The following is a 72,089-nucleotide window of genomic DNA, read 5'->3' on the forward strand; positions in this document are numbered from 1 at the left end:
TATTAATCATATAAAAAGTTATGAAATTATGTAAGACCACTTAAGTTTTACACCGGTGTAAGTAGATTCTTCCCTTTAAATTAATTGTATGTGAACAAATTTAAATAATTTATTCAATGGAAAGATTTAATAAATAATATAAAATTAAACAAATTTAATTAATTATTTTCGAAATCCATAATTTCTAAGAGTTAAATTATACAAATTTAATTTTTCGGTTTTTTAGGGTTTGTTGAAAAATTCGATTACATAAAAAACTTAAGTTCATTTCCAGCTCCCATGATTTTTTTCTAAAATAAAACCTGCTTGAAGATGATAATCCACGATCTAATTACATATCCCAAAAATTTTATAAAACTTGAATTTACAACCAATTTAAATTTTAGGAGTTACGACTTTGACAAAATTTCTTTATCATAAATATATAATAAAATACATTCATCCACATACATATATAACCTAAAACATGTATACATTTACAAGAATGTCACATGTTATCAAAAATTAATCAAACATGAATAAGAAATAAAATTCAGTTTCGATTTATACTATAAATATAACACAATCTGACTCTGATACCAATTATTGGAAAAATTTGATTTAGAAAACGGTTTTCTATCACAGCAAAATTAAAATTTTGAAAACCGAGTCTGTTTGTGATATTTTTAGTAATAAATTTTTCCCGAAAAGTACCTGTGCTTTGAGCGAGATAGATCCTAGACGTTCCTAACTTTTAACAGAATGACCTTCTCTACTATTCTCGTACCACGAATTGCTTCGAGTGTGAGCTCAAACAATCACGAGCCAAACACAACTAAAAACGATTTATTACTTTCAGTTGGAAAGTAAAACTCTCTCAATAGAAACCGGTAAAATTGTTATTCCCAAAAAATTAAAATTTATACTTAGAAAATAAATTTTTACTATTTTTTGGCAGAATAACAATATTAAAAACTTATGTGAATTATTGTGTAAATAGCTCTACTAGTGCCATATATTTTAAAGAGAAATAGGAGAATACTAGTTAAATTAGTAAACCAAAAATAATATTTATTTAATAAAAAACAATAATCTACTTTAAGTAGAATGGATGATGAAAGGTTTTGGGTCTCTCTTGTTTTGACTTCAATTATATATACTTCCTAGACCTTAAACTCAACATTTTATGTTTTAAACGAACTCAATATAGGGTTTTTTTCCTAAAATAAATATTAATTAATTAATTAATTAAGATAAATTAAATTTTCAATTAAATAATTTTCTCAAATTAATTCTAATTTCGTTAAATTCATGATAACTTTACCTTAAAAAAATCTATGAGGAAATATATTTAATTTCCATATTCAACGGATTTATAATGACTAATTAATTCAATTCTATTTTCAAACTTCAGTTATTTAATTAATTGAATAATAATTTAAAAACCTTAAATTAATTTTTAAGTCATTTCTATACTTAAAGAAAAAACACAATCATTTGTGCATGTGGCCCATTTCTTTAACTTCATCATTTCCATCCATTTTTGTTGATTTAGTTCTACATGCAATTCATTTATGGTTTCAACAAATTAGTGAATGGACTGATTGGAAATATGTAATTAGAGCTCAAATAATTTATAATTAAGTTGTAGTTTTTCATCTATTAATTATAAATTTATTTAGTCACGAAGTCATTCCACTATAGTATCGTGATTGAGCTTTCTCTAATTACATACCATTACAAAAGCTACTCAATCAATACTCGTCTAATGATCTTGTCATAAGTGTATTACCTTCATAGAATATCCTTAATCTCTTTGGGATAAATTCGTTCTCCCAATATGATCCTATTTTATCTCACGATAATCATTACATATTCTTTTTTGAAAAGTCAATTACTATCAAATAGTAATCAAGTCATTTATCACAAAGGTAAACAACCTGTGACCACATTTTTTTTTCATTTGTCATGTAGTGTCGATGAGAGGATATCATTTACTCATTAGTTGGGTTATGAATTCTATTATTGTGAATGATGCTACATATTGCAAAAGTCGTATATCCAATACACCAACTTTCAGTTCATTATCTATTTAAATTCAGGCTTTTACTTATACCAAAGTATATGAGGCACACATACGTAGACCTTTCGATATAAGAATCTGTATCTATATCTACTAAATTCAACGGTTTGGCATAAAAAGAAAGAAAATAAATAAATGAAAAAAGGGGGAAAGGGGGGAAGGAGGGGCATCCTAATAAGATCCTAATCTCAAGACACAAAAGGGGATATGGCGAAATTGGTAGACGCTACGGATTTAATTGGATTAAGCCTTGGTATGGAAGCCTACTAAGTGATAACTTTCAAATTCAGAGAAATCCTGGAATGAAAAATGGACAATCCTGAGCCAAATCCTATTATTTTATTATTTTACGAAAATAAACATGAACAAAGGTTCAGCAAGCGAGAATAATAAAAAAAGGAAAGGATAGGTGCAGAGACTCAATGGAAGCTATTCTAACAAATGGGGTTGACTGTTGGTAAAGGAATTCATTATTCACTCAAGATTAAGGTACGTCACACTATGAATGTTATAAGTGAACAAAACCATAAACGGATTTATGATCTATTCTACTTGAGTACTATTTGATGTACTGTCAGTCCAGTATGTCTCTATCTTCTGGGAGTAATTCGCTCCTATGCTTAAGACAAAACATCTCCCCAATTGGACTTGATAGACGACATTTCCGATTACACTAAGGATATGATTAGGTTCATCTATTAATATAATTTGTCTTTCCATATTATGGTCCGACCACATAATACCACATAATATTAGTTTTTTTTTTTTTTTTAATAAGTCTTCCTTTTTCTTAAAAAAATAATGGAAGTTTTTGTCTTATATTGTACAAGTGCTAGTCTTGCTTTTACAAGTAAAACAAGTGTTGTTAGTGATGGATTTGTTGTCATCCTTCTTAGTTTGATGGATTCTCAATTTTCTTGTTAGTCATGCTTGCCACTTCGGACTCTCCGCAACTGGTTCACTTATTCGGTTAATGTGTTAATATGTTTTTTTTTACTTGTGACAAAACCATTTATCATCATGTTGTAATGTTATTTTTTTGCTGAGGCTGAAGCATTTGTTCGTATTGATGAAGCTTGTCTTTTGTTGCAGACAGTGAATGCTTATTGTATTTTTCTTTTTTCTGTGAATTGTATGGTCCCATTCATGAAATGAGTGACTTAAATTTCTTTTAAATTTATTATTTTAATAATTACAATATATATATATTACTTTTACATATAATAAAGGTAGACAGCGCAAAGTTAAACCTTAAAAAAAATTCAAACCATAAGCATATGGCTAGTAAATTCACACACACCATGGAATCTAATTTAAGTGTAAAGAAAACCAGAGTATTATGATTCTTCCATGAATCATGGCAATAATTTTTATTTTTCATATTTCATTTTGTCTTTTATCCTACTTAAACCAATAAATTAATCAAAACCAACAAGTCTTTAAATTTAGTCATACCATGAATTCATGAACAGATTTGTCCAAACATAATATGCTAACCATAGGTTTTGGGCCTCACTAACCTATGCTATGTTTTTAATTAATAAAATCCTAACATTTTTAAGGTTTATAAGAAGATTTTGGAATAACTTAAATTAAAAATTAAAGGTCTAATTCGCATATAATTGAAAATCTATTAACTCTTTTAACTTTCATTTCTTTTCTTTTTTTCATTCTATTCTACTTCCTCTGTTTTCCTCCTTTTTTCCGTATCTTGTAATATAGTTTTTCTATGTTTTCCTTTTGCTAAAACTAAAGAGGAAGAAATTGTTAAAAAATTAAAAGTATAGGGATTAGTTTTAACAAATAGAAAATATAGAAAAACTACGTTAAAAGAGATGGAGAAGGGAGGAAAACAAAGGGAAAAGTAGAAGAGAAAAAAAAAAAGAAAGTTCAAAGAACATAAAAGAAAAAAAATTAAATTGCTCAAAGCAAAAAAAATTATGATGACCAATTGTATAATTTAACCTAAAATTTTTGTTTAAAATGATGATTTAACGTGCCACGTCAGCTTATCGTTACACCGTTAACAACAACAATTAATGATTCAGTGACTAAAATGTAACATTTCAAATATAAGTAAGTAAAATGTAATATGAGTTAAGCAAAAGTGACTCTATTGATAGTTTGCCCTTTAAATAATTGAAAATCAAGTAATCAAAGCAATGCCTAAAACGCGTTACTAAGGTAGATACGGAATATAATATGCCCCTCGTGTGCTATTATAATTTGTTTATGTCGTGGAAAACGCGTTACATGGAGGACCAATTGATGGAAATCTTTGCATAAAAATTTAATCTAAAATGGAGTCCCCGGTCATTTTAAAAATAAAATAAAATAATTTTAAAACTTGCTTATGGAAATCATAAAAATAGCTAAAGAAGATAAGTGTGTTGAGATTATTTAATTGAAAAGTTTTTTACTACTTTTTATTTCCATTTTTTAATGAGGCCCACACAAGGCCCATGTAACTTGACTTGGCAGTCTAATTTTCTGAAGAAAAAGGTGTGCTTAAATTTCAAGGATTAAAAAATGGGTCCCTATTTTTTACTCCCCAACTAATTAGTTTTTGTTGGATTAATTTAAAATTTCCTTATTCATTGTTTGTGAATTGTGAGTATGTCTCAATCAATCCCTCCTGTTTGCTTGTTTATATAAAGAGGGGTCTTTTGAGATTTCCTTCTCTTCTACTTTTCAGTCACCAAAGACACCTCCTCTATTTATGATTCTTTGTCTTACAACCTCACCATTTTTTTTTCTTTTTGACTCCTCCTTTTTTCATTCTAGGTCATAAACCGAAAGTCATAGCAGTGTGCAACTTTGGCAATGTGTCAAGTGTACCTTCTAAAGGCTGGAAACTATCACTTGAAACTTGGCTTGCGGTATGATTTGGTATAACATTGTCAGAATCAAAGTTCCTCCTTCAAATGATAGAAATGGAAATAATAGTTTGAGATAAAAATGCTTAAACATTGAATTGTTCATTTGGTGGTTTGGTATCTTTTGATCATGCTTTTATGATGATGACGATGATAGGATGCTTTAGTCTAATTTTAGTAATTAAAATATAATTTTTAAGAATTAATGTAAAAGATGGATGAACGAAAAAAGAAATGGTTTTAAAGAGTTACCATTATAATTATAAGTAGAATACAAATCACATCAATAAAAATCACAACAGATTGAAAATCAAAATATGTTAGAATCTAGACCAAATGTTCGATAAACTAGAATCATAATTCACTCATTACAAAACACAACAAATTGAATATAAGTTTATATTTAAACTTAAACTACAATAAATTTGGATAGGGTCTACGCATCATAAAACTTAAATCCAAGGTAATTTGAGAAAAACCCACCCATAATATTTACACATGGGACTTAAACCTAAACACTTGAAGTTTCGGGACTTCAATCTTTACCAACACCACTAAAACTTTACCCACAAGCTTGAATTAAGTCTTGGAATATGTCATACTCAATAAAAGTACCATGGAAGTTCTTGTACTAGTAGTCATGTTGCATTTTGCTCCATCTACTAAAAAAAATGAATAAACTAATCATTGTACGTTAGATCAAAGAGCAAATTGGTTCGTCTGTTAAAAATTCCATCAATTTCTACTGTTAAAAATTTATTTTTGTACGTCAGTATAAGGTACACGTGGCACACCACATATAACTGTTTGGTTATTTCGTCAGTCACACCAATTTTTAACAATTAAAATTGATGAAATTTTTAACAGAAATGACTAGTTTGCTCTTTAATATAACATACATGAATTAATTTTATAGAATGAAATACAATTTGATTTATAATACAAAAACCTCCATAATATTTGTACCGTTATACTCACATTCAAGATTTTAATTAAAGAAGAAGATAGCTAATAACCTTCTAATTTTATATTAATAATACACTTATAAATGTTGATATCTTTTATCTTTTGATTTTAATTTTTTTATTTAAAGTGGTATCTATTACTTAAATCATCCAAACAAAATTTACAAACCAATTATAATAAGCAGTCATGTAGCAAAATAACACATCAGCAATGCCATGAATTTATTTATATAAAATAAAAAAATTATGCATATAAATTAAAAAATATTTAAATATTAAAATAAAATATTCAAATTAAAAGTTGACTTAGATTAACCAAGCAAAGTCGGTCAACGAACAATTAACTCTAGTCTATGCTTGATCAATGTCCGATCAACAAACGGTGGTATTATGTGATCGTTTATGCAACATGTTGTTGTGTGGTTGAACCAACTAACGATTGAATGATGAATGTATTAACTTTAAAAAATAAAAAATAAAAAATAAAAATAAGAAGGTAGTTTAAATACTGCATTAATAATAAAAAAATACTAAGATTAGAAAATTTATCATTTAAGCCTAAAGAGATCCTTTAATCAGATGGCATGCAAATGTCCAAGTCAGGGTATCGGATGCCCTTGTTGATGATAGCCCCTTCTTGATTGGATATTCAAAATTTTGAATTTTAAAAAAAAAAATTGAAGTGTTTAAATTTTTTTTAAAGCATGAAATAAAATTTTGAAAAATAGTTAGATTTATTTTCTGGAAAAAGCATTTTTCATTAAGAGAACATAAAAAATGAAAATGTTGTCATAAAGACAAGTATAATAGTATAAAGAAAATGGTTAATATGTTGTCAGTCCTTATATGTTGATAAAAGTTTGAGATTTATCCTTATATTTAAAATTTTTAAAAATAAATCATTTTATCATTTTAAGTTTAAAATCATTTCATTCAATAATTGCTAATATGACAAGTTGATTAAACTATCTTTAACATGACATTGTAAATGATTCACGAAAAAAAAACATGTTAGGTTTAAAATTTTTGTCCGAAAATATTAACAATGCTAATAACTAAATTGATTTTTTAATTAAAAATAAATAAAAAAATTTAAAATAAAGAAACTAAATTAATCTTTATATGACTTGGCAAATGGTTAATTTTTTTTAAAGTGCCATCAAAGCCATGTATTAAAAGTCAGATCAAATTTTAATTATATATTTTTATGAGAGTTACGATGCAATATCATCATTTTAAGGGCAAAATACAATTAAAAGCCATTTTTTTCAATATTTACCGAAATGGGCCCGGTAAATAATTATTTACCGGACTGGGCCCTTTTCCCCGAAAACGCCTCCACGTCAGCGCGATGTCAGGGTACGTGACAGAAAAACGCGTCCTCAAGAGCGCGCTTTGTCCACGTGGACAGAAAGTGCGCTGATGTGGACGCGTTTTGTTGCCACGTCAGCACGTCCCAAGGGACGCGATTTCCCGGCGCGTGAACAGTGCCAACGGTCATTTTTTTGACCGTTGGCCCCCCAACTATAAAAAAAAACTATAAAAACCCTCCACCCCTTCTTCTTTTTTTCACAAATTAATCATTTTTCAATTATTTTCTCAATTTCCTCTCAAATTGCTCTCAATTTCCTTCCAAATTTCTCTCAAATTCATATTTAATCTCAATTTGCTCTCAATTTCCTCTTAAATTTCTCTTAAATCCCTATTTTTAATTATTTTTAAAAAAATTTAAAATTTTTTTAAAATTTTTTTAGATCGTAAAAATTTGTACGAATTTAGCAATGGCCAGAGAATTGATTCGTCTTGATAACAAGCACATATCTGCCGAACAAATGAAAATGGTAAGTGTTAAATTTATTTTTTAAATATTATTTAAGATTTTTTTATTTATGCATTTTTAAATAATTATTAATTTGTTATTTGTTATAAAAGCCTACAGATCGGATATTAGAATGTTATATCTGGAATATGCATGGTCCTCCATCACCGTTGGTAGAGAATTACCTGCGGGAAGCGAGTTTTTGGCACGTGGCGACAGTGGGCCAGGGATGCAAGTTGGACCCGAAACTTATCAGCGCGTTGGTTGAGAGGTGGAGACCCGATACGCACATATTCCATCTTCCATGTGGAGAGTGCACTATCACTTTGGAAGATGTCAATCTGCAATTGGGATTGCCGGTGGACGGGTACCTAGTCATCGGGTCTGTTCAATCTGGCGATTGGGGAGCAGTGTGCTACGAGCTTTTGGGCTCTATTTCGGAGAAAATTAACGGAGGTCGGATCTAGATGGGCTGGTTACGAGACACATTCCCGAATCCAGATGATGATTCAACCGAAGTAGAAAGAATCCGATATGCTCGGGCATACATTCTTCAGATAATTGGAGGTTATCTGATGCCGAACTTGTCACAGAACCTCGTAGATCTAAGATGGCTACTAAAACTCGTTGATTTTAGAGCAGTTGGTGAATTGAGTTGGGGGTCTGCCGTGTTGGCAACATTATATTGGGAGATGTGCAGGGCGACGTGACTGAGTAAAGCGAAAATCGGAGGTTGCCTGTCACTACTGCAGTCATGGGCACGGTTTCGCTTTCTATTTTTACTTCCTCGAGTGGACCACCCATATACATTCCCACTCATAACGAGGTAAATTTTATATTAGATTTTACAATTATTACGTAGATTTTTAAAAATAATAGTATGCTAAAAATTTATTTAATTAGGTGGAACCATCCGGCAAGTTATGGTCAATTACCTACCTCTCTTGAAGATATACGGCTTCTATTAGAGCAACAGTCGGAAGCACATGTAAGTATTAAATAAAATTGATATTTCCATCATGAGCTAGTCAATTGGTATTTAGTATTTAGTATTTAGTATTATGTATTATGTATATAACTAATATTTCCATCATGTTCATATAGTTTCAATGGACACCATATGAGGATCCGACAATTTGGGCAGTAATTTCGTATGAGTACTTCCAAAATCTAAACGCTTGGCACGTGAAAGTCGCGTTGATCAACTATGCGACCGTGGAGATGCACCAGTCAGACAGAGTGTTACGGCAATTTGGATGAAGACAACAATTTCCCGTGGCACCTGAGGTGTTTGATGATCAGCACAAAATCGACCTACGAAATTGCATACGGATTGGCTGAGATTCTGGTCATACTACATCCAAATGTGGGAAGATCGGTATGATTATATACCTACTCGGGAACCGATCATAGTTCCGGAGTTAGCGTGCGTGCCGGAATACATGTCATGGTTTAATATCCATGGCAAGCCGTATTTACTGTCGACGAAGGAGAGGCAGCGACAATTACATGTCCAAAGGGAACGACGTGGGCCTTTAAATCCAAGATGAATGGACGACGACGTAGGCCCATCAACGAGGCCCAGACATTCACCCGACCCATCATCAGTGGCCATTCAATCACCAGGCCCAACAAGAGCACCGACACAGTCACCCGACCCAGCTGTTCAACCGACGATGAATAGGCCAGCATCGCACGAGGGATCGCAAGAGGGGCCGTCGGGGAGCTCTTCTTTTTACCAATCTCCATCACCGTATGGGTTTCAAACAGCTTTGCCGTTGGTGATGCAAACACCTCCACAGTCACTATTCTATCAAGGTGGCTCATCGTCCCAACACCGACAACCAGATACCCTACCGGAGGAACCAAAATCCCCGCCGGAGCAACGCAACCCCCGCCGAAAGCTGAACAAAGGAGGAATCTAGTGCGTAACCGTCGACGGCCGCCATGTGGCACTAAATCTGGCGGGCACGGAGGTTAATTTTTATTTTAATATATTTGTACAAATATTTTGAATATTTTGATATTATTTGATGTAATAAAATAGAGATTTATTTGAGTTATTACTTAAAAACCCTAAACTAATTTATTAAAAATTTATAATTTATAATTAAATTTATAATTTAATTGACAAACCCTAACAAAAACCCTAACCCTTAACTTAAAAACCCTAATAAAAACCCTAGCCCTAACCCTAGCCCTAAACTTAAAAACCCTAACCCTAACCCTTAACTTAAAAACACCAAAACCCTAATAAAACCCTAGCCCTAACCCTTAACTTAAAAACCCTTAACTTAAAAACACCAAAACCCTAACAAAAACCTTAGCCTTCACCCTAACCCTTAACTTAAAAACCCTAACCCTAACCTTAACCCTTAACTTAAAAACACTAACCCTAACCCTTAACTTGAAAACACCAAAACCTTAACAAAAACCCTAGCCCTAACCCTAACCTTTAACTTAAAAACCCTAACCCTAACCTTAACCCTTAACTTAAAAACCCTAACCCTAACCCTTAACTTAAAAACACCAAAACTCTAATGCTAACAAAAACCCTAACCCTAACCCTAATCTGATATAATTTGATAATTTTACTAACAATTAATACAATTAATAATTAATAATTTGATTAACAAAATGTTAGATTTTACAAAATGTTTTGACTAGTACTAACAATTAATAATTTGATATAATTTGATAATTTTACTAACAATTAATACAATTAACAATTAATAATTTTACTAACAAAATGTTAGATTTTACAAAATGTTTTGATTGGTACAAAAAAATATAATTTGATATAATTGTAATAACAATTAGTTTTAATTTTAATAAAAATATAATTTTAATGGGCTCGGGTTCCGTATTTTTCCCCGGGCCGGGCCTGGACAAAATCTCAGGCCCATATTCCCGCTTGGGCCGAGCCCGGGCCTAGGAAGCTGGCTGAAAACTATTTTTTGTGCCCGTCCTGAACCCGGCCCGGCCCATGGACACCTTTACGGCCTAAACCCTAATTTAATTTATTTTTTCTTAAAAAATAATTAACACGAAAACTAATCCAATTTTGAAAAATTTATAATTAATTTAATTGACAAACTTAAACTTAGAGGTGTTCATGGGGCAGGCGGCTTGGCACGGACCGACGGCCCGCCCGAAATATGGGAGGGTTCAAGTAATAATATAGGCCCGAATAATGGGTTTGGGTAAAAAAGCCAGGCCCGTTTTGCACCACTTTTTTGGCCTGGGCCCGGCCCGGCCCCAATATTTAATAAATAAATACATATTCTTTATTTTTTAATTTTAAAATATTTTTAAAATACTTTTTTTATTTTAAAATTAATTTTTTCGGTGTTTATTAAAAAATGGGTCGGGCCAGGTTCGGGCTTATCAATTTTTTCCGAGCCGAGCCTGGACAAAATTTTAAGCCCATATTTTGGGCCAACCCTCAGGCCAAACATTTTTCCCTCGGCCCGGCCCGGCCCAGCCCATGAACACACATTAAACCCTAAACTATAATCCCTTATACTTTAATTTTTAACCCTAAAACACTAAACCCTAAACCCTAAAAGTGCAAGCAAAATGCTTTCTTGAGGGAGCGTTTTGCTTACGTGTACATAAAACGCGTCCTTAAGGGCGCGCTTTATGTCCACGTAGACAGAACGCTTCCTCAGGGACGCGTTTTCCTGTCACGTACCCTGACATCGCGCTGACGTTGACGCGTTTTCAGGGAAAAGGGCCCATTTTGGTAAATAATTATTTACCGGGCCCATTTCAGTAAATATTGAAAAAAAAAAGAACTTTTATGTGTAATTTGCCCTCATTTTAATAGTTTACAACTGATTGATGGTTTACATAGTTTATTTAAATTTCTTTCATACCAAATTTTAAAATTAAAAAAGGTGGTGAAATAATTAAGCATGACAACTAATAATGTGCATGGTTTTGGGAAAAAAGGTGATGTTATTAAAATAAAAAAGGAGGATTCTAAAATAAGATGTGGCATAATAATGATTAGTTGGGAATTGAGGGATAATGTTGGTATTTTTGTAATAATAAAACCGTGGAATTATGGATCTAATCAATCAAATTAATGAAATTTGGGATTTTGTTTAATAATTGGATTGGTTGTGTTAAAGTACATCAACCCCGCAACCAACTTACGATTGTTGCTGTTCTTTATTTCCCACAAGCGACAATGGGGAAGGTGTGTCACTCTACTCTAAAACAACCACATGTATAATCAGCGGTGGAGTAATTTTTTTTTGAGAAGTCAAACTTAAATTATATACTTTTAGTAAAAATATAAATTTATCGGTTTATAATTTTTAAACAATTAAATTAAATTTTTATCATTTTTAAAAATTAAAGTGTAATTTTATCATTACTAATTTATTATTATTTATACAATATTAGGGTTGGGCCGTTGGAGAATGGGGGCACACGGATTGAACTGGTGTCACCATCGCTCCATATAAGTTAATATGATATTAAGTTAAATATACAATATTGTAATGGAAATATTAAAAATAGGTTAAATTCTACTATTAGTCCTTGTACTTTTTGATAGTTGTGAATTTAATTATTGTACTTTAATTGAATCATTTTTATTTCATGTACTTTTTTAAATTTAAAATTTGAATCTTCACAAAATGATAATTGTTAAATGCATTAAGTTTTGATACTTTCAAAATCTGATACAGTAATATTATCATATGCGTAATGCCATCCCAACTTATTATATATATATTACTCACTAAAGATATCATTAATGGATTAATGGTAATCATTTGCATCAAGAATGAAATTTCAAATTTTGGAAACTATATTGACTTAGAATGGTTAATCGGAGAATATAGACTAAATGTACAACCATACACATTATGCAAGACTAATAATTGAATTTAACAGACGGTTCTATAGTACACTACAAAAATGTGCAAATTTTTTGATATTTACTAAAACTTTTAACTTATACCAAAATTTCTAACACTATAGCAATACTTTTGTTAGAAATTTTGGTATATGCTTTGAGCATACTGTAGAAATTTCCTTGACCAAATAAATTTAACTACAGCTTTTCGAGTCAAGATTAAAATTTTAAAATTTGAAAGTATAATGACTAAAATTGACCAATTAAAAAATTACAAAGACTAACAGCAAAATTTAACCTAAAAACTATTTTAAGTTCTTTATGCTTAGAATTTTAATAGCAAATATATGTAATGGTAGTAAAACTATATAATCACATGATATGAGTGACTTAAACCAGCTTGAGTTAGTCATTTGTAAATATAAATAAATTTGAGCAAAATTTAATGTCCTTGTTTTACGGTGAATTGACTTGAGCAAAGCCTAATCCAACCTATACAAATTATTACTCATTTTCGCTTTTTTTTTACAAGAGTATTACTCATTTTTTTAATTTTAAATTTAAATTTGCAATACATATATAATAAATAAAATTTTTCTCATATTATTACACTAGTAACCAAACGAGACATAAAATATATCGCAACTTAAATAAAAATAAATTTAGACATAATTTACATATAATGAATTTAAAAAAGAATTCATATATAAATTACACAACATAAAACGTAATAAAATTCTGATAATCTTAAATTTACCATTAAGCTAAAAGCCTTATTTGCAAAGAATCATTAAAAAATGGATAATAATGAAATTACTGCACGTACCTGTAACCCTCCGCTAATTTTCCCTTTTTTGATACATTAAATAAAACAAAATTTTAATTATATATTTCATTCTTTCACGAAAATTAAAATTTTAATATTTTTACTTAAATTTGTCCTACTTACGAAAACAAAGAAAATAGAGATACACGAAACTGGGAAGATGGTTTAAGTCATTAATTTTTAAAAATTTTATGTAAAGTAAAAAGATGAGATTTTGGCAAATGTAAGCTCAATTGGGTTTAAGTACACCTAAATTTATTATTTTCTTCAATGTTAAGACAAGTATGGATAATTTAGACGATGTATTAAACAATCGAGATTTTGAAATTAATACAATATTTAATCTTTAATTATTTTTATTTTTCTTCCATTTTGTGCATAAACCTTTATTTTCACATTAGTCTCTCAAACTTGAAAAGGTTTTCTCAATTTTAGTCCCTAATTTTTTTATATAAAAAATTTATATTTTTGGTAAAGATATAGTACAATAATAGTGTTATGTGAGCCCTAGCTTTCTAATGAAAAATTGCATTTCAACTTCTTTATAAATTATTAAATTATAAATTTACATGTCATAAAATTACATTTTATCTCCTAAATGAAAAAAATATTTAATTTATTTTAAAAATAATAAAGTTATAAATTTATATATTAAAAATATATGATTCAATTCTAATCTCTCTTAAAGAAAATTTTAAATTTACCCCATAACCAAATTTTTTTAAAAAAAATTCTCAAATTTGAGTTCCAAAATTTTTCTAAATATCGCTTTTATCTCAAAAACAAAAATGAAGTGAAAAATTGGGAGGAGGAGGCGCGTGGAATAAAAACAGAGAAATCGCGGGAAAAGAAAGGCGGAGGGAGGAGGGTATGAGCTGTGGGGGGATATGTACAGTGGGACCCACCGCCCATGTGCCCTCCCTCTTCTCTCCACCAGCATCTGCCTCTCAATCATCACCATTCTCTTCCCTCTCTCTCTCTCTCTCACAGACACACACCCTCTTTGTTTGTAAAAGAAATTCTAATTCCAATTCCTTTTCTTTCTAGATTTTTTGTGGGTTGTGTCCATTAATCTTCTCCAGCAATTACCCCATAACAGCTAGACAAAGCTTTTATAGTCTTTGAAGCGAAAACTAAAGCTAAACTACATAAAGGGTAAGAGTGTGGTAGTCCTGCTCCTGCCCCCACGATGTCCAATTCAGAGACTGCTGCTACTAACGGATCGTTAATGGACCCACAGAGACATCAGGCGCCGGCAGCCAATGGTTCACTTGCCGTTAAAAAGCCTCCCACCAAAGACCGTCACAGCAAAGTTGATGGTCGTGGGAGAAGGATCAGGATGCCCATCATTTGCGCCGCTCGTGTTTTCCAGTTGACCCGCGAATTGGGTCATAAGTCCGATGGTCAGACTATCGAGTGGCTGTTGCGTCAGGCTGAGCCTTCTATTATAGCCGCCACTGGTACAGGGACGACTCCTGCTAGTTTTTCCACCGTGTCGGTTTCCCTCCGCGGAGCTAATTCTACTTCTTTGTCGTCGACCACTTCTTCGTCTTTGGATCATAAGCCTCTTTTGGGTCCTACCCCGTTTATACTGGGGAAACGCGTCCGGTCCGACGACGATAACGCCGGAAAGGACGATTTCGGAGGGCTCACTGTTGGACCAGGCGTGGGTTCCATTGTGGGACCGAACGGGACACATCCGGGTGGGTTCTGGGCTCTTCCAGCAAGGCCAGACTTTGGTCAATTGTGGAGCTTCGCGGCCCCGCCTCCGCCGGATATGGTAGTACAGGCGGCTGCTCAGCAACCCGCTGCTGCTGCTGCGTTGTTCGTTCAACAACAGCAAGCGATGGGAGAAGCGTCGGCGGCTAGGGTCGGCAATTATCTTCCTGGTCACCTAAACTTGTTAGCCTCGTTGTCAGGTGCTCCGGGAGGATCGGGTCGAAGAGACGAGGATCCGCATTAAAATTTGGTGGACCATTTTACCCTTCCTGTTGTTGGGAGTATATATAGATTCTATAAATATTTGTGTATGGTTGTTGCTTTTTTGTGTGTGCGAGGATGTGGAAGATGATTGCTAGTTGGAATTCTTAGGGTTAGGGAATTAGGGTTTTGAGGCAGATAATTTGGAGTATGGATGATGAATGGATTCAGATTAGGGTTTTTCCGTAGCACTTCTATTTGATGATTAGTTAGGGTTTTGGAGCAATTGTTTAGGGTTTTGAGAATGGAGAGGGGAGCCGAGTGCTGAATTTAGGGATTGGTTGTGTTGTTTGTCCCCATTGTGGAGCTCATGATGGCACCCAAATAGGGTTGGATCGATTGTGCTTCCGGGCATTAACCCTTATTGCCATTGGTGTCTAAGAATGACTAGTTTCTTTGCTGCTATGCGGCATAGCTTAGCATCAAACACTGCATTATGCTGGTTCTTAAGGGCGTGGGTTGATCTGGCTCTCTTTTTAGCTGCTTTCGTTGTCGATCGGGATTACTGCTGTGTGAAAGATAACCGGCTCCGGCTCCTCTCTGTAAGACCTCTGTTTTGGAAAAAAAAATTTAGTTGCATTCTTAGCGATTTCTTAGAATTATCAGCGTGCAAATAATGTGATATTTTATGTAAGTGGATTGTTTTCGGGTGCCTGTTGTGTGAATAATAATACCCCATCTGTTTTTCTTCTGCAACTTCTTTAAAATGCTCTTCTTAACTTCTGCTTCACCTACTAATTTAATGTACTTGATATTTATGTGTTCTTCCACAAGCATTGCTGCATTCTTAATAAGAGAACTCATGTTTGAATCTTGAAAACAATTTTGGAAACATTAATAGTGTTCTTTGTTTATGATGAATTGAAAAATAGATAGTTCATGGAATTTTAAAGCTAGCTATTTTCCCGGAATTTGTCCCTCAAAATTGGTTAGCATTAACTATTGCAGTGGCAGTGCTATTCTATTGCTACATAATTGTGTGCATTATCAGTAGAGAGTTAAGTGGAGTTTACCTAACATTGTTTTCTTCTTCAATTTTGAATTTTATTTAAAAAACATACAAATTTTTACCACTCACCAACAGACAGGTCCTTCAAAATAACTGGATGGTTACTGAAACATTAACTGATGGAGGGTGAGAAACACATGCAGCAGCAGTGATGTTGTCGACCTAAATCTGGAAAGATAAATGAAGTTAATACAAAGTGGTGAAAGAAATTTTCGTAATGAGTAAATCTGTAATGCATTTTTCATTCATGGAGGCCATCCCTGAAGCTTACCCATCTTTTTATGACCTAAAGGAGATGCTGACTGCATTGCAGTTTCTGGGAAAGAGAATCAAACTCAACTCCGTAATTAAGCTGAAGCTTCATAGCTTCGTATAATTTCTTAAATTGTAATAATAGATTAATTTGGTTGCAACAGAAAAAATGGGCCCACCATTTGCCTATCATTAAAGGGCATGCCCCATTATAGTTGGAACAGCTTTTACAGTGTGGTGGGCTAATTTGGAAGTAAAACACATCCAAATGATGGGGAGCCTCATATTTCAGATTTGGGTGGTTAATACCAAATTTCTAGGTTTTTTGTGTTGCATTTAACGGTACATGTTACATGTTTATGCTCTTTAATTGGAGGTGCTGCTTGTTCTTTACTTTTCTCTGCTTTTATAACATTACTCCAATTCTTATCTAATTGTTTTAAATTTGAGTAATTTGAATTATCGAGATACCGATTCAAGTTTTATTTTATTATTTTTGAAAATAAATTGAACACAATTAATCAGATTTGAAATATGAAAAATTGACAAGGTATGTTTTTCTCTCTGAATCTTTTCCCTTCTTTAGGGTTTCTTTAATTGTCTAGATCTATTTGATTACCTAGGTTTTGAGCCTTTATTTGTTTTTGTGTGGCTTCATTGAAGATCAAACGGTTGGAAACAGTACTTGACTCCGTTGTGTACTCCTCTTTCTTCTCATTGAAGTCTATGGAGATTCCATTGGAGGAGGGGGATGAACATAACTTTGTTTATGACAAGTTTTGCGGTGATTGGAAGAATTATTGCCAGGAAAGTTCTAAATCGCAAGGGGGATTTGGTCCAAGGATGAGATTCTCTGCATAAGAGAGGTTGGGGATAATGTGGTGGCGATCTCTTTCAATTCTGAACGTATGATGCGACGAGCTATTGAGGAGAGCCCTTGGTCCATTATGGTAATCCGCTACAGTTACAGAGGTGGGAAGGGGATCTTGTGATTTCTGAAATTGACTTCTCTTGGATTCAGTTCTGGATTCAAATTCATAATATCCCATTGGAGAGCAATTAGGGAAAGTTTTAAAGGTGGATGATCCACAAGGTTGTGATGGAATTGGGAAGAGCTTCCTTCATGTGCGAGTGGAGATGGAAGTAAACAAACCTTTGGTGGATGGCTTCTGGGTACCTCGGCAGAACAGGAATCGTGTACGGGCATCTATTAAGTATGAAAAACTGTCTGACTTTTGTTATTTCTCTGGAATGCTTGGACCTACTGCGAAATCCTGTAAGGAGGCACCATTGGACTTGGATGAAAACAGTTTTTATTTTCGATTTTGTGCTAGTTTTGTCCGATCTGAAATTAGATGGGAAGGGGAAGGGGAAGGGGTGTCGATTTAGGTGATAAAAGTAGGGGTGAGGATTCGATCGAATTGAATCGAATCGAATTGAAAATTTTCGAGTTAATCGAGTTTTCGAATCTCATTTTATCATCTTAACTTTATTTGAAGTTTTCTCGAATCGAGTCGAGTGAGATGGAATTCGAATCGAATCGAATCGAATATATTTTTTCGAGTTAAATTTTAAAAAATAATTTTGGGTCCTTGTAACCATTGTCACCCATCGTAATAAAATTTGTCCACCTTAATCAAATTTTTTATTAACTTTCATCACTTCATAATTTATTTATTAATTTTTTATATACTGGTTAGCTTTTTTGCTTGCTTAGTTGTTTCAATTATCTTCAGATTCTTGTCACTATGTATTTTAGAATTAAAAAATATATTAAATGTAAAAATATGATTTTTTAATAAAAGTTATTTTAAAAATAAAATGTGAAATTGATACAAATATAAAATTTTAACACGAATATTTTATGGTATAATTAATAATTCAATTTTAATATAAATATTTAATATGAATAAACAATTCAATAATATAAATAATATAAATGTGAAATTTAATTTAATAATATAAATAGTAGATATAAATAAAATTATTACTATTTATGTTTATTGATTTTTTTGGATAATTTTGATTTTTTATTTGAGAGTAAAGGGTGAGAAGTAAAAGTTTAGGGGAAAAATAAAAAGTTTTGGGGAATAAAAGTTTGAGGGAAAGTAAATAGGGAAAGTAAAATTTTGGAGGGAAAGTAAATAGGGGGAGTAAAATTTTGGAGGGAAAATATTAAAAAAAAATTGGAGGGGGAGGGTTTGGGATAGATGGGAGGTGGGATGGGAAGAGAATAAAAGTTTTAGGGGAAAAGTGGGAGGGAGTAAAAACTTTGGGGGAAAATAAAAGGTTTTGAGGGTTTTTGAGAGTAAAATTTTGAGAAAAAATAAATGGGAGAGTAAAATTTTGGTGGGAAATGGATTTTGGGTAGATTGGGGGGTTGGGAGAGGAGGGGAGTAAAAGTTTTGGGGGGAAAGTGGGAAGGAGTAAAAGTTTTGAGGGAAAAGTAAAAAAGTTTGAGAGTTTGAGATAAAAATATAAAATATTATAGTTTGATATTCGAATTATTCGAATTATTCGAATTCGAAAACTCAACTCGATTCGAACTCGAAATTCGAAAAAAAAATTCGAGTTGATTCGAATAACTCAATTAACTCGAATAACTCGATTCGTTTAACTCGAAATTCGAATTTTTTTCGATTTTTTCGAGTCGAATTGAATTTTGCTCACCCCTAAATAAAAGGGAAGGGAATCAAAGAAGAGACAATCATTTATGGGAAAATAATGGTAGATTAGTAGACGGGGCAGTGAGTGCTGGACATTTATTTGCGGGCATGGGTAGTGGGTCATGGGTTAGAGGGCAAAGAAGAGGTGTTTAAGCAGCTTGGTAAGGAGAATTCTATGGGTTTGGGGTGTCACACTTAAGGTTAAGGTGGGATTGGATGGGCAGTGTATTTATTTGCGGTTAGTGTAAAAATAACGATGACGGTAAGATTAGATATTGTAGCATAAGATAAAAAGTAAATTAAACGTATCGCATCCTACCGCCCATTCAAATCCACCTTTAATTCGGTTGTCGGATACGAATGTGTGACATCACTTTACGTTTTCTGAGCTACTTAGATTGTTTCAATCCATTATAGTGTCATTTTAATTTCACTTAACTTTACAATCTTTTTAAATTAGTTCCATATAAAACTTTTCAACCTGATCAATTTAAATCCATATAATACTTCAACTTATCATTTAATACTTGATTAATTCATCATATAACAATTATTCACTTAATGTCTCATCAATTTTATTTAAACATCTCTTAAATATTGACAATTTCCTTTTCTTAATATCAACTTCTGAATATTACAACTCTTCATTATTTTACTCTTCCTTCTTTCCATTTCACATCTTATATGTACATGTCTATATAAGAATCTTTAGTTTTTAGTATAGAAATTTATATGTAACATTAATTATTCTTTCACTAATTACACATATATTCTTAACAAGGTTGCTTATTTGAGTAGCAGTCCCTAAATTATTTATATCTTGGCCTACAGAATTCGAAATTAAATGTGCTTGTTGTTTTTCAAACTAGATTCAATGAAATTTTTACCATAAAAAAACTCATAATTTCCACGTAAGCCAATTAATACAACATTTTCTTCAAATCTTCTCCTACTTTGACCCTTCTCCACTAAAATTATTTATCTTTCAGTACAGAATTCGTATAATGTTTCCATTTGTTTCTTTTGAAAATAGACTTTAAGATTTTATACATATAAATTTCATCTCCTAAATATCTTTTTTGTTTTTTTACAATTTTTAATAATTTTTCAATGTCAGAACAAGAGAATCCAAAATCAATTTAACATTGTCTCACTTAAATTTATTTATCTCATAATCTACAATTTTGTTTCTTACACCATTCTTTCTATACAAAACTAGACTCAATAGGATTTAGCTTCAAGTTTGGTTAAATCTCTAACTCAATTTCTATAATTTTTTTTTGTGAATTTTCAAAGTTGAGCCATTGTTACTGTTTTTTTTCTAAACAACTTACATATTCTTAAAAGAATTTGCTTTGTCAAATCCTACACTAAGTATTAATCATTGACACTTTAGTTCATGATTTCTGTTACATACCAATACACTTAACTTGTCACGTAATTCACTTTAGTCCTTTGAAAAATAACTAGAATTCATTTGAGTACTTATATCTTTTTAGCTAAAATTTTCATTTCCTAAACTTCACCACTTTGTTTTCTTATCTTTGTCATCTCCTTTCCTTTCTCTACACTATTTTCCATCACTTTCTCTTCTCTTCACTGACATTGTTATGAACACAAAACTTTACTTTAACATCGTTTTCATGCTTTTTCAACAATATCAAGCTTAAAAACATAACAAAATCTTGATGTTCTTACTTTGTCCTATTGATTTCAAGCTTTAGCTTGATTTTCTCTCTCTTCCAACTTCAATTCTCTTGAATCCAAGATGATATTCATACTCACTATAGTCTTCTTGTCACTTTTCCCTCTTGGAGGTTGTGAAAATTCCTTTGATTTTCAAGTGAAAATGATGAATTTTGATGAAAATGATCAAATTGAATAATATTCAAAAATTCTTCTTTTTCTCTCATGGTGGACGACAACATGGAAAAATGAGAGATAACTTCTTTTCATCTTTTCCATTATATGTCCATTAATTAATTAATAAAAATATCTAATAATAAAATATTCCAACAAATTATCTTTCAACACCACATAATCTATAATTATTAGACTTTAATAATAATAATAATAATAATAATAATAATAATAATAATGAAATGATCATTTTCCCTTGAAATTTCTCAACATTCACTTTTGAGCCATTACTTACTTTTGGAAAAATTACAATTTAGTTCATTTCATTTCTCCACTTATTCAATTTGGTCTTCATTCACCAGTTTATTTTATATTTTAGTCTTTTCCTCCTTTGGGGTATTTTCACTTTTGGTCTTTTAACTTTTTCATATTTATATTTTGACCTCATAAATTTTGAATATTTACATTAAGACCACAATAATTTTCACATTTTTATGATTTAGTCTCTTCTTTAAATTAATATGTCATGTCATACTTCTTGATTCAACTTCCTTCGTCATTCATCAACTTTTACTTTTATTGATTTTATACATTATTTCACTAAAAATCTATCACATTTTTTTCTTTAAATTTACATTGTTTTACGATAAGGGATTTTGGATGTTACATGTGGAATGTAGTATAAGGCCCTTGAAGGAGAATCCTAATCTGGACAACTATGAGAAGTAGATGAAGATTGATGACAATGTCGCAAATGTTGTTGGGAATCATTATAGTACTGAAATGCCTTTAAGGGAAAGCAATTTTGTGATCGTTATGGTAAGAAAAAAGGAAATTGGGAGGAGAGTGTTGGGAGGAATAAAAATGAGGGTGACAATTCGGATAAGGTGAATGCCTTGAGTGTGAAGGTTAATAAGTTGGGTTAAGTTAGTGAGGTTAATTTCTTGTATGTTGTTGAGCTACCTGAAGAAAATGGGGAGAAAGAAGTTCATGAATGGGATAAGTTGCTGGGGGAATTGATTCTACCTTCAAAATCTAGGAAACTAAATCTAAAAAGGGGATTTATAGAAAAGCTAATGGATGATGATGATGTGGAAATCTTGAAGAAAAGTAAACTAGAAAAATGTGCCTTAATGAATGCTGATGTGGGGGGTGGTGTCTAAGGGAGCAATGAGATCAAGAAGTCTTGGGAATAAGAGAGTTAAGGATGGGAGAAAGGTAGGGCATGTGAGTAGAAGGATTATAGGAAAAGGGTAGTTTTAAGTTTCTGCTGTTCAGTTACTTGATTGTATGAAGGGTTTTTTGGTGGATGTCCCTGTTACTGAATAACACAATAGTTTGGAAGTGGATAAGGGCTTTGGTAGTTGGCCTACAACAACCACCAAGCAGTCATGATTGTTATTTTCTGGAATTGTCAATGAGTGGGATCTTGCCTAATAGTACGAGCTTTGAGAAAACTTATTAAGAAGTACAACTTTGGTTTAGTTTTTTAATGGAGACAAATAATCGAATGAGGAAGGTTGATAAGTTGAGGAGAAAGCATATGTCTGAAGGTGCTAAATATGTAGAACCAGAGAGTGTTGAAAGGGGTTCAACTTTATGATGGAAAGCAAACTGGAATGTTTTGTTCCATAAGACCCACAAAATCCTTATGGATTGTGATATTGTGAATGGTAATCAGGATTAGGATCTTTTAGGTTTATGAGATTCCAATTTTTGAATATAGAAAGAAGGGATAAGAAGAGATAAAAAATAGAAGCAAGGGTGTGGTGGGTCTATGGATGCTAATAGGGGATTTTAATGATGTTATGTGTTTAAGGGAGAAGGAAAGGGGTAAGAGGAAGGAGAAACGAATGATTGATTACTCCGGATGGTGCCATTTTAATTATATTCCTTTTAAAGGTTGTAATTTACTTTGCATGGGACTTAGGATAGCCGAGTTGTTAAAGAAAAGCTTGATAGGGGCCCTATTCAATGTTGATTGGTTAGAGAAGTTCCCTAAAACTCAAGGCCTCAATCTTCCAATTTTTGGGTCGGATCATGGACCTATCATGATTTCAGGATAAAATGACCCCTAAGAAGTTTATGTTTGAAGCCAACTGGACCAAGGAGAAAGAGTGTGAAGGAGTGGTTAGGAAGGGATGGTTGGGGAGAATCACAAGTGCTGGGCAAAAGGGGCTTTGTCATAAGCTAAAGAACTATAGAGTTCAGCTTCTGAACTAGAGTAGAAAATCTGTTAGAAACAACATTGTCATTATTGAATATTTGAAAAAAGAAATTTCAAATATTTTAGAGGGAAGTGGGGATAGGGATGAAGTTCGAAAACTAGGTGAACTTAAGATTCAATTGAAAGAAAAATGTTCTGGTTTTAGAGGGCTAAAGGAACTGACTTACTTTGGGTGTTATGAATTAAGCAAGGTTCTGATTGGATTGAGGAAGAAAGGTTGAGCATTGACTGTTTCAAAATTTTTTATGAGAGTTTATTTCATTCCATAGGCTTTCAAATTAGTGAGGACGTGTTGGAAATATCTCGTGCCTTATTACTCTTGAAATAAATCAAGCCTTGTTGAAGGAAATATCTGATAAGGAAGTCATAGCTGCTATGTTTCAACTTGGGGCATTTAAATCTCCTAGGCCTGACGGTTTTTCTAGGGTTTTCTACCATACATATTGGATTATTATCAATGATGATGTGATCAAAGTTGTTAAGGAATTTTTCAACATAGGGAGGTTGAATAGAGAACTGAATGAGACGGAAATTGTTGTTATCCCGAAAGTGAATGTGCTAGAGTCCATAGCCCAATATCGGTTAACTAGCTTGTGTAATTTTTCATATAAAATCATCTCCAAGATAAGGGTGAACAAAATGAAGGGCTTCTTTGAGGATATCGTTACTAAACAACAGAGTGCCTTTGTGCCTAAAAGAAAAATCCTCAAATTGAAGAAAAAAGGGAAAAAAATCTGAAGTCGTTTTGAAGCTAAACATGAATAAAGCAGACGATATAGTAGAATGAGGGGTTTTTGAGGTCACTCTTAGAAGTATGTGGTTTATCAAATTTGGGTGGGGTGAATAATGGAATGTGTAAATACAGTTTCCTACACTTTTATCATTAATGGTAAGCCAAGTAGCAAAATCCTTCCTTCTAGGGGTCTTACGCAAGGGGACCCTTTATCCCCATACTTATTTTTGTTCATTTTTGATGTTTTGTCTAGAAAATTGATGCATAGAGTGGAGTCTAGAGATATTGTTGAGGTTCGTCTCAATAGGAATTGTCCATATATTTTTAATTATTTTTTGCTAATGGTTCTTTATTCTTTATTAAGGCTAACTCTGTAAATAATGAGAACACAATTGATACTATACAGGAATATTGAAGGGTGTCTATTGATGCGAGCCTTAAGGCCCAATTTCAGACTCGTGGATGTGATGGACTTACACTACGTCAAGGCCCAACAATAATGTCAAAGGCCAAGCAAATCAAACCAAGATTTGATTAAAGACAATATGTGAGGATGAATCTTTTCAAGGAAATGAGGAATGATATATGCACGAAATGGGTGAAATTGATTAAATTACATTCACCGAAGCTGCAAACTTTCAAGTTTGAGAAATCAGCCGACTTACGATGGCTTTTAGAATGGGATCCAAGTACTTCTGGGTTGATTTGTCCTATGGCGTTTAAAGATCTACCTCTTAGGTTCGAAATGCACTTTGAATCACTCAATTTTGAGTTCTAGAGATCAAGTTATGACCATTTTAGTGAATACTGCGCGAGCAAAATTTCTGGACGAGATTATAATGGAAATTATGAGTTTAAGGCTTTTAATTCGAGTTTAAATCATATCGGGTTTGATTTTTAGGCTTAATTTTTATTATATACGAACCCAATATTGTTTTTATTAGGTTTTATTATTTATTTATTCTGAATTTTAGATATTGTTTAAATATTTTAAGTTGTTTAGGAGTTTTATGTTTTTTAATCAAATAATGAAGTTTAATTTAAAACTACTTCTTATTTAGATTAATTAGAGTTTAATTGTACTTTAAAATTTTATTTGGATGTACTTAGTTAGCCTATATAAAGGCTTCTTCATTGTTAATTAAAGACAATTGTTTTCATTAATAAAGTTTTCAACTTTAGGAGTTAGTTTTATGTGCAAGATTTCTTTCTTGTGATTTTTAGAAATAGTTTTTCTTCTCAGTTTTCTTCAAGGAGTCATGGGAATTCATTCTTCATCCTTCAATTTGCCAATAATTATTTCTTGGAGGGTTGATTAGAGTTATTAATTGAGTTTGTTGAGATTTATATCTCAAATGGTTCAATTGGACACTTATCCTTCTATCCATCATATCCATCGGTTTATTCGATCCATCTACTATTGTTAAATTTTGTTTATTTATTTATTTATTATTTTGAATATTTATTATTAGTTCTTAAATTTTTTTCTTGTAATGTTTTTGTTTTATTTATTACTATTTTTTTTCAAATCAGATCCAAATATTTCTTTCTTGAGTCGAATAACTTGAATTCGATCCTTCCCCCTCCCCTTCTTTATCATTTGGCATCAGATTTGAGCGTTTTAGATTCTCTTTGTTTTCTTATAAACTGATTTCCAGTAAACAACCTTAAAACAATTTTTTTTCTTTTTACCTAGAAAGTTTTTCGAAAAAAATTATTTTTTAGTGGGTAAACATTTTCCAAATGATATGAAATTTTACATACTGATTCTTGGCACTTTCTTAGAATTTTAAAAAATATTTCCTACAAAAAAGTGATCAAGAAATGTGCAAAAACAGAAAAAATATGAAAAAAAAGAAAAAAAATATTTTGTGAGTTGAATTTTGTGGAAAAATTTTCTAGATCAGATCTACATTATTCAAGGAGATTCCAGTTTAAATTTTGTGATTTTTGGAAATTAGGAACACCTCGAACAAAAGAATTCAAGTTGTTTTCCATTGTTTTGAGTTTTCGATTAGGTAGTTTATTTTCTTTGATTCTAGCATTAGGTTTTCTTTTGTTTTTAGCTTTTCTTATTCTATTCTAGCACATTTTTGCTTCTTGTGTTAATAGGTACGGAAACAATTGCCTCTCATTTCTTTGTGTAACTTACTTTCTTTGGAGTCAAGTTTTTCTTTACCTTCTTAAAGCCTTAGATCAACTTTGTTAGAGAGTGATCCCACATCTTTTTTAATATTATTGAGTTTTTTTTAATATTATTGAGTTTGATTACTCTTTAAAATTTACAAGCGATAAAATCTTAATATCTTTTCTTTGCATCTTGGAGTTGTTTAGTTTTTATTACGAGTGTATAATGGAAGAGGTTTGGAACTTCCTACTGATGAGGACGATTTGCTTGAGTCCCATTATCTTGTAGTGTAACAATCCCTTAGCATTCAAGTAAGGGACAATTCTGAAGAAGTGCAAAGGGCTAACATGTTAGTACAAAACTCCGGTAAGGAAAAAACTCGAACACACGATCGGAACTCGAAAAGAAAAAGAAGAAATAGGACAGGCTCCAAGGCGTGTATCAAGCCACTATCTTTAAGTTTATATTCGCCCCCACTTATCTTCAGTGTGCCAACGAGTTCCAAGCAAATTAACCTCGAGGATACAATGAAGCCAATGACTATTTGCGTTTTGCACTGACAAGAATAGTCCACTATGCACTGAGTAATGTATAACAAAAATTCAATTTCTACAAAGGATTTCTGCAGCAATACTTTATAGAATAATCTAATAATATTAGAAAATGAAGGAAGAGAAGAAATAATATTAGAATTTGTTGATATGATTTCCAAATGAAATCCCATTCCTATTTATAGGAATTTTCATGTCTCTTCATAGAGACATCTTTCAATAGGTGTCTTTATGAATAAATAAATAATAATAATTATTCATTTAATTTTGTAACTATTCAAATAATATTTTTTGAATAGTTATAATTCTTTTTTAAAAATCAAATGATATAACTTTTGACCAATGACCAAAAGTTTTATCTTTTGATTAATTACACCCATTCATTTATAGTTATTGGGATACTATAAATATTTGAAAATATTCCAACAATCTCCCCCATTTTCAAAATATTTAGATTTTGATATTCTTGGAAATCAATTTGCATAAATAAAGGTGTCTTACGATTGAACCTTCACTTAGTGAAAACATGTTAAAGTTAATCGAAATTGTATGGTAGACTAAGCTTTGAACCAACTATTCCATTTGATTAACTGAACACATCTCACACAATGATTTCAACATCAGTCAATGCATAGTATCTAGGGACACTATTATAGCCATGTGTCTATGTCCTCTTTTCATGAGTGCTGTCAGAGCCAAGCCCTTAAGCTCCTAGAAGCGGCCACACTTCCACTCACATAGGTAGATCCCATCAAAAGTGTTCCCGTAATTATAACACTCTAACATATTTATGTTATGGGTCCATTAAGAGTACATTACTCATCATTCCCTTATCATTACTGGTACCTAGCACTTTAATCTTAGGATGGATTTATTTATAGTGCTAACAGTCACATACTAATGATGTACTTTGTCTCATTGAACTCAAGACTTGACGTTATACCAAGCGTTGAGTCGAGTTTCCATCATGGGTGACTCTAGTTAATAGGCTTGAGTCCCATCCCTTTTGAGGTCCTTTTTACTGCATCTCTAGCAAGACTTTTTGTCAAAGGATCTGCCAAATTTTCACTTGACCTCACATAATTAATAGTGATCACTCCATCAGAGATTAATTGTCGGACATAACTATGTCTTAATCCAATGTGTCTAGACTTTCCATTATATACTTGGCTATATGCCTTTGCTAGAGTAGCCTCACTATCACAACGGATAGAAATAGGTGAAATTGGCTTAAGCCATAAAGGTACATCATAAAGCAAATTTCTTAACCATTCTGCTTCTTTAGATGCAGCGGCTAATGCAATAAATTCTGCTGCCATGGTGGAATCAGTAATACATGTTTGTTTCTTGGAACCCCAAGAAATGACTCCTCCACTAAGAATGAAGATCCACCCACTAGTAGATGCATGATCTTCCAAACTTGTAATCCAACTAGCATCCGAATACCCTTCTAAAACTGGAGGATATCCATTATAACACAATCCATAGTTAATAGTTTTCTTTAAGTACCTAAGTACTCTATTTAAAGCTTGCCAATGCAAACTACTTGGATTACTTGTGTATCTACTCAATTTTCCAATAGCATATGCAATATCTGGTCTTGTACAAGTCATTATGTACATAAGACAACCAATTAGACTTGCATATTTCAATTGATCAATTTTCCTACCAGCATTAGATACTAATTTTAATTGAAGATCCATGGGTGTAGATGCTGGTATACAGTTGAAAAGATCAAACTTTTTAAGCACATTTTCAATGTAATGTGATTGTGATAAAGCTATAGTGCTTTCATCTCGGGTTATTTTAATCCCAAGAATAACATCTGCTACACCCATATCCTTCATAGCAAAGTTGTTTGACAAGCATTTCTTTGTGTTTTCTATTTGTTCCAAATCCGTGCCAAAAATGAGCATGTCATCTACATATAAGCAAATTATAACACCCTTTCCATTATCAAATTTACTATATATGCACTTATCGGATTCATTTATTTTATAGCCATTAGCTAAAACAACCTTGTCAAACTTTTGGTGCCATTGTTTTGGTGCTTGTTTAAGCCCATATAAAGATTTAACAAGCTTACATACCTTATGCTCTTGTCCTGGAACAACAAATCCTTCCGGTTGCTCCATGTACACTTCCTCTTCCAATTCACCATTTAAAAATGCAGTTTTAACATCCATTTGGTGAACAACCAAATTATATATAGAGGTAAGTGATATTAATAGTCTAATTGTAGCAATTCTTGCTACTGGAGCATAGGTATCAAAGTAATCAATACCTTGTCTTTGTGTAAAACCTTTTGCTACCAACCTTGCTTTAAATTTATCAATGGTTCCATCGACCTTCATTTTCTTTTTGAAGATCCATTTACAACCTTTGATTTCCCATTATTGAATCCATTTCATCATTTATTGCTTCTTTCCAAAAAGCAGAGTCTTGAGATTTCACTGCTTCTTCAAATGTAATAGGATCAGATTCGGTATTATAACAATAAGGTATCTTATTGCATATACTTTCACCTTTTCCTTCTACAAGAAACATAATGAAATCTGGTCCAAAATCTTTGACCTTTTTAATCCTCTTACTTCTTCTTAATTCTTGACAAGATTCATCATTATTATCAATTTGTTTCAATGGAATCTCATTCTCATTTGAAGAATGAATCAATTGTTGTGGTTGTAATTGTCTTGATATAGAATTAAATCTATTTTCATCAAAAATAGCATCTCTTGATTCAATAACCGTATTAATTGAAATTGAATCATTTGGTTCAATTACTATGAACCTATATGCCTTGCTATTATGTGCATAACCTATAAATATGCATTCAATTCCTCTTTCACCTAACTTTTTACGTTTAGGTGTTGGAACTTTTACAATAGCTCTACAACCCCAAACCTTTAAATAATTAAGGTTTGGTTTCCTTTTCTTCCATTGTTCATAGGGGGTTATTTTAGTTTCCTTATTAGGAACTCTATTCAATATATGACAAGCTGTTAGAACAGCTTCTCCCCAAAAACCCTGTCCAAGACCTGAATATGATAACATTGAATTTACCATTTCAATCAAGACTCTATTTTTCCTTTCAGCTACACCATTTTGTTGTGGTGTGTAAGGGGCTGAAACTTGATGGACAATTCCAGTGAGTTCAAAATAACTTGGATTATAGTATTCTCCACCTCTATCCGATCTTAAGCACTTGATAAATGATTCACACTGAAGTTCAACTTCAGATTTATAAACTTTAAATTTATCAAGCGCTTCATCTTTTGAATGCAATAAATATACATAACAATATCTAGAACAATCATCAATAAAAGTAACAAAATATTTCTTTCCACCTAATGTAGGAGTATTATGCAAGTCACATAAATCACTATGTATCAAATCAAGCAATTTTGTTTTCCTTTTAACCTTAGGGAAAGGATTTCTTGTAATTTTAGTCAACATACAGGTATTGCATTTTTCAATATTATTATTAAAAACAGGAATTAAATCTAATTTATACATGTCATTCAATTTTCTATAATTCAAATGACCTAATCTATAATGCCACAAACAAAATGATTCAACCATATAAGCAGAAATAGTATTTTTATTCTTATTAATAATATTAAGTTTGAACATGCTTTTATACATATACCCTTTTCCCACAAAAATTCCTCCCTTAGACAAAATAAACTTATCTGCCTCAAAAACAAGTTTGAAACCAAACTTATTCAACAGACTTCCAGACACTAAATTTTTCCTAACTTCTGGTACATAATATACATCATTTAAGGTTAAAACCTTTCCAGAAGTGAATTGTAGTTCAACAAACCCTTTGCCTTTAATTGTTGCGATGGAAGAATTTCCCATGTACAAGACATTGTCATTTTCACATTGTGTGAACTTTGTGAACATGATTTTGTCTTTGCACACATGTTTGGTTGCTCCGGTATCAATCCACCATGTATTATCATCTTGTGCCATATTAATTTCAGATATCATTGCAACAAACTTTTCGTTATTATCAGCCTTAGAAGATGATTTCTTCTTTAAAAATCGACATTCATTCTTGAAATGTCCCGGCTTTCCACAATGATAGCATGAGCCCTTTTGTTTCTTTTTGAACTTAGGTGCTCTATCAGTCTGATTGAACTTTCTCTTGAATGGTTTAGTAGTCTGTACTTCCTCCGTAACATGTACTTTGGCATTTCCAGAATTTAGGTTCTGATCTTGTTTTCGATACTCTTCTTCAATACGAAGATGATTTGCCAAAGCCTCAAGAGGTATTTCCTCTTTCTTATGTTTTAGACTTCTTTTAAAGTCTTTCCAAGATGGAGGAAGTTTATCTATTATGGAGGATACCACAATCATTTCATCCATTTTCATATCATATTGCTTAAATTGATTCAGCATCTTTTCAATATCACGAAATTGTTCCATAACAGAATGACCATCAACCATTTGATAATTATTGAAACGACTGACAAGAAATTTCTTACTTGTAACATCTTCGGTCATGTATCTTGCCTCCAATTTGTCCCATAATTCTTTAGCGGTGACGTCGTTTTGGTAGGTGTCGAACAAACCATCAGATAAACCATTCAATATGTGGCCCATGCACATGTAATCAGCATTGTCCCATTTTTGTCTTTCTCGGGTTGCAGCAACAGATTCATTTTCATTCTCTTCAGGTCTTGGAGTATCCAAAACATAAGCAATCTTCAAAGTTGATAACAAAAAGTGCATCTTTTTCTGCCATCGTCGAAAATTGCCACCATCAAAACGATCAAGTTTAACAAAGTTGGAAGCCAACTCCCTTAGTGTTCCACTTTCATGTGTTGTGGTAGTCATCATGAAATATAACCTTAAAATTGTTAGTACAAAACTCCGGTAAGGAAAGAACTCGAACACACGATCAGAACTCGAAAAGAAAAAGAAGAAATAGGACAGGCTCCAAGGCGTGTATCAAGCCACTATCTTTAAGGTTATATTCGCCCCCACTTATCTTCAGTGTGCAAACGAGTTCCAAGCAAATTAACCTCGAGGATACAATGAAGCCAATGACTATTTGCGTTTTGCACTGACGAGAATAGTCCACTATGCACTGAGTAATGTATAACAAAAATTCAATTTCTACAAAGGATTTCTGCAGCAATACTTTATAGAATAATCTAATAATATTAGAAAATGAAGGAAGAGAAGAAATAATATTAGAATTTGTTGATATGATTTCCAAATGAAATCCCATTCCTATTTATAGGAATTTTCATGTCTCTTCATAGAGACATCTTTCAATAGGTGTCTTTATGAATAAATAAATAATAATAATTATTCATTTAATTTTGTAACTATTCAAATAATATTTTTTGAATAGTTATAATTCTTTTTTAAAAAATCAAATGATATAACTTTTGACCAATGACCAAAAGTTTTATCTTTTGATTAATTACACCCATTCATTTATAGTTATTGGGATACTATAAATATTTGAAAATATTCCAACATAACATTTTCCACTCAAGGTGCTTGATTCAAGGAAAGTTGTGTCCTCTTATTGTTAATAGTGGTAGTTGTGCCAACGTGGTGAGTAGTTTTTTAATGGATACTTTATCTTTACCTTTGTCAAAATCATCCTAAGCCATATCACTTACAATAGTTTAACGAAGTTTTGGAAGTTAAGGTAGTTAAACAATCCTTAATTGCATTCAAAATTGGGAATTATTCTGACGAATTTTGGTGCGATGTAGTTCTCATGCATGCCGCTCATTTGCTTCTTGGAAGACCATGACAATATGATTGTGATATGGTACAACAAGACAAACTGTAAGTTACTCCCTTGTGTTTAAAGGGAAAAAAAATACACTTTAGCCCCTTTGGAGCCCAAAGATATGTATAAGAACCAACTGAAAATGATGAAAATTTGTGAGGAAGTTAAGGGGAAAGAAAAAAAATTGAAAAGACAGAGAGAAAATGGACTTTGAGTGATAAAAGTCTACTTGATGATTCACTTTTGGTGAGTGAAAATACATATGAGGTAAAATTAGAAAGTTCTCAAGTGAAAAAAGAAAATGAAAAGCAAGATTATACCCATGCAAAAGTGAAGAATGCTTATATTTTAACTAACCATAACTCGAATTTGTTCAGTGGTGTTTCTTTGTTACAGGATTTCAAGGATCCCTTGATAGACTTCCGATTACATTACTCAACCATTGATAGAAGATTTTACTTGTTGGAGAAAAGTAGGTTGAACATTGATAGTTCTCCACAAGTGCTAGAAGGTAAGAAAAGTAAAGATACATTAGAAATTAAAACATGTGGGCATACCTTGAATGTTTTTGATAACTATGCTACTGATTTTAATTTTCCTTACGACATGCTTTCTCATTGGTCAAGTTTCAATAAACCTTGGTTTGAAACTTCAATTAATTTTATGAATTTATCTAGATTTGTAACGGTTAAAAATAGTAATTTTGCTGCATTAGATAGACTTATTAAAATATTTTATACATTGTCTATTACAACAAAATTTTCTATTTTGTCCTTTAAAGATGAATTTTTACATAATAATATTAAACTTCTTGATTTTGATTATTATGTGAAATTCTTGACTTATCTTTGTAAATTCTTATGAATGGCCACACATATTCAAAGAAAGTTAGAGGATATTTTTTACTTGAATATTCATATACCTAACATTTCTTTGTTTAGTGTTGATACCTTATTTTTAAAGGAGACGTACATGATCGAAGCTAATTTGTAGGATCAAAATAATATCTTTGATCTTAGAGATAGTTTTGGCGCATAGGAAAGCTTAGGTAAGTATTTTTTTTCATTTTATTGTTATTAATTCTAATCATTTTTCTTTCTATGCAGCTAAAGATTCAAGAGTGAATCTTCTTGAGGAAGGGGGAAATCATGCGAGCCTCAAGGTTCAATTTCAGACTTATGAATGTGATGAGCTTACACCATCTCAAGGCCCAATAATAAAGTCGAAGGCCAAGCAAATCAAACCAAGATTTGATAAAAGACAATATGTGAGGATGTATCTTTTCGAGGAAACGATGAATGATACATGAATGGAATGGGTAAAATTTATTTATTACATTCACCGAAGCTGTCAATTTTCAAGTTTGAGAAATCAACCGACTTGCGATGACTTTTTGAATTGGATCCAAGTATTTCTGGGTTGAGATGTCTTCATGGCGTTCGAATATCAATCTCTTAGCTTCGAAACGCACTTTTAATTACTCAATTTAGAGTTCGAGAGATAAGTTATGACTGTTTTAATGAAGATTGCGTGAGCAAAATTTCGAGATGAGTTTATTACAAAAATTATGAGTTTTAAGCTTTTAATTTGAGTTAAAGAAACTCATAATTCTTGTAATAATCCCGTCTAGAAATTTTACTCGCGCAGTCTTCACTAAAATGGTCATAACTTAAAAAAATTTCTACTAATCAATATTTGTGAGGCGACCTTTCTTGTATTATTGTATTAAATCCAAAAGTTTTTTCTTGACCGAACTACAAAGATGATTGATCGATTTCTTTTTCTTTGAATCTAAGAGATAGATCTCATCCAAAAAGTCGTCGCAAGTTGGTTGATTTTCTAAACTTGAAAAATTGACAGATTCGGTGAATGTAATTTAATAAATTTCACCCATTCTGTGCATGTATGATTCCTCGTTTTCTCAAAAAGATTCATACTCACATAATCAAATCTTGGTTTGATTTGCTTAGCCTTTTACCTTATTGTTAAGCGTTGAGGTAGTGTAAGCTCCTTACATCAATGGGTCTGAAATTGGGCATTAACACTTGCATGTATCTATTTTTCTAATTGCTCCCTAATGGATGCTAAGAGAGGAGGGAAGGCTTCTTGGGTATGGAGTAGTATTGTTGCGGGGAAAGATTTTCTGAAAGATTCTTTGCTATGGCAGATTACTAATGGAGAGAATGTCGATTTATGGCATGACAAGTGGGTTTGGAGTATTCAAGGACATAAACTTCAACATCCTGGTGCAGTTGACTTTGATTTACCACAGAAGGTTGCTGAGATAATTAATAAAGAAACAGGGGAATGGGACTTGACTTCTGTTGAGAATTGGTTAAATGAGGAGGAAAAGAATGCTATTCTTAAAATTCCTATTGGGGACCAAGAAGAAGACGATAGATTGGTGTGGCCATATAATTCAGCAGGGGAATACACAGCAAGGTCAGGATGCAAGCAACTCAGGAAAATGCAGCACTCTGTATCTGTCCAAGCAAGATCGAGGCCTTCTACATCGCAGCAGGTTAGCAGAGGCACCTGGAATTTGATACGGAACCTGAAGCTCCCTAGCAAGATTAAAATCGTTATATGGAAAGTTTGCTCAAAGGCAGCCCTACAAATTTCAATGTGTGGAGAAGGATTGGTATCAGAAGCCCTTTACGTGATATCTGTAAGGAAGAGGAGGAGACAATTTAACATTTATTATTTGGATGCATATGGATAAGGGGTATATGGTATAAAATCTACCATGGTTTGCACCTTGAACTGGATGACATCTCTTCTTTTGTGGATTGGTTTGCCGGGATTGCAGAACAACTTGAAGCTGAAATTATGCTGGTTAGAATCTTGTTTACATGCTGATATATTTGGAAAATAAGATGTGAAAGGGTTTTTGCTGGGAAGGATATCTACATTCAGAGTGTTATCTCTCGCATTTTTGAGATTTGTGAAGGCCTTGCTCAATCTAAAGGTGAATCTAAAGCAAAAGAATGTAATGAAGGGAATATTAATTTGTGGAGGAAGCCTGATTATGGATGGATTAAAATAAATGTAGATGGGGCTTCCGATATGCACTCTCACAATGCTGGAATTGGAGTCATTGTCAGAGTTGCAGGTGCTGAATATGTAGTCAATCATAAGTATGATCGAGTAATTCTTGAGATTGACTCCTTAGTCTAAGAAAGAAAGGCGAACACGAAGGAAACTTGTGCCTGGGTTGAGCAAATTGGAGAGGTTAATTGCAACGATTCCTAATGTTCGTTTCAGCTTAATCAAGAGAAGTGCTAATAGAGCAGCAGTTGGGTTGCTTTGCAATACAAAAAAAGGAATGGGTTAGAAGACCTGCATCTCCTTTGGTTCACATCTTGGACAAAGATGGGCTGCCTGCTCCCCCTGTTTGATTTTAATGTTTGTATTCCTAGGATGTCAAGTTTCCTTGCTCTTGTGCTAGGGGAACATTTGGTTTTTCTGGCTTGTTGAGTGTGTGTATTGGGGTTTCCTCTTTTGACCAAAAAATAAAACAAGGTAAATGGAGTTCAGTTTTTTAGTTAAGCTTAAAATTTAAGAATAAAACTTGAAAAAATGTATGACAAATTGAGCTCCTTACTGCTTGAAGTCAATTCAACCTTCAATTAAAACCTAGATACGGTAATATTTGTAATGAAAATTTGTTAATAAGGGATTTTTTTTAAAAATTTGATATATTCAATTCAGTTAAAATTTGATTCATAAATATATATACATAAACATAACCATTCAAATAGAACCTAAGTTTATTTTATTTTTTAAATTAGTTTTCATTCTTTTGGCTTTTTCTAAAATATTGCACACCATAACCATAATACAATATACCAAAATTGGTTTCTCATATTGTACATGTAAAAATCCCTCTCCAACCCATGAGGAAAGGTGGAAGGAAAAAAATTATGCAAAATCTGAAGAAAAGTGAGCAAAATAGGATAACTCCGGGGACCAAACATTAAAAAATTAAAATGCAGCTATTTTGGTGGTGAAGTTTTTGGTTGAAGACAAGATTTCATTAATTATCATCTGCAATCAGCACCAACAGCTTCATGGATTGATTTGAAACCATCCCTTTCTAAGCACTCAGCAAGTTCAGCCTGCAAAAGAAAAAAAACACAAATAACAAAGTCGAACAAAGCAGTTTACGAAATCAGTTCCTCTCGGAGTGTTCGACTTTCCATACCCATGTCCGAAAAATGTCGGACAAGGGTATGTCAAAAAACAAAACAATGGCTCATATATAGTAAACCTCCCAACATCTTAATAAACCCCTAGAAGCAAAGATACAAGTTGAATACAAAGCAGAGAGAAAAATAAATATACCTTTATTTGGGGAATCAAGGCAGGGCCTCCATATGCAAATGCTGTATAAAGCTGAACGAGCGTTGCTCCAGCTCGTATTTTTTTGTATGCATCCTCACCACTGCATTGAATTCATAATTAAAATTACACAATGGAGGTGTAAATAAAGATAACTATAATTAGAATACCGACTTTACCTGCTAATACCTCCACAGCCTATTAAAGGGATCTTTCCCTGCAAAGATGTGTATAGGTCAGCTTTAAGGCTTTGCATGATAGAGTGGAAAGAAAATTGGAAGGATGGAAAATTAAAGGGGTAGAGAACTAGAAGGATGTAAAACATAATTTTTCTTTCCATAGGTGTGCTTGGTAGGAGAGATGGAAAAATGTACATTTTCTTTCCATCCATTGCTTGGTAGAGTTAAAAAATGGAAGGATAGAACATTTTAAAAATGCAGATTTTGAACTAACATACACATCTCTCTTATTTTCTCTACTCTCATCTTTCCAAATTGGAAGGATTGATTTTTATGCACTAGGAAGGAAAATGATCATCCCTCCTATTTTCTTTCCTCTCACTTTTCTTCCCAACCAAGCACATTGAAAATTTATTTTCCTACCACTTTCCACTCCCCCCTCCCATCTCTCCACTTTTTCACCCAACCAAGCACACCCTAAAAGTAAGATGCTTGCTCAAACAACTTTACAAGCATATACTAATAGAATTCAAACAGAATTAAGATGATGTAAACTATCTGAATACTTTACAAAATCGATTTGAAAATAATGAGTTGCATAAAGAAGATACTACGAAACAGCACGAAACCGTTAAAGGCCAATGATACGGCCAGCTGCAAACCTACATCTCAAAATTATATAACTATGAACATTGTAGACCATACAAATTCAGAGTATAACCCAGGAAAAACCACATGAAAATCAAATTCTAATGCCCTCAAGAGTAAAACCCTGAAGAATCTTGGGATGTCCAATAAGGTAATGAAATAAGGAAAATATATTCCTATACAGTGGACCCCAGCAGTGAATTACACGTCAAGCATCAAGAAGGCCAACATCCATGTCAACACCCACCGGACAAACAATATTTATCTAAGCAATTTGAACTGACAAACTATACAACGTAAAAAGGAACATTGGCCAAATTATTAAAACAACACCCTGATGTTTCATATATTAAAGTTTCCCTTGTGTAGTTTCAAGAGGCTACTTTTCCACACTATGTAGACAGTTTGTTTATCAACACTATTTCAGGCTTTTCTTCATGTTTTATATGTTACGGTGGAATAAAGCAGATTAGCATGGTTTTTGGAGAGCGGCTGAAGATACGACCATCTTGAGTCAATAAAAACATGTTAAGAAATAGAAGATGTGACAATGAAAAGCCAACAGATCCAATATAACAGAATTTTTTATAAGAATAGACAACATACCCTTGTTAGGACATACATCTCCTTCAAGATGTTGGTTGACAAATTAAAAAGAGGCTTTCCGCTTAAGCCACCGGCTTCTGCAGAGACTGGATTTTTATCTACGGGATCTGGTCTCGAAATGGTTGTGTTAGATATAATCTAGAAAACAGGAAAGAGGAGAATGTCAGGAAAAAACATTGAAAAGCAAAAGATAAAAATTATGCACTTTATCATGCTACTTACTCCACAGTATGTATTGTATAAAAGAATAAAGTAAAAAAAAAAAAAGATATTATGAGATCACAGCTTCTTAAGCCAAAACATCATTAACAAATCAAAAGCTAGAAATTCATCCATGATTGTTCTTCAATGCATTTAGAAAACAAGGGGCTATTAATTTTAAGAAAATATAACTTTCTTGATAGATACCATATAGAAAGAAATGGTTTAAATGCACCATCAAGCAGAAGCTTCTAATCAGATAAGACATGGACAAGAAATATAAATTTCCAATTGGAAGAATAATACCAATCCATCCAAGCGGAGGGCAAGAGCAACCTAAAATCAAAGAAAAGAAACAATAAGAACATGATACAAATAAGAAATGAAATATTATCTAAATACAAGTAGAAGCTTAGTGCATACCGCTGCTATATCCTCAAGGTCATCTTTAGACAAGTCTGGAGCAATTTTAACAAGCAGTGGAGGAGGACCTTCCTCACCCCATTGCATTTCATCACGGGCAGCTTGAACCTTCGACAAGAATAAGCAAAGAAAAATTGAGAAGTGTGAAGTTCTCTCTGATATACACAGAAGGATGATTATGCTCACAGCTAGAGATCTATACCCTCTTAACAAGATCCTTCAACTGTTTCCTTCCTTGAAGCATACGTAATCCAGGAGTGTTTGGTGATGAAACATTAATAACCTAAGAAAGTTGAAAAGGGAGGTAAATATTACGGGATCCAAACAAATAAATTCAAGAAAAAACTAAAAGAAAACTTCTCAAAACAATACATCATAATGATATTTCTTTTTGAAGAATATACATCAATCTACCCTTAGAAAGAAGCAAGAAAAAGATATTACAAGCAAATCAGGCTACACAACCATCTTAGATAATAGAACCAATCCTATCATTTTATGGTATGAGACTTTTGTACTCAAAGCAAACTTGAAAGGAATGAATTAACTCAAATAAAGAATATAGAACTACCAAGTAATCAGCATACTGGGATAACGTGTGAACTCCTTGTACGTAGTCAGCAGCAGCATCTTCACTTGTCTTATTCTTCCCAAGATTGACTCCCAGAATTCCAGGACCAGCTTTTCCCCCATGTTTGGCTTCATCATTCGAGGGTGACGAGGAACTCGAAGTCTCTAACTTCCTCTTACCATGCTGAGCACCTAATCTCTTTGCAACAGCAACAATTCCTTCACTATTGAACCCACAGCGATTGATAATAGCACTGACCAAGAAATCGAGTTAGATAGAATAGAAGAACTTTAGGTCCAAACAACATGAGTTCAAGCAATCAAATCTCAAGGCAGAATTGCCTTACTAATGCCCATTCCATAAAATAGGTAAGTTGATATTTAAAAGAAACAGTACAAAAAGAGAATTTGGTGTTACCCTTCTTGCCGCAGTCTAAAGATGCGTGGCCTGATATTACCCTCTTGTGGAACAGGGGTTACTGATCCAACTTCCACAAAGCCAAAACCCATACCAAGTAAACCTTCAACAGCTTCTGCATTTTTGTCAAAGCCAGCAGAGAGACCAACAGGATTTGAAAACTTCCTTCCCCAAACTTCTAATCCCAGAATCGCTGGATCAGGTCTCTTCTCCCTGGGAACCCAACCACGAGAAGCAGCTGCAACAGCTAGTGTATGAGCTTTCTCAGCATCCAAAAGTGCAAAGAATGGGTTTACAAGTTTAGTCGCTGAGAACAGCCAACCACTGCCAAGATTCAAATATTGTATAAGTTGGTCTCAAATAGAGATATAAGATGAGGATTCATTTCAAAATCAGGTATCTCTATCAATGGATCCACAAAACTTTTAATTAAAATTTTAAAAACAAAGCATAGATAAAGGCTATTGGCCATAACGATTTTTATCTCACATTGTTTTAGTTTGAGTTCTTCCACAATAGTTATCAATTCAGACTAAAAATGAAAAAAGAAAAAATAGAGATGAAAATAAAGAAAACTAACAAAATCTCCATCTGACAGGTTACTGTGATTTTTTAACAGCCATTTTAGTCATATAACTTGCAAAGGCATGTGTCCATTGAAGAGGCTCATTCATTTTCCAATGTATTTTTCATATCAAAGTTTGGGGAGCCAGTGGAGCATTTTTCAAAATCCAACAAAATCAAGACCAAAAAGGGGAAACCCCTCCTCATTTGCAAAATGAGACAAAATATGGAAAACGTTTAAAAGTTTCAAAGAAGAGATTTCACTGGGATGTCCAAAATAAGTACCAGAAAGTTGCTTCATCAACAGTGCTAACATAAGCTCCACCTGCTATAATTAAGCCTATGGTAGCTCCAGTCAGTAATCTTCTTCCCTACGACCATGAAATCATAAAATATCATCTATTACAACATAAAATTCATGCATACAACCAAATAAACTCAATTCAATGTTTTAAACTATCACAAGAAATAGAAAATCCAGTTAATTAGTAAGAAGTCAATGCTATCAAACGTGCTTCCCTTAAGTTGGTCAAGCAAAAGAACCCATTTTGATCCTCCTAATTACAACTTCCCAAAATACCCATATCCTTAACTAAGCTTACCCCAACTTTTATTACTTAGATTTTTAATGGAAACTAAAACAAAAATCCCATAAACACAGCAAAAATCGCCCCTAAAAAACCTTACTTTTTTTGAAGAATGAGGGATTTTAGGGGCAGAAGCAGCAGCGGAAGAGCAATGTCTAGAGGGTCCTATGGAAGTGGAAATAACCCTTTGGCGCACGAGATCTTTAAACAATTTCCCAGCAGTCCTTATTGCCATGAAATCAAAATAGATTGATTTTACAACACTTTAAAAAAAACGCAGATTGCAGATATGGGGTGAGTGGGTAAAAGCGAAAAGAAATAAATTTGATTCTTTGTATTGAAAAGTGAGAGAGAGAGAGAGTTTAAGAGGGGTTTTAGCAGAGCTGGGAAAAACAAGGAGGCTAGGCGTGAGGTTTTTGGTGTCTTTATCTAAACCCTTAATTACTCCTGACCTCCGTATATTTGCTTAAATAACTTTTTTACACTTTCAATTAATAGTAAAAGATTCCCAACTTTTGCAACTTTTAATAGAAGCTAGATCACAACTTTTTGTTTTCTTTTTCCAAAAGAATATAGGGAACAAAGTTAGAAAATTATTAATAAATTTTAAAATTATACATGGTTTTTATTTAATTTAATATCTCTCTATAATGTGTTACAACATAAAAGTGGGGTAGCTTGTTAGAATGGTTCTCACACCATAATGTGAAAAGTTGCTAAAATAAGGTGATTCACATTGTAAGTAGTGCAAAAAACCACTAGAAATGATGGTTTACAAGGATCTTATGAACTTAGAAGCTTTTTGGGAGATATTTTGCAGAGCTTTGGCATGTCGTGGAGTCTCCTCTTCTTGTGATGGAGAAGGCTTTATAGAGGAGGGAGAGTTTTGGTATGTTTCCTACTAGAATGATGCCTTATGTGGCTATAAAGACATGGGTACTTCATTAGGATGTGGCAGGGTGACTTGATGGTAATTTGTAAGAATGGGTAGTCTTGAGTCAATTTGTTTGTGAGGCTTGTGGGTGGTCTTCACAAGCTTAGAAAGCAACTAGGCGAAGCCGTCCTAAAGAGGCAAAATAAGACACCTAGGAGGCGAATTTGGTGTAATGATCCTGAAAACAAAAACTTTAAAGGCAAGTTTGGTGAAGCATACTTGAACACTTTGCTTGTTGTAGTATTGTTTGTTGAAGCTTTAGCAAGTTACGCTCAACTTCACTAATAGATGTTTTTTACAAGTTGGAGACTTAAAAGGCCTCACTTGATAAGGGTATTGGAACCTTAAAAAGCTTCGCCAAAAGCACCATTGAGGCTTTTGAAAAACCATTATTTTTATAGAGTTGTTTTACTGTCAATTGTTTTTAACGAGTTAGGGTATTAAGATGCCTCACCTGATGTGGCATTAGAGCTTTAAAAGGTTTCCTTGGAAACAACATTAGGGCTATTGTTATAAAGTTGTTTCATTAGTAGTCATTAATAAAATTGCCTTGTTAACTTTTATGGAATTGGTTTTAAACTTTGTTATGTTATTGCTTTTGTTTTTACTCATAATGAAGTTGGTTTGTAACTCTGTTGTGCCTTTTAGTTTTGTATGTGTGTGTTGACATTTTGGTATTTGTTGAATTTCTACAATGCATTGAATTTGAAACACTTAAATACCTATGCCTGAACATGCATTTGCAGCCTAAAACGGAAATAATGCATGCATAATTTGTTTAGGCCTAAAGAGGTAATTTCATTATGTAGAGGACAATCAACCCTTATGCCTAGGTCTTTTGTTGTGGCTATTGTCATCATGGGGATGAAGCCTCTTCCCTTGGTATTCAATTGATTCTACTTAAGAGATGAGACCTATTACCTTGGCTTTTAGGGGCATAAGAGGGACGAGACTTGTAACACCACTTATCTGACCAGACTATCGGGTTCGAGCTACAAGATACTACATTCATTGCAAAAGCAACTTCAGACAATTATGCACCATACAATTATTTACACATGCAATTAAGTGAAGTTCATGTTCATACTATGTTACATATTCATTTCGAATCTCTCTCAAGCTTACAAAAGCTCTTTTGTTAACCTGAGGTTGAATTAAAACCAAATTGTGAAGTTTTCAAAATCTCGAACCGATATTGTGACATCACAATTTCCCTGTTACGACAACAACTTAGTGAGTTATATTGCGACTTCAAGCATCTTGACATCGTGAAGTCACTCATTGTTGACCCATGTCACGATGTCAAGGACTCGAGGTCACGACGTTGCCCCTGTTTTGGCAAAAATCTCATTTGACACAAGTTTCATGCTTTCAATCCAACATCTACAACCATTCATACAACTTTCCACAATCCATATTAATTCATGTTAATTCAAGTTTATGAACATATGAAATAGAACATTCAAGTTAGCACTAAACAAACTTTTTTCATTTGAGCAAATTCGTTCATTTAGCTAGTAATATGCCAACTTGTTACATTTTTCCCTCTTAAACATACCATGCTTATACCATTTAGGGACCAAGCACTTAAATGACCCTAAGATGGAACAAACAAAGCATACATTAATTGCATCTCAAACTTAACATTCAAGTACACCATTTCACAAGCCATTTATCAACATAGCTGCTTCAAATAGTTCATTTGCAAACTTTAACATGCCAAACCATACAAGTTTGAGATCATCATTCTTATAACATCAAACTTGACCAAATTATGCATCAATTGGATTATATGCCATGCTGAACATTCAAACTCAACCATTACTATGTTTATCATTTAACTCTAAACCTAAAACGACCTTATGCATACCAAGTTATCCTTATATACATGTGTTGGAAAATCAAGTTTAGAAAACGTAGCGAAGAATAAATTTAGGGAAAAACCATAGTTTTAAAAAAAAATTTAAACAAGAACTTGGTTGTGATATCTAAAGTAATAAACACTTAATCAAAATTGTACCTTTTCGATTCGTTTAGGATGAACGCTTTGACTGAGTAGTCTTCTCCACTATCCTCAAGCTCACGTCTACCAAATGTGGGCTCACTTCGAATAAAAAAATCTCACAAAAAGTTACCATTGGGGTAATTTTGTAATTTTTCTAAACTTTTGGGCCATGTTGTAAATAAGAAAAATATCTCTAGAAATTTTCTAAAATAATTCATACAAACATCAATTTAAGGCTTGAGTTCTAGAACTCACTTGGAAGTTGTCGTCAAATCAATCTAATAAGCTTTTCCCTTACTACTTAAGCCTCCTTATCAAACAAAATGTATAAACTAGATTAGAATTCCAAACGAGACAATTCATCTTAAGGATCATAATTTTTTTGCATGCAAAGGCCAATTAAGCAATTATTTGCAACCTTACCCATAATTGAACAGAATCGATGGATAATAGAAAACCTTAACTTTATTCTCTTTCTTAAATCCATTAATATAGAGAAATTAAAAAGTTTACCAGCCTACGAAATTTCCAATTCTTTACGCTCAAATTTCAGTCTCCACCGTCCATACATGAGACTCCTTAATCCTTCTCTCTTCGAGAATAGACCAAGGAAGAAGATGAATGAAGAACAAAAAATAAAAAAGTAATATCGGAGAGTAATGCCTCCCCTATATATATAAAATCACCCATACTTCCTTCACCAAAACCAATTCAACAGCCACTTGGAGAACTCTCTCATCGTCATGTCTCCCACTAAGACAAATTCCTAGTTCAAACTTGATAGAATCGAGGTTGAAATCCAACCTTTCCATAACCGACTCACCAATTCCTTTTTTTTTCACTAGAGCTCGCTCAATTTATAAACATTTTCAAATTAATATCCCAAATCACGATACCAACATAAACTTGACATTACGTGGTGTGACATTAATAACAAGAAAGATCTAGTTCTAACCAACAAACTCACCTCACATGGTTCATTTAAGCTAGATAACACATCTACACCACATAAACGTAAATTATAACACAAACGAGTTATGTGGTTCGTCACTAGTATTAGAATTAATTAAATAATTACGGATTTAGTTATTCTAATTGAAAAGCCAATCGTTCTAAGCTATCAAATATTGTTCATATATTCAATAAAATTTGTAATGGCCCAATATTGCCCGGCCCGATAAAAAATAATAAAATAAATAAAACCAACATAAAAGTAAAATTTTAAATGTCCATAACATCAGTCCAGATTACAAACCAAATCCCAAACCCGATTACAAAATCCAAAGTCCCAATTAGCCTAAACCCAATTAACCTTAGCCCAAACACTAAACCCAAACTAACCTAATGGCCCGATGGCCCAACACCTAGCCTAACAGAGACCAAAACCCTAGCAGCATTCGGCTCCCAGCGCCGCAGCAACCAGGACCTATCACCTGCCCTCGCATGTTCGCCACCGCCACGTACCACGCTTCCCCACGTATACGCTGCCACGCACACCTCCGTACGGCCACCTCCGTATCTCCAGGTTGGCCGAATACCTGCAAAAAACACACGGAAACAACAACAAATAGAAAAACAACAGCATAGGGGTGATTTTTTTTTATTTTTCATTTTATTTTCAGTAAATCGGGCTATAAGAAAGCCATTCGAATGCTGTAAACGGATTACGCATTTTTCAGAATACAGAAATCAAAAAATTCCAAGAGGTGATTTCAGTTCTCTTTTCTCTTTTTCGCAGATCGTTTTTTTCTTTCTTTCTTTTTGTTTTACATCCATTAATCATCTGTTAAAGAAGAAAAACAGAAAACAAAAAGAAAGGGCATACCTGAAGGCCGGATTTTTTCTCACTCCGCAGCCATCGGAGTTGGGGCGAAGATCGAAGGTCTTCGGAGGCGATGAATCATCAGAGCGGCGCAGAGAACACTGGTTCTCTTTAGGTCTTCTGAAATGAAAATGCTGAGGGTTTTAGTTTTTTAAACACGGGACTAAAACGTCGCCGTTGTTGCTAACATAATAGCTTCAAAACGGCGTCGTTTGGCGACCAGATCCAGGCGGTGACCCAACCCGGGGTAGGATCCGCGCATGCTGGACTAATTGGTCTATTTGCTAAATAGGTCCCTGTATGTTTACTGAGATTACGATTTGATTTCTTTAATTGATTGTAATTTGTACGGCGCATTTAACTTTGTTTTCACTCAGATCCAAATTGAAACGGTACCGTTTTATGTGGTTGATTGTAATTATTTTAGTGCTTGCGCTTAATTGCTGGATCAGTCCCTCAGTTTTGAAATAAATTTCGGTTTAATACAAATTCTTTTTTTTATTTTCAATAATACTTTTTTATATATATAACTAATCCTACTTTCACATATTATAGATTTTAATATTACTTATAGTATTTAATTTTAATAATGTTTAAATTTATTATTATTATAGTTTAAAATGTAATAAATTATTATTTTAGTCCGTATTTTATATTTTAAATTCATTATACATTAATACTTTAAGCTTATCATATTTTATTTAATTTTGTTTCCTCTTATTATTTTAATTTTATTTAAACTTTGATTTAAAGGTTGTCGATTATTATTCTCGATTTCAAAATTGTTTATGTATTTAATTTTGCTTCCAAATTCTTTTTAAATAAATCAATTTTTAATAATTCATTATTTTTAATATCTTTTAATATTGACTAATATTATCATAATCATTGTTATCAATTTTAAAATTATTTTTCTCATATCTAATGTTGTCTATAAAAGTTTTTTTTAGATAAATTAATTCATATCTTAACTCATCATTTTTAACCTTATTTTAACATTTAGCTTATCATTGTATTTTAAATTTGTTTTTAAATCCTCATATTAATTATTATTTTCATTTTATTTCTTAAATCAAGGCATCTTTAGGAATTTGATTATTGATTTATTAGGTGTTTAATTATCAATATGGATGAATTATATGTTCGGTTGCTCTTTAATGTAAATTTAGATTACTATTTATCTTTTGCATTATATATTGCCATTCAATTATATTGTTCGTAAGAATTGCATTTCATTAAAACATTATAATCGTTTCACTTCAAAATTCCTAAAAAAGGGCTTCGTGTTTAATAGTTTTCGAGAGAATTGTGCCCTAACTTACTGGGCTTCAATTCTTCTCGATGAATTTCTATCATCAAGCATTCATTTTATACAATTTTAAAATAAAATCCTTTAGATTTCAAAATGTGGGATCCTAACTTACTGGATACGACATTTTATTATCTTGATTTTAAAATAAAGGCAATGTTTGATGTTTAAGGATTTCGAGAAATTGAACCCTAACTTACTGGATTCTGATTTCTCGATTGACTTAAATAGTCAAATATCCTTCTTAAAGCATGTTTTAAATTTGTTAATTTCGATGATTGAACTGTTGCACTCTAACTCACCGAGTGTGGCAATCTGTTTCTTTGAAATAGGTCCATTCACTTAACCAATTCAATTGTTTAAACTTTCATTTCATGGGATCGTATTTTAAAATCTCTTTATAATAAGACATTAAACAATCAATTCGGTACCAATTTTGGGCGACACGAGGGTGCTAATCATTCCTCGTGCGTAACCGACTCCCGAACCAGTTTTCAGAACTAGAGATCATAACTACACGAGCTGAGGAATCTCGATCGATAGCTTCGAAGGCATGGCGTAAGCCACTCAACATATCTTTCCCAATTGCATTTTTTGCTTCGGGCCGGTCCAAATTGACCTCAACGATTCCTGTCAATTACGTCACAAAATTCGTAGACCTAAAATCGTTTTCAAGGTGATCCGATCACACCTCATTAAAGATCGGTGGCAATTCCCATTTCATTTTCAAAGTCGATCCCCGTTTTTCAATATAAAAAAATGGTTTCGACAAACTTGAACAATTGTAATTAAAGTAGAAGATGCATGAATACCAAAGAACAAAGAAGAATTAAAATGCAAATAAGTCTCACAAATTTATTAATCAAACTTCGATTAACCTTCGACTAGAAAAGATGATTTAGAAACCCTTTGATAAAGAAAGCAAAATAAAACTAAAAACGACTAGGCCTAATCTTAACCTAATAATGTTTATTTAAAGGGCAAAAATAATATAATGAATAAAATATAAAAATTCCCCTACTTAATTAAAGCAGAATTTTTCAAGATTTTGGCAAATTTTGCGTCAAACCTCCAAGCCTTTTTTGGGTTTCTTTTTGATGTTTTTAGGCTTCAGTATATTATAAGCCCAAAACAACTATAAGCTTTAAACTCTTTTTTCTCTAATAATTCCCTTAATATATAATAAATATAAGTATAAATAATATAATTAAGAACATAAATAATATTATAAGCCCAAAACAACTATAAGCTTTAAACTCTTTTTATTCTAATAATTCCCTTATTATATAATAAATATAAGTATAAATAATATAATTAAGAACATAAATAAAATTGAAGAAGAAAATACCACAAATAAATAGAGAAATTACATACTTATCGAGCATTCTTTCTTCATAATATTTCATTTTTTTGTGAATTACAATAGGAGGGCAAAACTCTAACAATAATGTAACTAGCACAACTCAAACTCAAGCCATATCTAAAGCGATAAACACCTTGACCATCAGGCCAATACATTGGATTCATATTATTACATTTTAAAGCTTATATATATGATTGCTATAAATTTAAAATTTTAGATTTACAATTATATGATATCAAAATTTTATATAATTTTGCATTTATAATTATGAGATTTATTATCAATTTTTCTTACCTTGTTGGTTTCTCTTCTTCCTAGTTTTCTTTTTTATTTTCCTTTATTAATTGAATGAGACCCTTTTTACCTCATGTTTTAACGAGTATTTTGCCACTAATTTTGCAGAATATAAACTACTTAATCTTCTTTTACCCTTCATACCTATGAGCTTGTAAAAGCAATGTACAGCAGTGGGAACCGCCTACCTGAATTTAACCATGCCACATTGCTACAGACTCGAAATTATGGTGCAAAGCAATTAGCTTCCTATTCATCATAGATTTTTACGGGTAAAGTACACCGAAAGTTTTTAAATTATTAATAAATTTATATTTTTGATTATTTAATTTTAAAAAGTTATAAAATAATCTCTGAATTATTCAAAAGTTTTTATCAAGTCATTAAACTATTACTGGGTTGTTAAGTTTTTTTTTTAAGTCTGACTAGCAAGCTGCAAGTGATGATTCGACAGTTAGTATGGTGGATTAGTCTCCATTGACAAGTAAAATAACATACATTAGATCTAAGTTAATCTGATAATTAGTGCCGAAGATCGAAGAAAAAAGCTATTTGGATTTTGATTCTTAGATTTATGACATTTAAAGTTGTTTCATGGAAAAAAAACTAATTTGTAGAAGACAAAGGGAATGAGAGCTTTTAATTGATACAAATGGTGCAAACAGAGAAGGTTATACAACAATAATTTTAACAGTACAATGACTTAAATAAAAACTCTCAAATAGTTCGTGATCATTTTGTAACCTTTTGAAGTTAATATTAAATATATTTTCTCATAGATTCTTTTATGATAAAGTTGTCATGATTTTAAGAAACAAAAAAACAAGTATTAGGTTAGATTAAATTCTAAAGTACTGAGTTAAAAGTTTAAAAAGTACTTATAATTGGACCTAATACGAGAAAGACCAAAAGCCCCTCATGCTAATTCAACAAGGGTTTTACCTTTTCTCCCTATAATAGATTGCACCAGTACGACTACATACACAACTTTGATATATTTCTATCCTGCCTGAAAATAGTAAGAATTTAATTTCTAAGTATAAATTTTATTTTTCAGAATAACAATTCTTCCGATTTCTATTGAAGAGAGATTTGTTTTCCCACTGAAAGTACAATAAATAATTTTTTTGTTCTATCTTTGATTTGAATTCCTTCGAACCTACACTTGAAGCAATTCGTGGTACGAGAATAGCGTAAAAGGTTATTCGATTGAAAGCCGAAAATGACAAGAATTCGTTTGGCCGAAAACACAAGTGCAATTTTGGTAAAGGGTTTATTGCTATAAATATCACAAACCGGTTCAATTTTCAAAATTTTAATTTTTCGTTATGCAAGAAAATCGTTTTTGAACAAATTTTTTTCAACAGTTAAATGGTCAAAACGTAAATTTAGTAATAATTTAGTGACTTTGAGTATAATTTGCCCATTTTTTATTCCTACTGTGGGTTTGCATTTTTTTTCTTTCTTTTTAAAAATTAGCTATCCAGAAAACTTGTTGAGGAATTTTTTATTTCTACTTAATGTGATACTACCACTTAATGTAGATTAAATCTTAATTATGTAACGCAAGTAAAACAATTGGTGGTTTCAAGTTGTTATTCTCATTCAAGAACCCAGTTTCCAAAATGCTAAAGTATTATTCTTCTCTCTTTTTTTTCCATTAAAGTGATCTAATGTGGGATCAACCACATGAGCTTATGTGGAACCATGAATTCCTCGGGGGAATCTATACATGTTTAGTTCTAAGCAAATGTGTTAAGATGACCTTCCATGCAACTGGTTGTTTTTTGGTGTTTGCATGTAACTGTCACAGTTTGCACACATGCATGCAACATGTATGTATGTTGCTTAGCTTTTAGTTTCATTCATAGTTCTTTTTGTTATGGTATTTAGTTGTAAATGAACTAAGTTGGTAAATTACTTGATGTGTTTAGATACTGATTTAGACAAACCAACAAGTGTACAAGTTATGTTTCACTTGTTACTAGGCAGATTAGTGGGGTTAAGTGTGTTTGGTGAAAACAAATTACTTATATTGTAATATTTTGATGAATGAAAAATTGAGAGACAGTGCAGATTAGTTTGCAGATTTGTTAAGCTGCATTCTTTGGCTAATTATCATTTTTTCTCTCTCATTTCTTTACTTAAGCATCAAAAGCATTGTAGCCACTTTGAATCGAGTGTTTACTTCTTTGAACCTTTTTTTTTGTTGATTTACTTAAATCTTTTGCTGTTTGAATCGATTGTTTATTGTTTGAATCGATTCATTATTGTTTGAATTAATTCTTTGTTGTTTAACTCGATTCAAAACCCAACAATGGTATCAAGAGCCATTGATTTTTTAGGGCCATTTTTCCTTGTTGTTTCTGTCTAAATGTCTTCAACTAGTTTTTCACCTCCTTTACCTCTTGTTTTCAATAGTGAAAACTACCATATCTGGGTGGTTAAAATGAAGACTTGCCTTCAAGCTTTTGACTTGTGGGAATTTATAAATGTTGATATTGAACCACCACTATTGAGGGCCAATCCAACTATAGCATAGAGCAGACAACATAATGATGGTTGCGCCAAAAAGTATAAGGCAATGTCTCGCCTACAAAATGGTATTTCTGATGTGATATTCACAAGAATCATGGCCCGTGAGACTCCAAAACAAGCTTGAGATAAGCTAAAGGAGGAATTTCAAGGATCAGACAAGACCAGGCAACAACAACTCATTAATCTCAGGAGAGATTTTGAGAGTTGGAATATGAGGGAGGCTAAAACAATAAAGCAATATGCAGATAGGATCATGGCAGTGGTCAATAGTACCAAACTACTTGGAGATCAGTTTAGTGATAGTAGGGTGGTTGAAAAGGTAGTAACCACACTTATTGAGAGGCATGAGTTAAAAATTTTCTCTTTTAAAGACTCGAGGGACTTATCAGGAATCCCCTTTTCAGAGCTGATCAATGCTTTGTATGCTCAAGAGCATAGAAGGGCAAGAGGAGCACACTGAAGGAGCCTTTCTAGTTAGAAACAGAGAAGGCTAGAGCTCTTCAAGTAATGAAGAAAAGAAAGGTTGGACAGAGAAGAAAGAGAAGAGTTAGAGAGACAGTGAAAAGGAGAAAAATCCACCATGCTCTCACTGCAAGAAGACTAATCACCTGGAGAGGTACTATTAGTTCAAGCCTAATATTCAATATAGAGGCTGCAAACAATTTGGACACATGGAAATGGTATGCAAAAATAAAGGGCAATGGCAACAGCAGCAGTAGAGTCATGTTCAAGCTCAGGCTGCTGATGGAAACCAAGCTCAGAAGGAGCATCTATTCACTACCTTTTGTTTTGCTTCAAGCAAGAAAGTTAATAAGAGTTGGTTAATTGATAGTTGCTGCACAAACTACATGGCCTCTGATGAAAGGATTTTCAGGAAGATTGATACTAGTTTTGCTTCCAAAGTCAGAATTGGAAATGGTCAATTTATTGAGGCTAAAGGTAGGGGTGTTCAATTAGTTAATCGACCCGAACTGCCATTAACTGAATTAACCGACCCTTTTAAACCCTTAACCGTTAACCGAACCAAAATTTTTTCAAAAAAAATTAATCGAACCAAACTTTTTCAATTATTAGCATCAGAGTATTAGTCCATACTCCGTCTACGGTTATCTTTTTAATTTATCTTCGATAATGTTAGTAGAATGCACCTAATATAGGTTTGCTAATCCATTCCAATTCAGAGTAAAAGTTACCCTTACAACCCTTATTACGAGTTTACTAGACCCTAAAAGTAGTTTAAAAATAGGTAGGGACTAATTTGAAACAATTCTAGAATTTTAGGAAAAATTACAAAAAAATTTTAACTGCAGGGGTCACATGGCAATGTGACTGGCCGTGTGGGCATTCGAAATAAGGACACACGATCGTGTCCCAGCCCGTGTCCATGCCCATGTAATTTACTGACTTGGGTCACACAGCCAAGCCACACGCCCGTGTGCCAAGCCGTGTACCCATTGAAATGGCCTCGCACACCCGTATACTAGTCGCATGTCTCATACGGCCAAGTCACATACTTGTGTGTCTGGTCGCGTGGACCTAAAATGTGCCTTAAACAATCATGCTAAGTGCCTAACCAATGTACCCTCATTAATAGCACATTTATATCATCAAAACATATCATTAATGCATCATTCAAATCCAAATTATAAACATACCAAAATCATTCCATTTAGCCTAGTTCATAACCACTTAAACATCAACTAAAATTCACAAACACCTAACCTATCTTAGTTCAATTCAACATACCATATTATGGCATCAAACACAAACACATGATTACATATACACCAACCAACATTACACTTATAGCTTTATTTACAATCCATCCATAAAATAACTATCAACTAGACATTCTAGGTACATGCCGACACAAAAGATAAACATCACCATATTTGAGTTCGGGATCGTTGCTGGATGCTAAATCGGCGATCAAAAGTGAAGTACCTAACCTGCACACTAAAAATAAAACTATACGCTGAGTAAAACTCAATGATATTTCTATAATCTGAACATTTAAATGCAAGAGAATACAAATGCACAATTGAATTATAAACACATATTAATGACTAAGATCACAACTATCATATGCCAACCTTTTGAATTCATACATATTAGCACATCATTTCATATTATATTCAATTTACACATGCTATCATATTTCATTTGATTAACAATATCCCAATTCACACAATTGCTATATAAATAGCTATTCACATATCAAACCATATTGATTTATACATTGGCATTAGCCATTCAATACTCAATTCATGAGTAAATAACTCATGTATCTCATTTAGTCATAACATTTCTTATTTTCAATTCACATCCAATATCATCCAATATCAATTATAGAACTGTTTTATTTAATTTTCCCTATTAACACGACTCAGACTCAGATGGATACACAACCAACACACTAGTTTAGCACCCAGTGCCTTATCGGATAAATCTGAAGTAATATTTGCGCCCAGCGCTATATACATTAACACCCAGTGTCTCATCGATTAAACCGAAACAAATTGGCACCCAGTACCTCATCGACTCGAAGTCGAAGAAATCCTTAAACTCTTCCTATCTTATGGCATGCCATCTATATCCAACTCAACCTGATACAGTTAATAGGGTTTAATTTCACATTTCAAATACAACCATTATCCAAAATTAATTTTTCATATAATCACATATATACATGAATTCAATTCACTTTATAATAATCAATATCCAACTTTCACATTTGCATATATATTCATAATGTATATACCGATTCAATCCATTTCAATCAACTATCAAAATGTCAAATACTCACCTCAAACACTTACCATATGCATTAAATCAAATTGCAACAATTAACAACTAGGTTCGGATTATAGAAATACAAATCGTAGTTTCCGAGCTATTCGACGTCGATTTTATCCTTCCGCTTTTTAGTCAATGATTCTGGTACGATGTTAGCAATTGAAGTTTGAAACCTAAAAGCCCTTAGTCCATGCGTTAACCCTTCTTCTCTTCTTTCTTTTCTTTCTCAAACTTTTGCATGTCTTTCTAATTCTTTTTCTTTATTCCTTATTTTTATTATTATAATATTTATACATATTAATTCCATTTTATAATTCATACTATATAACATATATATTAACTATTATATAAAATACCCCATTAATTCCGTCCACTACCCAATATAAAGGTATAATTACCACTTTAATCCCTCAATTGATTTTTAATCTATAATTCAATTTTTACTCTATACGCGATTTAGTTTTTATATTATAATAATTCTTGATTCAAGCAAATTCTCTTAATCAAAACCTAATTAACTATACAACTAGCTTAAAAATATTTACGAGTCTAATTTATGAGAACGAAGTCCCGGGAATGCACTTTTCGACACCCCTGACTATAGGGTCGTTACAGTTTGCACACATGCATGCAACACGTGTGTATGTTGCTTAGCTTTTAGTTTCATTATTAGTTCTTTTGTTATGGTGTTTAGTTGTAAAGTTGATAAATTACTTGATGTGTTTAAGTACCAATTTAGACAAATCAACACTAGTCATGGTTTACTTGTTACTAGGCAGATTAGTGGGGTTAGGTGTGTTTGGTGAAAACGAATGACTATTGTAATCTTTTGATGAATGAAAGCTTAAGAGACAACGTAGATAGTGCAGTTCAGTTTGCTGATTTGTGCTCATTTTCATTTTTGCTCTCTCTTTTCTTTGCTTAAGCATCAAAAGTATTGTAGCCACTTTGAATCGATTGTTTGTTGTTTAAATCAATTCTTTGTTTCGTTGATTGACTCGATTCTTTTGTTGTTTGAATCGATTTTTTATTGTTTGAATTGATTCATTATTGTTTGAATAAATTCTTTGTTTTTTAACTTGATTCAAACCCTAACAAGATGACAAAGGGAAAAAGGTTAACGAATTTATGAATTCTGGAACTGTACACATGGTACACGTGGAGTCAAACCCGATTTCATGTTAATTGAAATGCCGAGTCCTATAACTTTGATCTTGTGTTGCAAAAGTTGGCATGGCCTTAGGTTTTTCCTCAACTGTGTTGCACCCTGAAGCCATGTAAAGCAGTTCAAACAAAGAGACTAGTGTTGGATAAGCTGTTATGGTGCAACCTCTCCTCAAAATGCAAATTCTTTGCTCATGATGGCGTATCAATGAAACAAATTGAATTGGACTAGTTGCTTTGATTAACTAAACTGAAAATTAGAAGTCTACGGGGTCCTATACTTCAAAATGCATCCTAGCAATCACCATACTTAGGATAAGTGATACAAGTCTTGCTATGGTGGTAACGAGAGACATGATTCGGAAACTGATAATACTAACGATTGGTCGAGTATTCGCAATTCTCACAACTTATCAAGTGTTATCACGAGAAACACTGTTGAGTGATTATTCACGGAGTTTATAGATTTGTACAACATGCAAGGCAGTTTGGTAATGTTTTGTAATTCCATATCCACCAAATGAAGCAAAAAAGAAGCAACTATGTTCTTGCATCTAAACAATCAGAAAGCTTTTTTTTTAAATAAACAATTTACCTTACCTATGGCAACCAAAAGTTTTGAAAGAAAATTCTAAATAGACAACAAGTAATACAATTATTGTACAAATATTCAATCTTCATCTACAGAAATGCAAGAATCAATTCTAAATCCCAGTAAAATAAAATACGAATGATAATCCTAAATCATATATAGCTAACCAAGTGAGAAACCTCCATGGGCAAATTTCTTTTAATGATCTACAAAATTTATGAGTTTGCCATTGCAAAACATCAAATATGTTGGCTTTTCTATATGTGAGTTCGCAAATGATTAAAAGGATTAAAGGATTCACAAACAAAATATCAGCCCCTGAGTTAAGTATCCCAATTCAACAGCAATGACATACTAAAACTCAAAAAGTGCAAGTTAAGAATAACATTTGTCTTCAATTTTTCTTGTTGAAAAAAGTGAGGCTAAAAGGATTGATAAAGACAAGCCATATTTAGGCAAACGATGTTCCTAACCCATGAGGGTTTGCCCTCCTGCTACGTGCCTACTTAATTACAGGGTAAGAAATTGGGATCCCTTGATGAATATTTGTTAAGGTTTTTCAGCAACAAAGATAAAAAAAAATAAGAAAGAAAATGGAAAGAAAACAAAAGCATTAACAGAGAACAAAGTGAATTCAACTCACTTTTTATTCAACTCACTTTTTCATAAAGAAAAGATTTTTTAAATTACAAATAAAAAAAATACCAAACTTACAACAACTCCTACTAACATTGGGAATTACATTACATTACTTGCACACTTGAATAAGCTGAGTTATCAGCCAAATTATCACCTAAAGACTTAGCAAATCAACGAACTAGTTTACTTACATCAGCAAAAAAAATTACAAAGCAACTAGATTAGTCTTCTTGTTACAAAAGCTTAAACAATAAAGTTGAGCACCAAAAGAACTTCTTTATGTTGCATTGTTGGCCAACATTCAACACTCTTCCTTGGCCTCTCTGCAACAGACACCAATGCTTCTTCTCAAACTCTCAAACCTTGTAGTACCAAGGGGCTTAGTTAAAATGTCAACAAACTAGTATTCTGAACTACAATGGATCAAGTTAACTTCCATTGATTGTTCAACTTCCCTTACAAAATGATATTTGATTTTAAAGTGCTTTGTTTTGCCATGAAACACTAGATTTTTTTGCAATGGCAACAGTTGACTGGTTGTCTACCTTGATTTCAGTTGCTTCCCTTGACTTGCATTCAAATTAAAAAAAAAAACCTTTTTTAGTCAAATGGTCTGATTAACAGTTGCAGTAGCTGCAATATACTCTACTTTTGCTATTGATTGTGCCACTGTCAATTGCTTTTTTAAACTCCAACAAAAAAATCCCGAGCCTAGAGAAAAAAAATACCCTAAGGTGCTCTTCATATCATCAACTTAGTCAGCCTAGTCACTATCTAAATATCTAACCAGCTTGAGCTCTTTAGTCTTCACAAATTTCAGCCCATAATTGACAGTTCCCTTGACATATCAAGGACCCTCTTAGCTGATTTAAAATGAGCAGCATTATAACAGTACATAAATTTAGATAGAGGGCTGACTGCAAACATGATGTCAGACTTTGTTACTGTCAAATAAAGCAGAAAACCTACAAGGCTTCTATACCTTTTCTTATCCAACTTTTCATAATCACCTTTGCTAGAGAGCTTCTCATATTGTGCCACTAGATTGCTTGCTGGTTTACAATTTCCCATACAGAACTTGGTCAAAATCTTCAAGGCAAATGCTTGTTATCTTATGAAAATGGCATGTTGAGTTTGAGTAACTTCCATACTAAGAAATATGCCATCTCTTCTAAATCAGACATCGTAAACACTTCTTACATCTGCTTCTTAAACTTAGCAATCAGTCCATTTTTACTATCAGTCACAAGCAAATCATCCACATAGAGTGAGACAATTAGAAAAGTCTCATTTTTTACTTCTTGACATAAAGAGTAGGTTCACTAATGCTCTTTTCAAACCCAAACTTTGACAGATAGACATCAATTATGTCATACCAGGCCCTTGGAGTCTGTTTTAGGCCATACAAAGCCTTTTTGAGCTTCTAGACTTTGAGTTCTTCACCAATTATTTTGAACCCTTCTATTGTTCAACAAAGATTCCCTCATTGAGAAAACCATTCAGAAAAGCAGATTTTATATCAAGTTGATGTACTTTCCATTCCTTTTGAGCAGATAAAACAAATAAAAGCCTTATCATGTCTAGCCTTGTAACTGGTGCAAAGGTTTCTGAAAAATCAACACCATATTATTGGTTGTATCCATTTACAACCAGTCTTGCTTTATGCTTATTCAGTGACCCATTTGTATTGTACTTGGTATTGAATACCCATTTTACACCAATAATTCTTTTCTGGACTGGCCTATCAACCAGTTCTCATGTGTCATTCTTGTGTATCATCTACGTTTTAGCTTGCATTGTTTCTTTCCAACAATCTTCTTTAGTAGCTTCATCAAAGCTTGAAAGCTCCAAAATGGCCAAATCACACATTTGATAAATATCTGTGATAGACTGTGTACCCCTAATAGGCATATCATCAATACCTTCTTCAATGTAAACTTCATTTTCAGCAGGTTGTAGATCATTTTCCTGCTGATCTTGCTCAAGCAAAATTGCATTAGTGTCATCCTATTTCAATACACTACTCTCATTAAATTTCACATCCCTACTCACAAAAATCTTCTTGGTGGAAAGATCAAAAACCTTGTACCATTTCTTTGTGCTGCTATAGCCAACAAAAATTCCAAGCATTGACTTTCTTTCCAACTTGCTTCTCTTCTCAGCTAGGACAAGTACATAGTAAATGTAGCCAAACACTTTCAAATGTGAGGCAGATGGTTTGTATCCAAATCAAGCTTCAAAACGTGTCTTGCCTTTTACTACATTGTTGGCAGTCTATTGAAAAGATACATTGAGGAATTCACTACCTCAACCCAAAAGTTGCTTGGCAATTTGCTCTCAAAGAACAAACATCTAGCTGTTGCGGAAGCGACGATAATATTAATAACAATATTATCAGAAATATTTAGATAATTATTATGCCAACAATTATACTAAGAAAATTCCCAGTTAAATTGGAGGGGTCACAAATGGTCCCGCTTAAAACCCAACAACTAGACAGAACTCACTTAGATATTTATAGCAATAATAACTAAATAAATATAACCAACATAAAGCTATTAAATATAAGCAAACAAATAAGAAATAAAATACCAGAGATTTAACGAGGTTCGGCCAATTTAGCTTACGTCCTCGGACACTACCAAATCAATATTTCTTCTAGAAATATTACAAAGGAGAAGATTTTGGGATGATACAACCAAAGGGGGAGGGGTTCTATATATAACAAACCAAACCCCCTCAATTTCTATCTTTTCCTAATGTGGGATATTGCCAATATTCAACAAATCTCCACCTTGGCGATATTCCACATCTTCGAACATCTTCTCATAACACAAACTTCAATAGTGTCTTCAAATTTGCAACCAAACGCCTTCTTCCCTTTTGGTAGTTGTGCCAGCTTCCACGTCTTGTTTTTCTCTAGAGATTGCATTTCCTCTTCCATTGCACCTAACCATCTATTATTCTCTAAACTCTGAATGGCTTCGGTGTAAGTGGATGGAATATTATCAACAACTAGAAGTGCATAAGCTACCATGTCAGTGAAACGAGCAGGTTTCTGAATTTCTCGTCTCTGCCTTCTGACTGCAATTGGCTCTGATTGCTGTTGAGGTTCTTGGGTAGAAACCTCTTCCTCATCTGACTCTGCATCTGCCAATGAAGAATCACTAGTGGTACCTTTTGCTGGAATTACCACACTCTGCTCAAACTCCACCTGCTGCGGAGTACACTCCACCTGCTGCGAAGTACTACTCACTCCTTCTGGATTTACCTTATTCAACATGGCAGATTCATGAAAGGTAACATCCCTACTGATTATCGTCTTCTTTGCCTCTAGACACCACAAATGATATCCCTTAACACCAGCATTGAAGCCCATGAATAGAGCCTTCTTTGCTCTTGGATCTAACTTTGATTCTTTCACATGATAATATGCAATAGAACCAAAAATGCGCAAGGTGTCATAATCAGTAGCAGGTTTTCCATACCATTTCTCCAAAGGAGTCTTGCCATTTATAGCAGATGATGGCAAATGATTGATGAGATGTTGAGCGTACGTCACAGCCTCAGTCCAAAACTTTCTATCTAATCCAGCATTAGATAACATACATCGAACTTTCTCCACAAGCGTTCGATTCATACGCTCTGCCACCCCATTCTGTTGCGGTGTTCCACCTACGGTGAAGTGCCTTACTATGCCACAATCTTGGCATATCTTCAGGAAAGGATCGCTTTTATATTCTCCACCGTTGTCTGATCGGAGAACCTTAATCTTCCTTCCTGTCTGATTTTCAACTTTAGTTTTCCACTTAAGGAAAACTTCAAGCACCTCATCTTTGTTCTTCATAGGAAACACCCAAACTCGTCTGGAAAAATCATCAATAAAGGTGACAAAATAACGTCTTCCTCCAAGTGATGGAGTCTTGAACGGTCCCCATACATCAGAATGCACATAATCCAGAATACCTTTAGTATTGTGAATCCTAGTGCCAAATTTCACCCTTCGTTGTTTTCCCAGAACACAATGCTCGCAAAATTCAAGTTTGCAAGTCTTTGTACCTTTCAATAATCCTTGCTTGGCTAGAGTTTGCAAGGATTTTTCACCAGCATGGCCCAAACGCATATGCCACAGCTGTGTTGCCTCAGCGTCCTTCTTGGTACTCGTAATTGCTGCTGCTGTTGTCCCGACCACTGTACTACCTTGGTAGTAATACAGATTGTTCTTTCTTATGCCTTTCAACATCACCAATGCTCCTGAAGTTGCTTTAAGAACTCCATCTCGTATTGTCACAACTAGGCCTTTAGATTCTAACGACCCCAAAGAGATGAGATTCTTCTTCAACTTTGGGACATATCGTACATCCCGCAAAATTCTAGTAGATCCATCATGACTCCTCAGTTTAATTGAACCTATCCCGGCTATTTTACATGTGTTATCATTACCCATGTAAACAACCCATTCATCTAGTTTTTGAAATTCAAAGAACCATTCCCGAATGGGACACATATGATAGGAACAACCAGAATCCATGATCCACTCATCTGCATATAATGTTGAAGATGTCATACTAAGAGAAAAGTCTGACTCTGCTTCACTATTGCATTCTGCAACATTTGCATCTTGCGGAGTCTTCCCTTTTTTCTTCAATTTTGGACAATCTTTCTTCCAATGTCCTTTTTCTTTGCAAAAAGAACATTCATCTTTGGCAACAGCTCGACCTTTGGACTTTCTTCTCTTCCCCTTAGACTGACTTTGCTGACGACCTCTTGTTACCAATGCTTCCACTGCTGCTTCACCTGAACCTTTCAACTTATCCTTTCGGCGTAGTTCATAGCTATACAATGCAGCAGTTACTTCATTGAAAGTTACTTCCGATTTTCCATGAAGTAGAGTAGTTTCAAGGTACTCAAACTCCTCAGGAAGCGATCCCAACAACATTAACGCCAAGTCTTCGTCTTCAAAAGTCACATCCAAATTCAACAAATCAGCCACCAGCTGATTAAAATTGGTAATGTGCTCGTTCATCGTGGTACCAGGAACATAATTGAAACGAAACAGTCTTTTCTTCATATGCAACTTATTTTGACTGTTCTTCTTCAAGAATTTCTCCTCCAATGCTTTCCACAATTTACTTGCAGAAGTCTCTTTACTGAATGTATACTTTTGCTCTCTGGAAAGACATGATCGAATTGTACCACATGCCAATCGGTTGATGGTCTTCCATTCTTTATCATCAACCCCTTCTGGTTTTTCTTCCTCAATGGCAATATCTAGACCCTGTTGAAAGAGGGCATCTAGAAGCTCACTTTGCCACATGCCGAAATGACCTGTTCCATCAAAAATTTCCACTACAAATCTCATATTTGCAGTTCCAATCCTCGGCAAAATGTACGAAGTGGAAGTTGTTGATATGGATGGTTTTTCTTCTGTCATTTTTGCCATAGCTTCTACTTAATAGCCACCAAATGCAGAATACCCACAAGCTTTAGGAAATGTTTCTGATGTGTAAGATCAGACTAAGCTGCAAACACAGAGCATACTACAAAACCTTGGCTCGGATACCAATTGTTGCGGAAGCGACGATAATATTAATAACAATATTATCAGAAATATTTAGATAATTATTATGCCAACAATTATACTAAGAAAATTCCCAGTTAAATTGGAGGGGTCACAAATGGTCCCGCTTAAAACCCAACAACTAGACAGAACTCACTTAGATATTTATAGCAATAATAACTAAATAAATATAACCAACATAAAGCTATTAAATATAAGCAAACAAATAAGAAATAAAATACCAGAGATTTAACGAGGTTCGGCCAATTTAGCTTACGTCCTCGGACACTACCAAATCAATATTTCTTCTAGAAATATTACAAAGGAGAAGATTTTGGGATGATACAACCAAAGGGGGAGGGGTTCTATATATAACAAACCAAACCCCCTCCATTTCTATCTTTTCCTAATGTGGGATATTGCCAATATTCAACACTAGCCATATCAAGCACTATTTGATTTTTTCTTTCACAAACACTATTCTGCTAAGGTATATAAATTATGGTCAATTGATGTTGAATTCCAGCCTCTTTACAAAGCTTCTGAAACTTTTCTAGCAAGTATTCAATGCCACATCTAATCTCAAGGCCTTAAGCTTAAAGTTTGTTTGATTTTTAGCTAAAGTTTTAAACTTGCAAAAGAAATTAGCTACTTCTGATTTTTGCTTCAAGAAATTCACCCAACAAAACATTGTGCAATTATCGATAAATAATACAAAGTACTTGCTGTCACTTAGAGAGGAAGTCTTCATAAGTCCACAAATGCTAGTATGGACCAATTGAAGCTTGTCATGAGCTCTCTATGCTTTGTTGACTGCAAATAACAATTTGACCTATTTCCCAAGTTGGTAGACTTCATAAAATTCACCCTTGACATCAACTTTAGATATTTCTTTAACCAGATCCAACTTGTGCAACAAATTATGTGATTTGTAATTAACATGCCCTAAACTTTTGTGCCATAAGCATGATTCATCAGCTAAACTAGCATAAGCCTTCACAGAGAACTGATTTACATCCAGAATAAAACATCTATTAGTCATAGCAGCTGTTACTAGCTCTTGACTAAGTAAGTCCTCAATCACACAGGCTTTGTTTTTAAAATTAAGAGAATAACCCTTCTCTATCAACTGGCTAACACTAAGCAAAATTTGGTCAATTTTAGGTACAAAAAGAACATCTGAGATTGTTTTGATACTTGAGTGACTGCTAATCACAACCTCTCCTCTTCCTTTCGCCTCAATGAATTTTCCATTCCCAATTTTGACTTTTAAAACAAAAATGGTGTCTAACTCTCTGAACATTCCTTTATCAGATGCCATATGGTGAGTGCAACCACTATCAATTAACCAGTTCTTTCTAACCCTGCTTGAGGTTGTAAAATAGGAAGCAGCAAAAACATGCTCCTCCTAAGCTTGAATGTCATCAGCAGCTTGAGCTTGATTTTGTTTTGTGGTTATGCTTTTCCCTTGTTTTTACATACTTTCTCTATGTGGCCAAGTTGCTTGCAACTTCTACATTGGATATCAAGTCTGTACCAGAAATATCTTTCCAAGTGCGTGGACTTTTTGCAGTGAATGCATGGTGGGAACTTTTTCTTTCCAGCATCCTTCTTTGGTTTCTCCCTTTTATCTGACCAAGATTTCTTTCCCTTGTAGCTTGAGCTCGAGTTTTCCTTTCTTTACTCCTCCAATCTATTGACTCTTCTTTGCTCTTGTGCATAAATAGCATTTATCAACTTTGATGTTGACTCCTCTAATGAAGAGATTTTTTACTCATATTTTTCAGGAAGAGTTGTTATAACTTTCTCAACAATTCTTCTGTCATTGAAGTCATCTCTAAGCAATTTGATGTTGTTGACTGTGGCCATTATCCTATCAAAGTACAGCTTGATCAATTCAGAATTTTTCATCTTCAAATTTTCAAAGTCTCTTCTCAAGTTGATCAATTGTTGCCGTCTTGTTTTATCTGACCCCTTAAACTCCTCCTTCATCCTATCCCAAGCCTGTGTAGGAGTGTCACATGCCATTATCCTAGTAAAGATCACATCAGAGACTCCATTTTGCAAACAAGATATTGCTCTGTATTTCTTATCACAGTCCTCACCATGCTACTTGATTTGAGCTATAGTGGGGTTAGCTCTCAAAGGAGGTGACTCTGTATCAACTTCAACCACATTCCATAAATCATGAGCTTGCAAATAAGTTTTCATTTTGACTACTAATATGTGGTAGTTTTCACAAGCAAAAACAGGTGGTGGTGATGGTAGTGAAAAAATCATGTTTTGCACCAACAAAAGACAACTTCTGTTTCTTTCTTTCTTAGCAATCAACAAAGAACAAAATGACCTCAAAGATGACAGTCTCAATACCATTTGTTGAGGTTTTTTAGCAACAAAGATAAAAAAAAAACAAGAGAGAAAATGGAAAAAAAACAAAAGCATTAACAGAGAACAAAGTGAATTCACCTCACTTTTTCATTAAGCAAAGATTTCTTAAGTTACAAATCAAAAAATACCAAACTTACAACAACTCCCACTAACATTGGGAATTACATTACTTACACACTTGAATAAGCTGAGTTTTCAGCCAAATCATCACCTAAACACTTAGTAAATCAACTAACTAGTTTACTTACATCAGCAAAACAAATTAAAAAGCAACTAGATTAGTTTTCTAGTTACAAAAGCTTCAGCAACAAGGTTGAGCAGCAAAGGAACTTCTTTCTGCTGCATTGCTGGCCAGCATTCAACAAAATTTTATATACACTTTATTTGGATTTAGGTTGTCTGGTTAGCTTTTCGACTATGGTTATCCGATTATATCTTTCCATTGTAATCACGTGGTGTGGGTGATAAACAACAACATAAAACACCAAAAAAATATATTAAAAATAGGTAAACACTAGTAAACCAACAACTCTTAGGGGTGTTCATTCGGTTAACCGACCGGTTAACCGACCCGAAATTACTATAACCGAATTAATCGACCTTCCAAAAATTTTAACCATTAACCGAACCGAAATTTTTTCAGTTAATAAGGTCGGTTAACCGAATTAACCAAAAATTATGTATTTTTTATTTTTGGTTAAAAATTACCCGAATTACCCGAATTATCCGAATTAACCGAATTAACCGAATTACCGAAAAATACCCGAATTACCCGAATTTTTTTTATTTTTTATTTTTAAAATTTTTAAAATTTATAAATTATTAAAGTAAATTGGGTTTTAGACTTTAGTAAATTGGGTTGTCTTTTAGTTTTAGTTTTATTGGATTGGGTAATTGCGTAAACTTTAGTTTTAGTTTTATTGGGTTGGGTAATTGAGTTTGGGCTGGGTTGGATAATTTTATTTATTAATTTTTTCGGTTAACCGAAAATTTTCGGTTAACCGACCGGTTTCGAACCGAATTAACCGTTAACAGAAAAATCATAAAAAAATTAACCGACCCCGACCGAAAAAATTCGGTTAACCGACCGATTAACCGAATTCGGTCGGTTAACCGAATTTTTTCGATTTTACCCGAATTATGCACACCCCTAACAATTCTAAAGGCGAACCCAGCAAAAGATCGCCTTGGCATTAGCCATCCTGTTGGAATCGAAATCAAGATCCACCATCAGCATCTCAAAGACTTCAACCTTAGCGTGTAAAATCAACTCCTTAATACCATCAACAAAGATTAGTGATTATAAATAACGTCCAGAATCTCAAACCAACATCCCTTCGCAGCACACTTTATAGCTATGGAGCATTAATAAACATAATACAGCCATAAGCCTAAACACCACCACTCTGATAGATAACATTATCATCCAAAACAAAACTTCATATTCAAGCACACAAAAACCACCCAATCAGACATTCAATGCAGCGAAAACAAAGGAAAAGAATTAGCGTCGACCCAAAAAATTCAGACCATATGGCTATCGACATTCTGAGATTTTGATCCATGCAACAACAACATATCAACTCCTTTAAACATCTCCAGATTCTTAAAATAAATAGAACTGCCTCCAACCCCAACCCTTCAACGTACCATCTTTTAAAATCAATTTCGCCAGAACATCAAAAATCAACTAAATCAATAAAACCCATAATAACCACCTACGACCCTCTCTCTTGCTCAAGCATCATCAACTCATAACTTATTACATCATTAGAGCAGCTAGCTTTAAGGCCTAAGCTCTTACCTAAATGTCATGCTTCCGCAGCTTCCGCAGTGATAAATATTGATATTCCAGTATTGATATTACAGCATTCATCCCAAGTTAAACAAAATAACACAAAGTCATTTCATGGCTCGAATGAAAATGATGATATGATATTGGCACAAAGCTAAGTCAATTATGACTGCTAAATCTTGGGAGCACGATGATGAACCAATGTAGTTCCTGATTGCAAGACTTAAAACTCTGATAAATATGAGTCTTGCTAATACCTCTCTATCCCTCCGTCCGTTATGTCCCCTACCAGCAGTCTTTCCCTACCCAGACCCAATCCCTCTTTTGTTTTCTGTATACCTTGTTTCTCAGATTAGGGTTTTACATATGGTTTTTGGAAAATTTTCATTTGATCTGTGAAGAGAAGTCAAATCTTCGTTTTGTACTTGTTTTCAGGATTTCATCAACCAAATAACATGCTGCCACTAGTATTTTAACTTTTTTTTAGACAAATATTTTACCATACCTTTGGGATAGAATTTGGAAGGTACCTGCAGAGATACTCTAAAAAACGTCAAGCACCAATCAAGATTGTGCTGCTGCTCTTCACACACAAAGTGACTAACAAAAATTATTGTACAAAGAAAGGAAAAATTAGTGGCAAGCCGTGGGTTTGAAAACATATATGACAACAAATATGCTTAAAAATAAGTTACAATTGTGTGCATGTTTATGCAAATTGTACCTCCCATTCAGCCTTTTACAGGCATGGGATATCGAAATGGAGAACATGGGAGGATTTTCTAGGTCAAGTTGCCAGGGTTGGTGACAAAATTATGCATTTTGTTAGCTCAAATTCTCACCTATGTATGACTACTGGATAAGTGTCATTTTTCAAAGTGAAGCTGCTATTGATCATGCCTAGGAAACATCCATTTGACACCATTCTTTCTCTCTTTTATTTTGATCTTCTTTCACGTGAGAATGAAATTTAACATTCAGAAGATAGATTATTCTTGAATTCGTTCTATGAACTGAGATTTGAGAACCATCTGTGGTGGAAAAGCTTATGTTCAGTCATCGTTACTGATGTGATCTGATCTGAGCGAGAGCATGCAAGACAATGTCTCATCCACCCCCCCTAAGGACTTCACCAAGCATTTCCATATGAAGCATCAAGCCCCCATGCATGGCATGTTGGGGAAGCCCTTGAGGGAGAGTGAATGAGAAACTCCTTGATTATATATATGTATGTCTTGTAATAATTGCCTGAGTAAGAGCAAAGTTTTGGAGACGAAGGAGTTGCTTATATAGGCTCAGGATTGTGGCTGGCAGGCACCTCATGCCCCGATTTGATACAATTACAGATTCTGATAAAAGATTTAAAAGAATAAGTTCTTTGTTTGGTTTTATTATCAGATATCAAGCATCTTTCTACACCATTCATCTGCTTCTTCATCACAAAAATTCCCATTATTAATCTAAATATAGGATAGGAGTACTATTGGTGCAAGTTAGACACGTGAAAGATACATATTTATCAATTGAATTTGATTCATGGACTTGATTTAAGACTGTATCATAAAGATACACGTTATTAGCTAGGTTGATGTTTTTGGGATCAGACCATCAATGAAGATAAAATATACCCCCCACTTACTAACTAGTGCTTCGCATGGATGATCCGTATAGGAACATTTCCATCTCATCATTCATGTCGTTTCGCCACTTAACCCTAAGCCATAAGGAATATATATATAATTAACTAGCTATGTTGAACTTGTTGATAGCAACTAGGGTTGTCTCTTGAATAAACTTAAGAGTTAAGCCATGACAGCGAAATTTATAAGCTTCTGTTTTATCAAAGGGAAAGGAATATTTGATCATAATAGAATCCTAATCTTTAGGCAGTACTTCATAATAGTAAGTTGACATTCCATTTCTCATTGCTTCTTGCCCTTGCCGCCTCCAACATGGTCCAAATTTAGCCTTCGCTCCGTCTTCATGATTCAGCCCATTGATGAAATATTATTGAATAAAATCAATAAGTTGGTACACTGGTAAGGCTCATTATACTTTTAATGGTACAACACAAGTTCAAATTTTAGAAAAAATTATTGTTGGGAGAAACAACTATGAACTCCGAACACAAATAATAAAATCAAAATAAATTATACCAAAAAAAATTTTCAATAAAGCTCCCTTTGCTTTGGTTCTTGTAATTGGCTCACGATGAAAACTTAACTCGTTGAAATAACAAGTCCACACATACATTATGTCCATTAATTTGAATCATCTACTTCTCAAAATTTTTATTTACACTTCCTTTTGGATGAACGGTGAAAACAATAAGATTAATCATGATAGTGAAGAGATTGGTACTGGAGCAGTAAGATTAAAAATAATAGTAGAATATGTATTAAATTCAAATGCAGCTATAGTAAAGAGCAAGGACTAATGAAAAAAAATACCATCAAAGACATTAGATTGAAACTTGTATAAAATTTAAATTATTAAGCATTTACAAAATTAATAAATAATTAAAATTATTATTTTTATATCAAATAATGACTTTAAAAAATAATTAAAATGATAGAAATATATCAAATAACATTTTTATTTGTTATTCTATGTTTCTACCTTTTGAGAGTCATCCACTCCAATACTCAAAACAAAACATCTTCCAATTGGACAACAAAACATCTTCCAATTGGACTTGATAGATGATATATTAGTCTTTCAATCAGTTTGCTCATTTCTAATTAGACTAAGGATATGTTTAGGTTCATATACTAATACAAGTTGTCTTTCCATATTACGATCTGACCACGTAATACCGTTTAGTATTAGTTAAACATTAGAAAACCAATGAGTCAATATTCGCTTCCATTTTACTTTGCATGCAAAAACCATTGAAGACAATATGCAAAGGATATTAATGTAATTTATGGATAATTTTATTAAACCAATTTGTTCGAAAAATACAAGTGTACATAGATAAAAATACTTCACTTAGTGTACCATATCCAACATTCTAGTTGCCATATGTAAGGAATTTGGGTGTTGGGTTGTTCTGGTTTGATTGTTATTTGCTCCTGTGTTACGACCAATGGGGTCTATAACTTGATCATGGATGGGACTAAACTCAGTGCTAGGAGGATCAGTGTTACCTAGATGTGACATGTTTGTCCACGCTTATTGTATCAATTATTAACTAGTAAGGTGAACAAGGGAGGAAGACAGTGATTGAACGAAGAAGGGGAATGAAGTGAAGGCTGGAGAGAAGTTTTGATTTTGGGAAAAGTTGAGATAAAAAAGGAGTGTTTACATGAATCTGTATGAGTTGTTTGCATAACCCTTTTATAATGGGGGAAAAGCTTAGATACGTGTCCTAAAGCCACTAACATAGGAGTCTGATTTGATATTCTTGACAGTGACAATAATATTATATCCTAAGATATCGATGAGACATTTTTAAGATCACTAGCCATCAATTACTCTGGGCTTCCACGTTGCCCTCATATTGTCTTAGGGAGGTGTCCGTTCTAAAGTTTGCCAAGCTAAGATTCACGACTAACTCTAAGATTCATGAATTTATCCTATGTCTATGGTGCAGTTGGTTCTATAAGAAAACACGTGTCAAACTCTCTATAAATACACTGTGAGGTTCGCAATGTACACTGTAAAGTACACAAGGCTTCTGGATGACAGAAATGGTTGTCTTGTGCTTTCTAGAAAAGTTTGGGCGAGCTTAATGAGTTAATTAAGGTGGATTTCTGTTGTTCTGCCTAAGGTGGGGTAGCGCTATTCTTGGTTCGGCCGGGTTCTTGATGTTGTTAATTGGACAGGTTCATTGTATCTAATTGTTGGGTTTCAAGGTTTTGAGATTTGAAGCTGTTTGCCTTTAAAGATCTATTTCAGATTTTGCCCCATTTTGTTGGCAACTGAAGTTTACGATTGGGGCTCAAGGCTGGTTCGATATCTTAATTGTTAGCGAGCATATTAAGAGGATGAGATGAAATGGAGAAGTCAATGATGGTGCGAGAAGAGAATTTGGGGTGAATTCTCAAGTAATTAAATTGTTCCTGAAACTATGGAACAGAGAGGAATTAGGAAGGTTGATAAGAAAATTCCCATGATTGAGATAAAGCTGGATGACCTTGAAACTAAAACAAATGGTAATTATAAGCTTGAGACTATGAAAAAGGTGACTATTTTCCTAGTTTTATCAGTTCATATCATATGGATTTTGTGGGTTTTTATGATCGTGAAAGATGTGAGCGATATTAAAGTAATTGGTCTTGTCAAATTTTGATTTGGAATTGTCACTTTCAAGAGTATTAGGGGAGAAGTTAACAGATTGATGGTTGATTCCAACGTTTTGATATGTTCTAATTACGGCGTTTGACATACGTTTCTTTTGGTTTTACTGGTTAACAATGCTTAATGTTTGTTTCTATACTTGTCATAATGCTTTTTTTGATTTGATGTTGTGTTCTTCTATGCTGATTAGTGTTGGAAATGAATTGCTGATGGCTTTTTTGTCTTGGGCTAAGGTTTTTTTATTGTGTCAAAGTTTATGTATTTTTTTTTTGGTGCTGTGCTTTTCTTTTGTCTGTCGACGCAGTTTCTATTTTATCTAATAAGCTCTACAATCGAATGACCCATTTTTTATTAACGAGGTTGGAGTAATGGATGGATTGAAGCAACAGTAATAAAAGATGGGGTTTGAAGTAAGAGTTAGGAGACTGAGATTAGGGTTTTTATTTTTTAATCAACCTGTTGTTTATTTATTTATGATCTTGGGAAATTCTTTATTTGTTAGAAGAAATGAAGAAAAGTTAAATCTTGGAGGTTTAGGGTTACATCATTTGGTATATTTTGTTTTTTTAAATGCTTTCAGTAGGGTTTGGTCAACCAAAGAACTGGCTACCAATGAGAGTTTGCAAAGAATTTCTATCATTAGCCTTTTCCTTCTTTCTCATTTTTAAACCATGGATCATGGTCTTGATTCGAATAACTTGTTTTTGTTTACAAGAAATTATTAGTTTGAGTGTTGTCATTAGACAATCCATATTCCATGCCGATGGTTAATCATATATCATTCCCACACAGTTGCCAAATACTGTAAGTTAAACAGGATCCAACATACTGAATGGGGAAATCAAACTTCGTACATGGTCATAACGAGAAGATGACCGCAACAGCTCCTTGAAATCAATAATCTGGTCCACAAGAGATTGACGAAATCACACTTGTACAGTTCATGGTTTTAGCAACCTTGGTACGTTTGGCAGTTCAAGATACTTGAGGCAATTCAAGCTCAGGTTCCTCGGCCAACGATCAAGAAGAGTGTGCCGCTGCTCACCAGTGACAAAGTGATGAGCAGCAAAAACGATGGTATACGAAGAAAAACAAGACGTTGGCAAGCCATAGTTAGAAAACATATTTATGACAAGAAATGCTAGAAAATGAGTTACAGTTGCGTGCTTCTTTATCCAAATTTGTACGTGCCAATAAGTCTTTTATAGGTGTGTGATAATTTTTTTTATCATTACAATATTAAGAGGGGAAGGGAAAGAAATGACAGGATTTAAACTCATATCATATAACTACGGGACAGAAGCTTTAACCATTTCTCCAGATAAACTTGCGGTGTAGGGCGAATTTTGTAGGACAAGTTGGCAGGGTTGGTGACAAAATCATTCATTTTTGTTAGCTCGACTTCTCACCTATATGCACCACTGAATTAAGTAATATTTTTCAAACAAGACACTTCCATTTGACAC

The 72,089-nt window shown here is 33.3% G+C and overlaps 3 protein-coding genes across 6 annotated transcripts; 2 read left to right on the top strand and 1 right to left on the bottom strand.

Annotated features, from left to right (window-relative positions):
* Positions 1-14,162: 14,162 nt before the first annotated feature.
* Positions 14,163-17,980, top strand: LOC107909021 (transcription factor TCP21). 4 transcript variants are annotated; one of them, XM_016836386.2, is made up of 3 exons: positions 14,163-15,940; positions 16,483-17,209; positions 17,323-17,980. In XM_016836386.2, the coding sequence occupies exon 1, from the start codon at positions 14,608-14,610 to the stop codon at positions 15,379-15,381; it is 774 nt and encodes a 257-aa protein (XP_016691875.1). In that variant the 5' UTR covers positions 14,163-14,607; the 3' UTR covers positions 15,382-15,940; positions 16,483-17,209; positions 17,323-17,980. The 4 variants fall into 4 exon arrangements, with proteins under 4 accessions (XP_016691875.1, XP_040944985.1, XP_016691874.1 ...); XM_041089051.1 differs by having other exon boundaries at positions 16,483-17,035; XM_016836385.2 differs by lacking the exon at positions 16,483-17,209.
* A 16,682-nt stretch (positions 17,981-34,662) lies between these two features.
* Positions 34,663-36,062, top strand: LOC107907745 (uncharacterized). The gene is made up of 4 exons (XM_016835067.1): positions 34,663-35,253; positions 35,487-35,708; positions 35,758-35,885; positions 36,005-36,062. The coding sequence occupies exons 1-4, from the start codon at positions 34,663-34,665 to the stop codon at positions 36,060-36,062; spliced, it is 999 nt and encodes a 332-aa protein (XP_016690556.1).
* Positions 36,063-36,337: 275 nt separating this feature from the next.
* LOC107909020 (dihydroorotate dehydrogenase (quinone), mitochondrial) lies at positions 36,338-41,560 on the bottom strand. The gene is made up of 11 exons (XM_016836384.2): positions 41,223-41,560; positions 40,821-40,906; positions 39,972-40,295; positions 39,555-39,807; positions 39,186-39,266; positions 38,984-39,091; positions 38,867-38,896; positions 38,360-38,497; positions 37,106-37,143; positions 36,930-37,029; positions 36,338-36,703 (listed from the first exon to the last, which is right to left on the bottom strand). Exons 1-11 carry the CDS (start codon positions 41,355-41,357, stop codon positions 36,629-36,631), a joined length of 1,368 nt encoding a protein of 455 aa, XP_016691873.1. The 5' UTR covers positions 41,358-41,560; the 3' UTR covers positions 36,338-36,628.
* Between the last annotated feature and the right edge of the window lie 30,529 nt (positions 41,561-72,089).

The sequence above is a fragment of the Gossypium hirsutum genome, chromosome D02 (genome assembly GCF_007990345.1).
Source record: "Gossypium hirsutum isolate 1008001.06 chromosome D02, Gossypium_hirsutum_v2.1, whole genome shotgun sequence".
NCBI classification, from domain to species: domain Eukaryota; kingdom Viridiplantae; phylum Streptophyta; class Magnoliopsida; order Malvales; family Malvaceae; genus Gossypium; species Gossypium hirsutum.

Excerpts from the sequence above, each read along its gene's own strand:
- LOC107907745 (XM_016835067.1), top strand. The coding sequence starts at position 34,663 with ATGGATGCTAAGAGAGGAGGGAAGGCTTCTTGGGTATGGAGTAGTATT. Across the intron at positions 35,254-35,486 it reads AAGCCCTTTACGTGATATCT|GATATCTACATTCAGAGTGT; the intron begins GTAAGGAAGAGG and ends TTTGCTGGGAAG. Across the intron at positions 35,709-35,757 it reads GAGTTGCAGGTGCTGAATAT|TCTAAGAAAGAAAGGCGAAC; the intron begins GTAGTCAATCAT and ends TTGACTCCTTAG.
- LOC107909020 (XM_016836384.2), bottom strand. The coding sequence starts at position 41,357 with ATGGCAATAAGGACTGCTGGGAAATTGTTTAAAGATCTCGTGCGCCAA. Across the intron at positions 39,808-39,971 it reads TTTAGACTGCGGCAAGAAGG|TGCTATTATCAATCGCTGTG; the intron begins GTAACACCAAAT and ends TTTCTTGGTCAG. Across the intron at positions 38,498-38,866 it reads CCCTCCGCTTGGATGGATTG|ATTATATCTAACACAACCAT; the intron begins GTATTATTCTTC and ends CCTGTTTTCTAG.
- LOC107909021 (XM_016836386.2), top strand. The coding sequence starts at position 14,608 with ATGTCCAATTCAGAGACTGCTGCTACTAACGGATCGTTAATGGACCCA.